General features: G+C 37.1%; 11 protein-coding genes across 11 annotated transcripts in view; 3 read left to right on the top strand and 8 right to left on the bottom strand.

The window, feature by feature from the left end:
• Positions 1-1,363, top strand: part of LOC130726304 (GDSL esterase/lipase At1g28610-like) — a 4,431-nt gene extending 3,068 nt beyond the window's left edge. The window contains exons 4-5 of the mRNA XM_057577549.1: positions 218-490; positions 650-1,363. Coding sequence (XP_057433532.1) covers positions 218-490; positions 650-814 — 438 coding nt within the window. The 3' untranslated portion in view covers positions 815-1,363. The remainder of the gene's footprint in view (positions 1-217; positions 491-649) is intronic.
• Positions 1,364-2,587: 1,224 nt separating this feature from the next.
• Positions 2,588-3,869, bottom strand: LOC130726293 (F-box/kelch-repeat protein At3g23880-like). Its single transcript, XM_057577539.1, has 2 exons — positions 3,326-3,869; positions 2,588-3,219 (listed from the first exon to the last, which is right to left on the bottom strand). The coding sequence occupies exons 1-2, from the start codon at positions 3,867-3,869 to the stop codon at positions 2,588-2,590; spliced, it is 1,176 nt and encodes a 391-aa protein (XP_057433522.1).
• Positions 3,870-4,873: 1,004 nt separating this feature from the next.
• Positions 4,874-9,610, bottom strand: LOC130730952 (aspartic proteinase-like). The gene is made up of 14 exons (XM_057583108.1): positions 9,455-9,610; positions 8,201-8,570; positions 8,065-8,125; positions 7,829-7,923; positions 7,628-7,740; positions 7,364-7,532; positions 7,236-7,275; positions 6,802-6,866; positions 6,605-6,718; positions 6,417-6,481; positions 5,911-6,064; positions 5,694-5,813; positions 5,323-5,411; positions 4,874-5,211 (listed from the first exon to the last, which is right to left on the bottom strand). The coding sequence occupies exons 2-14, from the start codon at positions 8,555-8,557 to the stop codon at positions 5,127-5,129; spliced, it is 1,527 nt and encodes a 508-aa protein (XP_057439091.1). The 5' UTR covers positions 8,558-8,570; positions 9,455-9,610; the 3' UTR covers positions 4,874-5,126.
• A 13,427-nt stretch (positions 9,611-23,037) lies between these two features.
• Positions 23,038-26,093, top strand: LOC130730951 (probable L-cysteine desulfhydrase, chloroplastic). Its single transcript, XM_057583107.1, has 2 exons — positions 23,038-24,531; positions 25,649-26,093. The coding sequence occupies exon 1, from the start codon at positions 23,163-23,165 to the stop codon at positions 24,525-24,527; it is 1,365 nt and encodes a 454-aa protein (XP_057439090.1). The 5' UTR covers positions 23,038-23,162; the 3' UTR covers positions 24,528-24,531; positions 25,649-26,093.
• A 420-nt stretch (positions 26,094-26,513) lies between these two features.
• LOC130730950 (pectinesterase-like) lies at positions 26,514-28,814 on the bottom strand. Its single transcript, XM_057583106.1, has 2 exons — positions 27,742-28,814; positions 26,514-27,229 (listed from the first exon to the last, which is right to left on the bottom strand). Exons 1-2 carry the CDS (start codon positions 28,772-28,774, stop codon positions 26,514-26,516), a joined length of 1,749 nt encoding a protein of 582 aa, XP_057439089.1. The 5' UTR covers positions 28,775-28,814.
• Positions 28,815-34,426: 5,612 nt separating this feature from the next.
• LOC130730949 (uncharacterized) lies at positions 34,427-35,314 on the bottom strand. Its single transcript, XM_057583105.1, has 2 exons — positions 34,891-35,314; positions 34,427-34,814 (listed from the first exon to the last, which is right to left on the bottom strand). Exons 1-2 carry the CDS (start codon positions 35,038-35,040, stop codon positions 34,545-34,547), a joined length of 420 nt encoding a protein of 139 aa, XP_057439088.1. The 5' UTR covers positions 35,041-35,314; the 3' UTR covers positions 34,427-34,544.
• A 2,713-nt stretch (positions 35,315-38,027) lies between these two features.
• LOC130730947 (uncharacterized) lies at positions 38,028-41,497 on the bottom strand. The gene is made up of 3 exons (XM_057583103.1): positions 41,075-41,497; positions 39,359-40,796; positions 38,028-39,274 (listed from the first exon to the last, which is right to left on the bottom strand). Exons 1-3 carry the CDS (start codon positions 41,328-41,330, stop codon positions 39,100-39,102), a joined length of 1,869 nt encoding a protein of 622 aa, XP_057439086.1. The 5' UTR covers positions 41,331-41,497; the 3' UTR covers positions 38,028-39,099.
• A 3,227-nt stretch (positions 41,498-44,724) lies between these two features.
• Positions 44,725-47,446, bottom strand: LOC130730948 (glucan endo-1,3-beta-glucosidase 12-like). The gene is made up of 4 exons (XM_057583104.1): positions 47,113-47,446; positions 45,517-46,899; positions 45,376-45,427; positions 44,725-45,302 (listed from the first exon to the last, which is right to left on the bottom strand). Exons 1-4 carry the CDS (start codon positions 47,171-47,173, stop codon positions 45,155-45,157), a joined length of 1,644 nt encoding a protein of 547 aa, XP_057439087.1. The 5' UTR covers positions 47,174-47,446; the 3' UTR covers positions 44,725-45,154.
• Positions 47,447-53,825: 6,379 nt separating this feature from the next.
• Positions 53,826-60,838, bottom strand: LOC130730946 (serine/threonine-protein kinase haspin homolog). The gene is made up of 15 exons (XM_057583101.1): positions 60,631-60,838; positions 60,433-60,525; positions 60,013-60,109; positions 58,718-59,307; positions 57,818-57,941; positions 57,527-57,636; positions 57,021-57,132; positions 56,569-56,661; positions 56,423-56,484; positions 56,202-56,335; positions 56,047-56,117; positions 55,918-55,970; positions 55,235-55,301; positions 54,262-54,844; positions 53,826-53,960 (listed from the first exon to the last, which is right to left on the bottom strand). Exons 1-14 carry the CDS (start codon positions 60,816-60,818, stop codon positions 54,713-54,715), a joined length of 1,926 nt encoding a protein of 641 aa, XP_057439084.1. The 5' UTR covers positions 60,819-60,838; the 3' UTR covers positions 53,826-53,960; positions 54,262-54,712.
• Positions 60,839-63,242: 2,404 nt separating this feature from the next.
• On the top strand, positions 63,243-63,836 carry LOC130732714 (uncharacterized). The gene is made up of 2 exons (XM_057584709.1): positions 63,243-63,456; positions 63,562-63,836. Exons 1-2 carry the CDS (start codon positions 63,307-63,309, stop codon positions 63,745-63,747), a joined length of 336 nt encoding a protein of 111 aa, XP_057440692.1. The 5' UTR covers positions 63,243-63,306; the 3' UTR covers positions 63,748-63,836.
• A 1,042-nt stretch (positions 63,837-64,878) lies between these two features.
• Positions 64,879-68,315, bottom strand: LOC130726284 (protein MAIN-LIKE 1-like). Its single transcript, XM_057577530.1, has 4 exons — positions 68,021-68,315; positions 66,270-67,302; positions 65,425-66,185; positions 64,879-65,332 (listed from the first exon to the last, which is right to left on the bottom strand). The coding sequence occupies exons 2-4, from the start codon at positions 67,291-67,293 to the stop codon at positions 64,991-64,993; spliced, it is 2,127 nt and encodes a 708-aa protein (XP_057433513.1). The 5' UTR covers positions 67,294-67,302; positions 68,021-68,315; the 3' UTR covers positions 64,879-64,990.
• Positions 68,316-68,837: the final 522 nt, after the last annotated feature.

Raw genomic sequence — 68,837 nt, 5'->3', positions numbered from 1 at the left:
AAAGTTTCACACAACTTCGAGAAATAGTTCAGGTAGTTGAATCAATTACAAATACAACCATGATATGCTTTATTAAATTTAGTTACTATAAATTCACTTCAATATACTATATATTTTCATTAGAAATATCATTTATTAAATCCTTCTTTTCGTGCTTTGTTTCTTTCCATTTGTTAGGCATTAATAGAAGAAGGAGCAATGGAATTAGGTGTGCTAGGCAACTTCCCAATGGGATGTAATGGGATGTAATGCTCTCATTTTGACGGTGGTGAATAGTAGTACTAAGAAGGAGGACTATGATCAATTTGAGTGTTTGATAACTCACAATACTTTGATCGAGTATTTTAATGAGCAACTTAAACATGTTATAGAGACACTAAGGAAGAAGTTCCTTCAAGCTAACATAATGTATTTTGACTACTACAATGATGTCAAACGTTTATTTCAAGCACCAGAACAATATGGTGTATGTTGTATTCCTATTATCTTAATTTAACAGTGATTTCATGCAATTGCTAATTTTACTGACTTATTATTGTCAAATTCATGCAAATATGCTAATCATTTTATGTCATTGAACGGTGCAGGTCTTACCTCTAATAAGAATGAAATTTTATAGGCATGTTATGGATCAAGTGGACCATAAAATATAGGTGGTGGTGGTAAGCCAATAGTTTGTCGTGACCTTTCAAAACACATAAATTGGGATGGAGCCCACTTCACGGAAGCCGCACATAAGCTAATAGCAAAGGGATTAGTTGAAGGTCCATTTGTAGACCCTCCTCTTAAATCCTCTCATTTCAGGATAAATTAAAATTGATACCATTGGAAAAACTTAGTTATGATCAATACAAAATAAGATTAGTCTTAATCTCTATGAGAATAAATCTGAAAATTTCTCCTATAAATGGAATACAATATATAGCAAGAAGAAGTTTTTAATTTGTTCTTTACATGGTAGTATTAGCTACATTATTCCCAAGGTTGTCATTGCATAAACTATTGTCATGCAAAGAGTTAATTTTCTCTTTGAGTTTATTTTATATCACTAGAAACCGTGTAATTTGCTCATTTATAGAAAGTAAAAGTAAATGAAAAAACTATTCAAAACTTTAGCATAAGACTGTGATTAAATGATAGACATGATAAGCCAATAGCAATACTAATTAGAGAAGTCATCAAATGACAAATGATTCAATAACTACAAAATTTGTATCTTGATCAATTGAATTCGGTTTTGATTCATCTAAGTCGTGCTTGTGGGTTGTTCTACAAAATTTGCACCAATGTTGAGTCTAATGAAAAACAGAGAAGTGATAATGATACGCACTTTTTCCTTGCCTAATGAAGATTATTTACCATCTTCTTAGGGGGGGGGGGGGGTAATCTCACCCGAGAGACGTGGTGATCTGCGAGTGGGGAAACAAATGTGAGCGATGTGGGACTAGTGCGGTTGCTATATTTGTAAGCAGTCAATTGATCCTATCCCTAATCCCTATATATTCTATATAAAAAATATTAGTTGATAATAAAAATACGTATGAAAACGCCATATAAACTTCTCAATTCGAAAAGGACCATTGTGAGACGACCCTGCTACCGTCTTGTGGGTGGCAAAGAGCAGCTTGCGCATCATTTGGGATGAAGATATTTCCTGCATGACAATAAGAAAAATGTAAGACCCTTAAATCTGAGAAATTTTAACAATTGAAAACTACGAACATTGGAGTATGAGAATCTACATCAGAAGTCACACTTTGTTTTATTCTTTGACCCATTACAATCAATTGATACACTATAAAATGGTAAAACCCTGTTGATAGAGTCTGTTAACCTAAAGACTAGAGTGGAAAATAAATGCAACCACCCCTAAGAAGCCCTAGAGGTCACAACTTCTTATATCAAGTCTAAATATGAAAAACAAGATAGCTAACCACAAAACAAAAGACTATGGCTTCAGCCTTTAGATTATGGATCAATATCTTATGGTCATAGATTATGCTATCAATTATCAACTATAATCTTCACAATGACAACAACTAAAGTTTCCACTCAATTCGGTGATAGATATAATCTTGACAAAGCAAGCTCTTAATTTTTTATCATCCATCACTGCCATAAGCATACAAACCTCAATTTGTCTTTATGATACCATGGAAAGAAAAAAACTAGATCAGCATGAAGTCGTTAAAGCAATGCATGCAAGATCAGTTCATATCACAACTTGATTTCTAATCCCATCTATTAGCTTCCAAATGATTAAGATCAACAGTATCTCTCCAATTCACTCAAAACATGCAACACATTAACTAATAAAAGTGAGAAATAGTTCTTGCATAAAAGATACTCATGCGGGGTAAACCGGTAGGGCTTGAAACTGAAAATTGTGTAAAAGGGGTAAGAGGAGAGCAAACTGCAAACACAATAACAATACTCAGAGGAAAGAAAAAAGACAAAGATATTCAATAGCATTTATCATGGGCATATGCATATAACTTATTATATTTTGTGCATAAAGTGTTGGAGAATATTGCATACTAATTTTTCTTGTTTCTTGCTCACTTACTGCCACCAGTGCCAGACATCTTCAGCTGCTTCCTCCAGTTAACTCCTCACCTTCTCCTACTTCCTCATCTTCCGTTGACTCCTCATCTTCAGTTGATTTCTCATCTTTAGTTGATTCCTCATCTTCAGTTGATTCTTCATCATCTTCAGCAAAGTCACCAGGGAGTGAAAGTAGACTCTCTCTATAAATATTACTATAATCCAACAGTACTCCATATTTTCTATAGCATGCTCTACATGCACGAGACTCGATCAGTTCTCCCTTGTCATTAAATTTGACTAATCTTCCACATAAATTTGATCCCAAAAGATCAACACCTTTAGTGAAGCATATCGGGAAAAGGCTCTTGTAAGGATAGTTACCGAGAGACAGAACAAACGATTTAGTCCAGGAAGGATGCACTTTATATTCTTTCATGACCCATATCGTATGCCTGGAGGGGACTTGACCCCGGCTAAATGTACACAAACTGAGACATCCTCCAATTATGTTCAAATATTTATTTTTTCTAGATGCAGTCTTAGGCGGCAGAAGAATCTCCGATAAACTCCTATCGATCAAATTAAAGGCAAGAATTACTGTAGGCTTATTCCAGGAATTAACCAACCAATGAAGAGAATGGTTCAAGAACAATCCAGCACTCAATTTAGATGCTAAACGTTCATATACAAATTCACCACCAGTACCAGTACCAGTACCAGTACCAGTACCACCACAAATAAAAAACCTCAACTTGAGGAAGCCAGTGGGTATAGTTACCCCCACATTTATGTCTATCCAATCCTAGAAGAACTACCAAGAAGTCATCCCTTGATTCATCATACCCAATACCATTACCAATTAAGAAAAAACCCTCTCCTAGGATTCGCATTCGGGACAACGGAAGTTGTCGGCGGATACCAGTTGATGGATTCCAAACATAGATATGATGGTGTTCAGCTTCAGCTATAACTATGAATCCTCTGCAAGAACCCCAAATAATATCATGAAAAATACAACCAGTGTATTGAACTTTGATGTCCATGCGCACCAGAGCTGAGTCGTCTTGTAGTGATGCATCTAAATCCAATGATTCAATGACGGATTCAGTAGGAAGAAGAAGACGGTGTGTGGGTGCAGCGGCTAGGTCAAATTGGGATTTAGCGAATTGGGGATTGGAAATGAGAGAGTGCCATAACTTACACACGCATTTGAAACGGAGTAGAGACCTCACTGGAAGGCGTAACAGAATTTCGACTATCAATTCCTCAGGAAGCAGAGTGAGAGTGAGAGTGAGAGTGAGAGTGAGAGTGAGGGTCTTCATGGCTTTACTTCTCCTCGCTGCTTCGCGACGGCGGATTCGGCTTCTGGATTGGTGGTGGCCGGCCGGCAGGGGAAAGAAGCTTTTTTGGTGTCTGTCTAAAATTGCTCTGCAAACTCGCTGGTTGGTAAAGGTCAAAAGGTCCTTATGTATTTGTAATGTTTTATTATCCAAGATAAAGATATTCAAATATTTTAATTCAATAACTATTTAAGTCTTCATTCATTTCCTCTAACAATTTTTGTATCTATATATTTCATAGTCATTTTCTTTTTACCTCTGGTATTTGTATTGTTCTAATTAGAGAATCAACCTAGTTGGTTATTTGGGTGATTTACATCAGCTAAGTCCATATACTCCCTCCGGTCCTATTTATAAGCATGAAAGAGAAGAAAAATTTTGGTCCTTTTTATAAGAACCAAATGAAAGTTTGAGCTATATTAATTATTTTTTTTCAATGATGCCCTTATTAATTCTAACTTGTAAAATGTGTCTCATTAATTATTCTCTCTCTTTCTCACTTTCCAACACTAATAACAAAGGGTAATTTTGGAAGTTTATTTTGATTCAAGACAAATTTAATGCATTTTATCTAGTTTAACTACATTTCTTAAACTATGTGATTTTTTTTTTATTGCTTATAAATAGGACCGGAGGGAGTACCATTTACCCCACAAATGCGCAGATGTATGGAAGCACTTATGAACAACCATTTTACAAATAGCCTCATCAGGCTGTCCAGTATCAAACACCATCATTGCAAGATAGATGGACTCAACCAACCGTTATGGTTAACCATCCGCCGGTCAACCAAGGTTTTGGAAACCACACCAACGATTCGAATGTTGGGGATCCTAGAGAGCTGAACCTCATTGATCCAAACATAATTAATTGAACACCATTTTGGAGTTCAACTATGGCCAATCGATAGACCAACCAATTGATTTTATAATTCTGAAACGATAATAATACCCCTATACTTTATTTAAACAATTAATAAAAATATATTATAGAACTTCTCCAAAACTCATCCATTGGCTAGAGAAGAAGGCATTACAATTTACAATATAGTGCTGAATACATAATGAAAGGGAAATGGTATGTTCACGTAAAAGCACACAATACATCCAAGTGAATCCTTTCATGTCTTCTCGTAAGCGTGCATATTACAGATACATTTTGTGAATCCATGAACAGAACCTGAGCAGCTTATGTACAACGCACAAACTACATTATTAAAACATTGCTCCAGAGTTCTAATTAGGCAGCTTCAGCAAAACCAAGTTGGAGATTTCCGTAGTCAAAGACAGTGTGATATACCCTCATGAAAACATCTCCAAGAATCCTGCAGCAGCACGCAGATCGTAGTAGCATTAGAAAAGCTTATGTAATTCTCTTCATTCATGATTGTTCTGAACCATTCAAATTGATAAATAATTTATAAAAAGTACTATACCAGAGTGGACCAGCTGGAGGAGGAACATCAAGAGCAATAAACCCGCTAAGGCAGACTTCTGTAATGCCTTCTCCAGTTCTCAGAATGTACTGAAAGCACAAATAGAATTTTAAGAATCAAGACAAAAAATCACTCACGAGTTAGCCTTATAGCATGTTTGTTTGCTTACTTTTTCTCAGAATCAATTTTGGTGTCCAGAAGCTTTCTCTTAGAAATTATGATTTTAGCTTTAACATCAATTTTTTCTAGAAGAATTTCCACACATGCACTTATCTATAGATATTGACAACATTGTTTGTACTTTGTCGTTCAATTAGCCATTTGATTCATGCATGTGCCCATTTGGATTATATATGTTAGATTATCCTAACCTGCTCTGGTGTGAGGACATAAGGTTTGCCTCCAATGGTGAATGTAATGTTCGGCATCCGGGAAAGACTATCACAGCTTATCACTGACTCTCCAGATGGACTTGGCAGACTCTCGCACAGCTGCCGATAATAAAAACAAACGCTCACGACATGTTTATACCCGTACAGATGTAAACTACAAATTGAGCTTTTGGAAAGGATCGTTCAAAGGGCTTACTTGGTTCACGTAGTTGAATACCCTCTCCTTAGTCGCCTTTTGTTTTAGTTGATTCTGGACCCAAACAACAAGCATCTGACAAGAAGAACACAAAGGAGTATCTCGAGCTGATAACTCTTCCTGCTCCTTTTCAGTCACCATCTCAATCTCAGCACTACCAGTAATAGAATTCAAAGTTAATTTAAGAGTCTGTTTGAGCCAAAATATTGCAGCACAAGACAATGAAGTCAAGACCTAAACTGACCCAGTGGCTAAAGAATAAATAATTAGTAAGTATAACGGAGGTTTCTTGACAAGCTATTGTTCAGAATTTTTTTGTTCTTTATCTTATTTGCTTATGCAAGGAGCTGATGCTTCTGACTTTCTGACCTTTATAATCTTTAAGACTTAAGCATCCATCTAATACCTTCAAATTATTACCCAATTGAACAATGCAAACAATGAAAGCAGAAATTAGGACAAGAGATTGATATATAAAAGGCTCATCAAGTAAAGACCCTCCTAACCTCTTAGATTGAACCCTTTTGGCAGAACATAGACCAACTTGAGAACAAACGTCACCAGGTTGTACCTGCAGATTAAGATCAAACTCTTTTAGGTCCAAACTCCAAGCATGGGAATGCAAATACGAAAAGATTACAGGCCGCAATAGATGTTCAATACAAAACTTCATAGAGAAGGCAGGAAAACTTACCCCTGATACTAAGAGATCCCATATCAACTCTCCATATTGAGAAACAACTTCCTTACATTCTACACTCAGAACTCCTTCAGCTCCAATAGCATGGTTGATTTCAGCCACAACAGGCTGTCATTAATTAACAGTCAACAGAGATTATAAATGAAAATCTATGAGAAAAACATGTTTTTAAGAAATATGGAAGCACATACAGTTGGACCAGCAAGCAAAGATGTTCCTGAATCCACAATAGCAGCACAGCCACCCTCACAAACACCTAAAAATAACATTATATTTCAGGATTAGATACACTTTGGAATCAAAGCATATGCAAAAAGTAAACATAGATGTCTGTAAAGACTAAAGATAACCTTAATTGACAGATCATTTTTTTAAAAGCGAAATGCTTGTGGAACACTAAACAAATTCCATGTATGCCCCACTCCTTATTTGGTGAGGCCCATTTCCTATTTGTTAACATTCCCCATGGTTTAAATGCAATGAAGTATGAGAGAGGGTAAAAATACATTCCATGTTTTCTCATTATTCCATATCCTTTCAAGTTTCAACCACTCATCACTCCCTTATTTCTTAGTAAATCCTCGACAGAAATTTTTTTCTTATTGTTGAGGAATCATAAACTCACCTGTTGAAAGACCTCCAATGAAAAAATCTCCCATTTCAATCTGAAAAAGAAAAATTGTGTCAAATATTTTCTGAAACTTACATATTTAAAACGGAATTCCAGATCAGACTAAATTTTGTTTTCCTAACCTGCCAGTAACCCTTTTTAGTGACTGGAACATAAGTGTGTTGTCCTTTGAAATGCTTTGGGTCAACACCACCAAAAACTAGTTCACCACCCTTTTTCGCATTAGGATCCCCATTGAGCCAAAAAGAGAAGACCTTCTCACCAACAAGATTTTGCTCCACCATATTGTACCTGTGATTTTAAGATGCACCAATGAATTAAAAGCACAGAAACAATTCACAGCATGTCAATCTAACATGATCAACAAAAGACCAGTCGAAACTTACCATACTGGCACAGATTTTCCAACTGAAATCTCCTGAAATCCAAGCCCAAATATTCCATCAAACTTCCCTGACAGAAAGGCAAGGCTTCCTTCTCGGGTAGCTTCGATGAAATCCTACAGTTAAAAGTAGTGACATTTGTGAGTATTGCTGCAAATATGTACAATTTCTATTAAAGCTGAAGCTCGTAATTAGAGCACTCACCTGATGCTTGACAACAGCACCACCAACTTTAACATGATCTTGACTGAAGAAACCAGAGATTGCTCCAGATCCATAGGCTATTTGGCAAGATGTTCCTGATCAACAAGTTGAGAGGTGTGAATAAACTTACATTAAATGGTGCGCACACGCACACACAAGCAGCATCATGTTATTTAATGCATGTATCTATCACGGTATTGCTTTAATGAACATGAATAATGAGAATCAAACATTACCATTTTTGACATATGTTTTGGATTTCTTTGCCTTGTACCAATTATGGGTATAGCAGGCAAGCTGAAAAAGAATATTTGTCAATAGGATACTCTTACATGTATATAGTTTTGGAGACACGACTTAAGTTGTACTCACAGAAAAGTAACACTTTGATGATGGAACCCAAAGGTTGGAGCTACCAGTATCAAATATGACAGTAAAGGTCTGTGGGGGTGTGCCAATTCCAATCTCACCAAAATACTGAGCATCCAAATAATTCTTCAAAGGTACAATAGCTTCACCATCCGGCTTTCCAATATTCAGATCCAGTGCACCCAACATTGGTCTTACTGATCTCAGTTCTCCGCTTACCTTTTTAGCAGCATTAATACTTTGAAGATCTAGAGGTCGCTTCTTCAAACCAATTCTCAGAATTCCAAAGGAGAAAGAGGGAAGCAGGGAACATGTTAAAGCCCATAAACAGAATGCCGCCAGGAAATGCTTCGACCCCATGGTCAAGGAAAATCTGTTTGGCAGGGAAATCTAAAAGTAAGTCAAGCTGGTTACGATTCTAATTTTACATAGAAGGCAAGTAAGGCCCCATTTGGGTACCAGCTTATTAGAGCTTATCTACTAAAAAAGCACTTAATAAGCTCCAATAAGTGCAAAGGAAATGGACAGTTGAGAGTTGAGATTCTAAGTTCTTGTAGTCTATTTTTGACACAAATCTCAGATAAATAAAAAGAAGATAATATAGAACCCTTCACTATCTGATAATTTAATTGTTACAAAGTTACTCTTGCTCCTGCCATCATAATCTTGTCAAGCCTGAATAAGATTGTTTCCAAATAAGCTAGAAATGGTCTTCTAGCAGTAAATCAAATTTTGATAAAAACAGCAAAATTAAAACTAAAAAAAAAACTAGCATATGCCATTTCAGGTTTGGTCAACGAGGCAGAAAGGAAGTGCTATTGCAAAAATCTTCACCACAAAATTTATAGCCAACATTATTCTCAGTACAATTTATTTATTTGTCTTCTACACTTGTTTAAGCCATGAATGTAAAGGGTGTTATATGGCAAAAAAAGAAAAAAAATCAAACAGGATCATCTCATCAGTTCACTCTACAATTGTTATAATTTCATAGAGATCCCTAATACCCAATACATATAACAGAAAACTAATTACTGGAAACTGGAAAGTTCAAATCTTGTTGAAAGCTGAAGGGGTAAAACAAGGTTGATTGAACTCTCCATGTTTCAAGATTAAAACTTGAAAATGAAAACTGAAAAAGGAACAGGTTTCAGATAGGTCAAATATAGTAAAATTACAAAATTGTATCAGGATAGAAATCAAGAGGGTTTGACACACTATGATGTTCAACTGAGTTAAGAGAGAGCAAAATCAAACCTTTGTTAGGTTGAAGATAGTCCAGAAGCTGGTGGTAGCAGGACCCAAAGCTGAAATGGGAAAGTAACTGTTAGAAGCAAAGAGATATAGGAGAAGCACGAAAGTTGGAAGGTCATCTATCAATAAAATAAAATAATGATGGGTATAATGGATATTATCAATTATGTCCATAAATTGGAATCAACTTGTTTTGTCAGCTACACCAATGTGAGATTATTAAATTTCAATACCCTCTTGTTAGAATGTGAATGCTTTCAGCTTGAATAAGATTATTTTTCCTAAATATTACATGTAAAACTATCATTTTTTTATTTTCTACTATTTTCAATGTTTTACACAGAAAGTTGTAAAAATTAAAAAAAAAAAATTTACTATTTTTGTGTAAAACTTTAGATGTTTTATATTCATGATCGAGCTATATAAAGTAGTTTTTATAAAGTAGTTTAATTGTAGACAAATTTAATAAAAATATTTAAATTGGGATTGTATAATGATCGAAGTAGTTAAATATATATGGGATTTCCAAGACTGATTGTTGAGAGCGACTCTAATATTGCGGTTCAGCTTGTGAATCTTGGTTGCGATTCTTATCATCCTTATGGTAGTCTTGTGCAACGTATCCGTGCTTGGAAGGAGAGAACTTGGGAGTTCTGTTGTGTTCACGTGTGCCGTGAAGCAAACCAAGTAGCTGATTGCTTAGCCAATATGGCTCCTAGGACCTCTTCCCTGCTTCTGACGGATGTTGTTGGGATCACGTTCCCTCAATCTACCCGTGTGTAATTTTTCCTTTCGGGCTTAAGCCCTCCTTGTAACAAAAAAAAAAGTAGTTAAATATATAAGAGTATTAAATAGTGATATTTTTTATGAATTGGATAAATTGTATATATAATGTAATTTAAATATGTGTGCTAATAATATTAAGGATGAGTATTGGAATTTGGAAGTGACGTTGGAATGATAATGATAATGTAGAAGGGGATGATTACGTCAAATGATTATCTGATCTTCAATGGTGTGAAACATGCTGATTGCTGAATGAGATGTAACCTATGACCATGAGGCTATATATGATTTTTTTATGTGAGAGTGGAGAAAATTATATCAATTTTAATTCCACCTACACAATACGCAGCTGAAGATTTCTATGTTTTATGTGTGGCGTATTAGTATTATACTACTTTTGAAGACCTTTTATTATTATTTATATTAGTTAAAAATCATATGAAATTAATTGAGAATGAGTTTCATATAGTTAGTAACATATACATTTTCTATGAATTCAAATTAATAAGAGGTACTTTCAAAAAAATTTAATAAGAGGTAGTATTGCAATTTCTTTTATATTATAACCTTTAAGCAAAATTGTTAGGGCAAATAATGATGTGATTGGAATATTCCTTGCTCCGTTTGGTGGAGTTGACGTGGGGGTTTAGAAGAATGACAACAACTATCTATCTAATATTGATAAGGAAGGATTTCAAAATATTCTTTGACATATTTTTATTTATATTGTTTTATTTTTTGTAAATCGGAAAGATAAACTGCACCTGCCAGGAATCGATCTCTGGACCTCCCCTACCCAACTTATATGTCCTCAGCTCATATCACTTGAGCTATCTTACGGGGACTTATATTGTTTTATTATTCAATGAATATTATAAATCTAATATAAGAATTTAAAAAATATTTATTATTTTGTAGGTACTTTTGAAAACTTAAATTTTTATTTTTAAAAAAACTTAATTTTTAAAGAACTACTTGCCAAGACTGATCGAAGTATTAAAAATGTTTTATTTAATTATTCTAGCTCGTGTGCTTGAGTTACAGGTTTTATTCAAAAATATATATTGTGATATATCATTTGAATGAAAACTTTTTTTTTATTACATCGGAAAATTTGAATGAAAACTATAAGATAAATACATTATTTTTTATTTCTCTCGCCTTTTTTCTTAATTATATAAGCTAATTTTTTAATTCATTTTCAAGAATTTATAGTAATTATAATCGTATCATTATTGTGGATCTTTTCCTTTCATCGCCCAATAACATGCCATTATATTATACTAGATACTATACCCGTGCGTTGCACGGGTTTACTTACAATATTTTTTAACATTATATATAAATTATTATAGTTTAAATAAATAAAAAAATATTTTTAATTATAATTGTAAATAAACTGTGTTAAGACATTTCAATAAATATTATTAGACTTTTTTTGTATAAATAATTAATATTACTCAAATTTTATTATTGATATTTAATTATTAGCATAGAAATGATTTTTAGAAATAAAAAAATGAAAAATTATTAAGTTAATTTGAAATATTTAAATTACGTAAAAAAATGTTAAGTGCTAGTGTCATGAAATAAATTTTAATATCATTTTTTATACTTTTGTTATGGAAATGAACACTCAAAAATGGTATAAGCCTCAAACCCTAGTAAAGCATGAGTCTAGTAATAGCCTAATCCTTTAGAATAAATGCCGAATGATCCTTTGCAATGATCATAAAGTCCCATTTTATAGAGGTTACATGAAACCCTAACTTTTCCATTAATGGGGCTTGTTAGGTCGTACCTCACTCGGCCCAACTCCCTTACATACATCAACCGCCCCTGGCGCTTGCCCTAAGGGGGTCCCTAATCTCCTAAGTCCTTTCTCTCGCCCCTAGCGAGTTTCTCTCTTTTAGGTCTTGTTCGTCCCTGGGCAAGTTCCTCTAGGGTGTGGGGGACTCGCCCAATCCAACTTTTTACCAAGAAAGTCATTTGTTGTGACTTGTCAAGGTCAAGAAGAATAAATTAATTTTAAATTTTAGAATTATGATAAGTGATAGCATAAATAGCTTAAAATATTATCAAGCGAATTTAAATTTATTTAACTTATTTGGTTTTCGAATGTTTTCTCAAAGCCGATAGCCAAGAGACTTATAATCTCTCGAGGTTCTACGATCACATTAAATTGATATGCCTCTCACAATGAACATTTATTCAACTTTGACCATTATTATTTTTCTCTGTTATGCTTCCTTAAGTAATTTTTTTTTACAACAAAAGATGAATATTATTAATAGCAAATGATTCATGAGAACAACCCTCTCATGGATAAGTAATTTTTACTAATATATCATAGATCAAAATTATTATTAGATATTTTTTCAATAATGCACATATATGTTATAGTTAACTTTAAATTCATTTTAGCGGCGCTTTTTAATTTTAAAACTATTTATCTACATTATTTATTAAAAATATTATTTTATTATTAACTAATTTTAATTTTCAATATTTGTCAAATGCAAAACTAAAGAAAATTTCAGTTTTTTTTAACAAAATTAATTTTTAATATTGACAATAATTTTTTTAGTTTTTAATTTGAGAATTATATGGTTTAATGCATTTAATACTCTTTGCTAATGAGTTTAATGCAAAAGTTCAAGTGAGCTTTACATATATATATAGATAGATGGTTGTTTCTGCTTAAGGAAGCCTTTTAAACGTGAAAGCTACTAGACAAATCCTACTAGGAAATTACGTGGAACTTTCATTAATAAGTTTTATGGTTTTCTTTTTTACTTTGTTTTTTACTACCTAGGAAAATATGTTTACTTTTTTAATGAATGAAGGGGATTGTATTCTGTCCTAATCCAATTTTAAAATATGTCAAAAAGGTTTTGACTATTTCACTTGGCTTCCTTATAAGAGGAATCTATACTAGATACAAAACACAAGCCTTTTACAACGACAAAAATCCGACGAGGCCTTCTCTCAACATTTTGCCACGCTTCAGTTTAGCAGCCTTCATTCGATTACTCTTCTGGCAATGGAGTTATATGTTTTGTCCCACTGTAGATACATATGTGTTTCGATTTCGTAGTGTTTGCTAGCTGGAACGTAGTTATATGTTTTGTCCCACTTTTGAATCTCAGTATTACTCTTGCATATTCTTCTTGGTACTATAAATAACGATGTAATTCTCGGCAAAAATGCACACCCTTCCATCCTCATTCAGTTGTGTTCCATATCTTGAGTTAACCTTTTTCCGTCGTGAGAGTTAACCTTCCACCCTCCACGTGTCGATTTTCCAGACTGTTTCATTTTCATGCCCATTTAGTCTTCAGTTTAGCAGAACAAGTTAGCCTTCGATTTCCCCATTGCGTTGCCCACGGAATTGCTCACCTATCCATTCCGGTTTTCACCCATTTCAAATTTTTTGGCGCTACTCTCTGATCTTCCGTTCTATAAATTGGAACGAACCCATGCGTATCATTGGTATCAACCACCCTACTTCACAAACAGAGCATTTCCTAAATCGATTCCTTTGATAGAAATGGATGCTGTTTTCAATGACGTGTCTGAGCTTCGCTGTGGAAAGGAACAGTGGAAGATCATGGTGAAGGTTATTCGTATTTGGTACAGCCAAGGCTTTGCCAGTTCGAAGCTACCCCTTTCGCTTCATTCTCCGTCCTCCTTCTCCAACGGAGCCCGCCACGGTGACGGAAGGGGCCACGATTTCGACGGTGAAGGTTATGGGGATTCGAGGTAGTAGTACCTGAACATAGTGGGCGGATTCCTTGAAAAGAGGTATGTTGTTCTATTTGCATAAAGGAACAAACTTTGAATTGAATTTCATTGAGGTCGATTCAGTTTTCTTCCTTTATGCCGTGTTATTTGTGTTCATCATCAAGCATCTTGTGTTCATGTTCAACCATCAATCATATAAAATTGTGTTCTTTTAGAAATACACTGGTTTGAATTTTTGACTACTGAATAGCAATTACTGTGAAGTAATTAATGCATTTGATATTGTTGTCTGGGGTGAGTTCACATAACAATGGTGTTGAGATCGTTCATCACTTCATCCTGCAACCTAACTTGACATACTTGCTTCCAACATACAAATTGTGTGTCAAACCTTCTTTCCAGCATTCCCAGCAGAAGTAACTTTCACTGAAAATTAGTACAAGGGTGAGGGTTTTAGCAGCCATGGCTTCCTTTATTTTGGGTGGAGAGGGCATTTTTAGTACACAGAGTGCAAATGCATCTGACTTTGTATTTATGGCCCCTGCTATGACAGTTGAAGAGGCACAGAATGGAGCCAGGGTTCATGCACAAGATTTGTTACAAGGCATGGAAAGCAACATAAAAGGCATTGAGATTTGAGACATTTGGTTCTAATTTATTTGATCTAGATAGATAATAGCTTGATGCAATTTTCCCCTGGTTTTAGCCTTAGGAATTATTGGTCACCAATATTGTGATATGCTAAGGTTACTTGCTTTAGAATTTTGAAGTTAGAGATAGGAATGACACTCATATTTTTATTTTTTCAAAGAAAAAAGTACAGAGAAGAATGTTATTTTAGGCTTATGATTTGAGTTCCATTGGAGTTTCTGTATTCCATCATTCATCACCAATCAAAGGGTTTATCCAATTTGTTTTCACGTTATGGTTTACCTCTTTTTGTATCTTATATAGTTTTGACCAAATCCTCTAAGGATCTAATGCTGTCATGAAAAAAACAGCACATCTTTTTTTTCTTTTTCTTTTTCTATGATTGAGCCACTGCCCACTGGTTTTTTGTTTTGTTTAAAGTTAATTTGGTTATAATGTGCTGTGATTTACATTAGATTTCATACTAAGATCTGGCTGTACTGATCCATTATGTTTGGGATTTACTATAGTTTCATGTAGGCTCTATTATTTGGACAATACTGGCTTTATAGAGCGTCAAGAGATAACGTGGTCATTATTTATTCATGTACTTTCAATGCAACTTAAGTGCTCAGTTCCAAGAAACAAATGAAGGGCAATTGTTATAAGTTTTGTCTCAAAGTGGTGATTTTCATTTTAGTCTTATTATTCTAATTATTCTTTATAAAAATATATGTTAGTGTGGCATTCATATCTTTTGGGTGTTTTCTCACAGGTCAAATAATAGCTTGATGGCACTTCTTTGTGAGTTTGAAATGAAGTTGGCAAATGAGGGGATAGAAACAATTATTGACAAGGTGAGTTCTATACATTATAGAATACTATTTAGATATGAATAGTCATTTGTATTGTGAATATTGTAATTGTTAACTGATTTTGTGTTGTAACCTTTTTTGAATCATAGAGGTCTTACTTAGATCTTCAACGCAGAAAGGTGAGTCTGCCTTATTCTTCTCTTATGTTTTCAATAATAACTTAGATACATTTTAAGTAGTATTTAGTAGGTCTAGATGATTAAGGAATTAAATGTGGGTGTCTCAACTTACATGACAGATGTTGTCTGTTATGAAATGAGGAGAAAGAGAATCGGATGGGCTTATCTCTATTGGACTTGCGTAAACTAAAATGGACCATTTTCTTAAACTTGCAAGTAATCCAATATCTTATGCTAATAATGTAGCTACGATACAATCTAGAGCTCATGAAATCTTTGTTTCCAATCACTGAGCTTGCCAACTTGAATACGTCCCTGCAATTATTGCCTAAACAGGGTTGGAAGGATATCATAGTTAAGCAAGATCAGGCTGAAGAGAACCAATCAGATGAAAATATCTCTTCCATCCAATAGCATAGTGCAAGTAACATTGCTATGCATTCGCTTCGCCTTCCATGCATGTGGGTTGACTTCTTTGCCACATGGTTTTTATATTACTCAACATATCCAATTTTTCTTCAGGAACTGGTTAAGATATTGGTGAAACCCGTTAGGTTGAATACTATTGTTTCCAACCAGTTTATAATTTATTAGTATCTGAAACCTAATCTGGTGAAGTAATAATGCTTTGAAGAAGTGTATGTGTTTTACTAGTTTATAATGTTCAATTTTTTTTATGAGACAATATGAATTATTGTTAAGCACAAGGGCTGAATTTTTTACAGTCTTAAATTCGTAATCAAGGCCATATGGTGGTAAAGAGATTGGGGGTCAGGACTGTTAACAAAGGGGTCTGGTTGTGGATAGCATTCTGTATATAAGAAAAAAGGAGTCATTGCTCTCAAGCTATTTTTTGTGTGTGGAATGTTTCCTGGTGGAGGCCGTAATTGTGATTGGGGACTCAAAGCTTTGGGGCCTTGTCGTTGTGGTATAACTTGCGTCTCGAATTTAGATTTGTGTTTGGTTCATCTGATGCGGATATGGTGATATTTGGTGCTTTGCAATGTGATAGAATTCAGGAATAATGGCTATTCGCGTATTGGTGTGCTCATTTGGGACAATTGGTGCTATGCTGATTTATTTGGTGTTGCAGTATGGAGGAGAGCATGAGATGTGTGTGTACTCTATATATATTTATTATTTTTTAAATTTCAGGGTAAAAAGTTCTAACGGGTAGTAACATCTTACATTTTTTTTACAGGAAAATACTATCATGTTAAAGTTTTAATATAATTTAAGTATTTTTTTCATATTTTTTATAAATTAAATATGTATAAAAATTTGATAGTGAAAATATCATACAGGATTAGAAAACATTACCATTTTTAATATTATAAATTTTTTATTTTTAAACTACAGTGTAAAAAGCTCTCACGGAAATGACATCAAAATTCTTTCATGTAAAAATTAATAAAAATTAAATTTTAATAAGTTTCAATATTTTTAAATATTATATATGCTTCTAGGATAAAAAATATATAAAAGTATAAAATATGCTCTACGACTCACAAATTTTTCAATATATATTAGTATGTATTGATTTATATTTTAATTACATAATAAACAGCTCCAACGGGGAGTAACATTTTACATAAAAGTACTTTGAAGTAAAATTATTAAAAATATAAAATTTGAGAGTGAAAATATTTCTACAAAGATTAGAAAATATTAACATATATATATATATGTGTGTGTGTGCGCGAGCGCGCGCACGCACGACGTATGTGTGTTTAAATTACAGAATAAAAAACTCTCACGGGGAAGAATAATTTACCTGATAATACTTACATATTGAAGTCCTTGTGGGATAGTTCAATTGGTAAGAGTTGGGAACATATGAGTTGGGAGGAAAAGGTCCAGGGATCAATCTCTGGTGGGTGTAATTTATCTTTTTGATATACCAAATAATACTTACATAGAAATTAATAAAAATATTTCTGGTTCTATTAATTTGTAATGATATATGCTGGACAAGAGTTTTTTAAAAAGTGTTATCAAATTTGTTTTTCGTTACGAAATTTGATGTTTAACTATCATTGAAGATTGAATATGTACAGTACAATTATTCATAACCTTCGTAGCAAAATAAGGACGTCATCTACCCCTTAATTGACCATGGTTTTTTTTTTTATCTCCAGTCAATATTGTCTTGTGCATATTCCAATATTTCTGTATCTTGCCTTTGTTAATACGTGCTTTTTTAGATCTATATGAAATGAGATGTTAAATTACATGCATTGAAAGAGGGTGACTCTTTAACCTTTTTTTTTCACCAGTGAAGAAGTTGGCCTCACTGATGTATTAATACACGACGACACCCAGTAGCTAGGATGCCCTGTATGTTGTACTGTTAACTTCATTTTGGCATGTAATGACTTTTATGATGTACTGAGTTGTCTCTTTATACTATGGACCTGAGCAATGGAATATCTTACATTTTATAAATGAAGAATTTAGTTTGGGTAAGAAAATATGTGAAAAATTACTCACCGTGCAAAGCACGGGCACGGGATACTATACTAGTGCTAGTACATTAGTACTATACTTCTTTTGAAATTTTGCTTAGCCGCTGAATTGGTGTATGTAGGGGTGTTGTTACAATTGGTGGTTCATATATCATTATTCTTTATGTAATGAACTTACAATTCAACTCACACATGTTCTTTTATTTAGTAAGGACGAATCACTTTTTCTTAAACGGTTGTGTGTTCTATTCTCACAATTGATGTGAGAATTGTGCTGGTAAACAATCTGTAAATGCCTTTGTAATTAATTTGTGGTTCCAAAGCCATGCTCTAACTCGTGGTAATAACTGGAGCTGCTGAACTCACCAAAACTTTTGTTATCAAAAATGAAACTGCCTTTCATGTATATATTTTTTTGGTTTGGTTGTAGTTATTAACGGATCTTATCGTGCATCTTAATGGGCTTATCCAATTCAATAAACCAGTCCGTAATAATTCTGGCCCGAAAACAACCCGACTAATTTGAATGGAGTTATAGGTTTTAACAAAAAAAAGATACAGTTGGACCCAAAAATATTTTGGAGTAGCAGTTGTTGTGCCATGCCATCAAATTGTCTGAGGAAATGCCAAAAACAACTGATATGGAAAACTCACCCACCACAAGACCCAGAGTCTAAAAAACAATACGGTGTCGATCTCACCCACACTTTCAATCAAAAGCAATTATCGTACCAAAACAAAATGCAATAAATTTGATCCCCTCACGGCTCATTGACTGACACTGACATTAAGATTTAGACAAACTATCCATGTTGTTTGTTCGATATTTTTTGGGTGTCTTGCTCATCGGTCCATGAGTTTCCCTATTTCTCCAACACTTTTATTTTGAGGCACAATATCTAAGTCGGGGAATTATCTCCCATGATTTGTTGGCCTTTCCTAGTGCTGATGTTCCTTTCTTGTGTTCATTTCATAATAAGACCATATACAATGGTTGTTTAATTTTGATGTTGAAGAGTGTTGAACATTGTTGAAGTGATGCAATGGTTGTTGAGGAGTGTTTAGAGGAGAGAGAACCGGCTGAATTGTTGAAGAAATTCAACAATGTTGAGAGGAGAGAGGGACGCCACGTGGCGCCCTCTGAATGGCTCGGTCAGGCGCGTGCAATACACGCGCCGACAGGGAGCGTGAGCTGCAGGTCTTGGAGAGAGAAAACGTGATGGTGGATATGTCCTGACACGTGTCATTTTCTGATTGGTTCCCCAGATTTTCTTTTACCCTTATCTTTTGAGCTCAATTATCTGATAAAAAAAAATTATCTGGAAAAAAAAAATTATACCAAAATTCGTGATATTTTTTTCTCTATAAATAGAGACTTGGTTTGTTTGATTTGGACACAGAAAAAAAAACCAAGTTTTCACCATCTTATTATCTCTCTCACCATCTTATTTATCTATCAATTAGCATTTGTTTTGAAATGGATCCCAACAATCCCCATTTCAACACCCAGAATTCTTCAAACAACCCATTTTACAACCAAAATCCCAACAACTATGAAGATCCAAATCAAATTTCTTACCAACGTCCTCAAAATCCAAACTATTATCAAGTCCCACATCAAATCTCCAACCAACGTCCTCAAAATCCAAACTATTATCAAGTCCCACATCAAATCTCCAACCAACGTCCTCGAAATCTAAACTATTATCCAGATCCAAATCAATATTCGTACCAACCTCCTCAAAACATACAAAATTTTAACCAGTCATCAATTGCTCCAAAATCTCATCCATCTTATGGATCTGTGAGATATTCATCTCAAACACCCCAGTCTAGTGGTTATATGCCAGTGGTTCCTGAAAATTTTCCGAGTGTTGATGTGTCGGAATTTCCGGAATTTTCAACACAAGTCAATCTTGGTGGTGGGTCAGCTGATAATGAAGTCAATGAAGTCACTCCTAAGAGCAAAAAAACCGTTTCACCCGCATGGAACAGGGAAAGACTCCAGCTGTGAATTTCTTTGTGAATAGTCGTCCCTATAATATGGCATACTATCTAGCCGATGGTATCTATCCTTCTTATCCAACTTTCGTCAAAATGATTAGACTTCCTCAAAGTGAACCCGATAAGTTATTTGCAAAAGTTCAGGAGGGATGTCGGAAGGACATCGAACGTGCATTTGGAATTCTTCAAGCTCGTTTTAAAATCATCCGTGAACCAGCTCGCTTGTGGGACATAGATGACTTGAGTATCATTATGAGGTCATGCATCATATTACATAATATGATTGTCGAGGATGAACGAGATTCATATGCTCAACGTTGGACCGATTTTGAGCAATCTGGGGAAGGTGGATCTAGTACACAGCAACCATACTCGACCGAGGTTTTACCCGCTTTTGCAAATCATGTGCGTGCTAGATCCGAGTTGCGTGATTCAAATGTTCATCATAAACTGCAAGCAGATCTAGTGAAGCACATCTGGGCAAAGTTTGGAATGTCTCAGGATTGAAAATGATTTGTATCGTACTATTTACGTTATTTGTGTGTTGTGTGCTTAGTTTTCCCTTGTCTTGCATTTTAAGATATTGTGTGCTTAGTTTGTTATCTTGCATTTTATTTTAAGAAAATAAAATAAATTCTTGTATGCTTAGTTTGTTATCTTGCATTTTAAGTTAAGAAAAAAAAATTATAGTCTATATTTTTTAAAAAAAAGTCTATATTAAAAAAAAAACAAATTGTTAAGTGTTTATTGTTTTAATTTAATTTAAATCGATAATTGTAATTTTATGTAATTATAAAAACAAAAATATAAAATTAAATAAAAATGTGAAATAAAAAAGTGGTGGGGTAGGGTGAGTGGTGAGTGGTGGGGTAGGGTGTTGAGAGTTAAACAAAACCATTGGAGTGGGTAATTGTTGAAAGTTTGTTGAATTGGAGAGAGAAGATGATGTGGAGTGTTGGGAAGAGAAAAAGTGGGGTAGAAAAGGGTTAAACAAAACATTTTTTGTTTAACCATTGTATATGGTATAAGTTTGGAATTAAGTGTCAGCTTTTTTGTTTTTGTTTTATTCGAACTGTTATCAAATCATACTGTAAAATGATTCATAGCCCATGCATTAGTTCCCTAAACAAGTTGGGATAATGGTGTGTGCACTGAAAATGAAGTTAAAATTAGTAATTCTTGTAATTGTAAAGTTGTAATTGTGGAGTTGAACTTTTGAACAAGTTGCCAATATCATATGCTGATGCCCTATCAACTGAAGAAGTGGACAAAAGCATCGTCCTCGATTTATATGGTATGACGTCACGTGCTCATCTTATTTAATTTATTGGGAGCACGCCGGAGTCGGCAAATTGCCAAATCAATTTTATTTTTATAGAAATTGAAAGAATATTAATTAATTAATTAACTAATTGCTTGTTAGTTTTAAGGAGTTATAGTTTTTTTTTTTTAAAGTAAGGAATTATAGTTTCAATTGAGAGGAATTAAGTTTTAGAAGTTAGAATGAGATTTGTTAAACTAGTCGTGTTTTTTGTTAGAAAAAATTTGTTTGTAAAGATCTAAAATTATTAGGAAAAGTAACATAAATTCTAATTTTTAGTTTGAAAATGTTGTTAAAAAAAGACATAGTTAATTTATTTTTTAAAGTATCCCACAGCCTGGACATAAGACTTAACTTTTGAGACTCTAAGACTACGTTGAATGAGGAAGATATGCTTATAAAAGAAGAATGTAGGAAGAAATTGCTACATTATTATTTATTCATCGTAATTTTTTATTAATTGGTAATACATTTTTTTTATGTGAGACTGTTTTAATAATTTTATTTTTAAAAGTGATTTGTTTTCTATTAAAGTTAACTTTTACGATATTATTTTTAGGATTTTATTTAATTTATAGGTAAAAGTAAAGAGTTTTATACATATATCAAACTACTTCTATCATTTTAACATGTTTTAAAATTTAAATATAATTATAACATGACAAATTTATGAATTTTAATTGAATTATTGTGTAACAATTTTTTACGTTAGTGCTTATAGTAATTAAACTCTTGTTTTTATATATAAAACCACCAACAAGGTTTTCACAATTTGTAGATAGTTGAGTTAAGCATTTAGTTGAGGGTTCGGTATTTGGGTGATATATATGAAAAATGATTTGTTGAGACTACATACTTAATGTGATAGTCAAAGTGTTGCCAAAAAACTCAACATGATGTTGACTCGTTATCTTCCAGTGTGGATAAGTTATGAAATAGAGCTAGTGTTAAGGGCAGTGCGGTTTGTGATGAGCAAGAATGTTGCGACGATGTTGTTCAACGACTAGTACTCAAAGCCTTTGTGGTGTTTCCAGGCTCTAATGGTTGGGTCGATGATGGTGATGATCTTCATTTCCATAACTGAGACAGTCCACAAATTCCATTTTTCATGGTTGCCATTGTTCTTCCATTACTACTATTTGTTCCTCTATTTTTTCACATCATTAGATTTTTGTTGTGTTTTGATCCTGAGTGCATCTTTCTCATTTTCACATATTGCGAATCTCACTAGAAGCCTCCACCATCGTATTTCTCTATTGTACCGAAAACCAATTCAGTGCTCCACCCATCGTCGAAGACAATGAAAAAAATGAGACTGAGGATAACTTTCGAAACAATTTTATGATTTTTATCCGTTTGAGTAATTTTACCTTTGAAATTTTTTGCTAAGTGGTCGTCAAGTGGACTACTATTTTATCTTGTCCATACTAGACTTCACCAAAATAATGTGATCGAAATACCGATTACAACTAGATGAACATCTTATTCATGTTAGTAGAGTGTAATAAATGTAAAGTTTTCAACAATAAACATTTGTTTGGATTCTTTAACTTTGGTTTTCCATGTGGGTGGATCCATGTACTATGTAGTCTCTCAAAAGTCAAAACCCACCCACTTGTCTCTGTTCCCTTAATTATCTACTCTATATCTTTCTCCCCACTCACTCACTCTATTCTAAGCCTCTGTCTCTCTTCCTCTTCCTCTTCATCTTATGTTGTTGTTCTTTCCCTTGTCATCTTCACCCACCATTTCTTAATCTCTTCTTCAATGGCTTCCACTCACAACCACAACAACAACAACAACGGCTGCACCACCCACATCCCCAAAAAGCCAAAGCTCTCACCTCTATCCTCCTCCCCCTTCATCACCCCTTCTGAGATTCAATCCGAATTCTCCCACCACGATCCCTCCGTTGCTCGAATCAACAACGGCAGCTTCGGCTGCTGCCCCGCCTCCGTCACCGCCGCCCAACACGACTGGCAGCTCAAGTACCTCCGCCAGCCTGACAACTTCTACTTCAACCACCTCAAACAAGGCATCCTCCGCTCCCGCACCATCATCAAAGACCTCGTCAACGCCGACCACCTCGACGAGATCTCCATCGTCGATAACGCCACCACCGCCGCCGCCATCGTCCTCCAGAACACTGCCTGGGCCTTCCGCGAGGGCACCTTCCAGCCTGGCGATGTCGTTCTCATGCTCCACTACGCCTATGGTGCTGTCAAGAAATCCATGGAGGCCTACGTCACGCGCGCCGGCGGCACCGTCATCGAGGTCCCTCTTCCGTTCCCGGTGAAATCCTCCGATGACATCGTCCGCGAGTTCCGCAGCGCGCTGGAGAGAGGGAAGAGCGGCGGCAAGAAGGTCAGGCTCGCCGTCATCGATCACGTGACATCTATGCCCTGTGTCGTGATTCCGGTCAAGGAATTGGTCAAGATTTGCAGGGAAGAAGGGGTTGACCGGGTTTTTGTTGATGCTGCACATTCCATTGGGTGCACCGATGTTGATATGAAAGAGATTGGTGCTGATTTCTACACCAGCAATTTGCACAAGTGGTTCTTTTGTCCACCTTCAATTGCCTTTTTGTACAGTCGCAAGCACCCTAAAGGTGGTTCAGGTTCTGAATTACACCACCCTGTGGTGTCTCATGAGTATGGTAATGGGTTAGCTGTGGAAAGTGCTTGGATTGGGACCAGAGACTACAGTGCCCAATTGGTGGTTCCTGCAGTTATAGACTTTGTGAACAGGTTTGAAGGAGGAATTGAAGGGATCAAGAAGAGGAACCATGAAACTGTTGTGGAGATGGGAGATATGCTGGTTAAGGCTTGGGGGACTCATGTGGGGTGTCCTCCTCACATGTGTGCAAGCATGGTCATGGTGGGTTTGCCAACTTGTTTGGGGGTTCAAAGTGATTCTGATGCTCTCAAGTTGAGGACACATTTGAGGGAGGCTTTTGGGGTTGAAGTTCCCATTTATTACCGGCCACCAAGAGATGGAGAAGTTGAGCCTGTAACTGGGTATGCAAGGATTTCTCATCAAGTCTACAACAAAGTTGATGACTATTACAAGTTTAGGGATGCAGTTATCCAGCTTGTGGATAAGGGTTTTACTTGTGCTCTTCTTTCGGATTGAAGAGGTTTGCTCTCATGTCTCCTCTAAACAATGCATCAATTTGGTAATTTATGTTTGTCAATGTGAAGTTTGTGTGCATAGTTGGACATATGAATATGGTGAAGCTAATGATTGTGCATTCATTATGAATACAAGTGTTTGACCTGTTAGAATGCAATTTAAAACTATTCATGTGTCTTCTCAACAGCTTAAGCTTTTGGATAATTAGTTTATGATATGACATTAGGCCGATGCAGATAACCCCTGCACATTTGATTTTACCCATCTCGAGTTTTATTTCTGCAATACTGTTCCATTAATGTGGGTGTTCCTTTATAGTAATATGTTGGAAGTGGAAAACTGCTGATAAAGCAAGAGTAAGCCTCCATAGTCTATATGGGTGTTATTTTCCTTTAGTAAATGGAATTTTACAAGTTTTTGAAGGACAATTGCTGTTCTATACCATTAGAAGTTGTGTGCATTTATTCCTCTCTATGATTGACATATATCTTTTTGAGAATATTCTGTAATTTGACATGAATCTTTAGTTTGCATCACAGATTAACCTCCCTCCTCCCTCTCAAAGAAAATGAGCAAAAGGTTGTGTGCATTTTGACAGATGACTAGTTAGTCACTAAATTTGAACTTTGTGAATTGTTTTCATGACATTCTTTTAGTGATGTTGAATATTGGTAATGACTTCTATCCTGATCATGCCGTTTTGGTGTTATATTTGTTGGTGATTCTTACCAATACCATCCTTTTCTTAGCTCACCCATTAGATATTCTGTTCTATTTCTTTTGAAACCAGTACTTGTGTAAAAAGCTTGCCAATTTAATAGATTTAAGTGAGATTCAAAACAGTGTAAATTAAGATTTCCTTCATAAATGATTAACCATCTCTAAAAAAAGTTGCTACTCTATGTTTTCATGCTTCTAACCATGTGAAAGAGCAAAAAGTTCGTTCTTGGTACCACTAGTAAACTATATAGAGGTTTTGGCACATTATATCAGTTATAGAGGCAGCAAATTCTTTTGAAATTTATGTTTAACCAAAAAAAGTTAGTTGCTCTTTTGTTCTTATTCTTCTACAGTTAGATATGTATTTACTCTAATTAGATTGATATTCTATTTATTTGCAGTTGAGAGGTGTCAATGTTGTCTTTCTGATCAATAAAAGCAATGGTTTTGTGATTGCTTGCAAGCTGGGCTAGTTGCGATGGTTTCGGTACCAAGGACTGGTAGTTTTGCAGATTAACCCCAGCAATTGCTCATACTAGCCTTGCTGAGTAGAATTCCCTGGGGGCAACTTCAATGCTGAGATCTATGGAATTATCCTTGTAAATATAATCATAACTCTGACAGTTTAATGATCTTAACCTTTACTGTGCCAATTGAAGTTAGCCTTCTTTAGGTTTATGCCAAATTTTCCCATAAACTTGACGTTTGTTATTTCTGTTTGTATTAGATTTTGGTAAAATTTTTGTAAGAAATGATTTAGTAAGAACTGGTGTTTAAAAAGTTATTTGTTTTGGGGATGGTGGTAAAAAAAAAGAGCTTAGAAGAATAACATAACTTCTTAGTGCATGTTTGAATTCCTGTTGAGTTCACGTTTGAGCCAATGTGGCAAAATCATGCTTCTTCGTTGATGTGTTGGAATGTGTGTAAACTGAAAACCGAACATACACTAATGAATTCCAGTGTCGCTAGCATAACATGATGGATGTACTTTACTTTTTTATTAAAAGCTTCAAGTCTTATAGCATGTTTGTATTAGTTTCTCTTTCTTTAGAATCAAGAAGCTACTCAGATAAGCTTCTTTCTAGAATTGATTTTAGCTTTAGACTTGTTTGTAAAAGGATTTTTAATTATGGACTTAGCCTCTGAGTAAACATGCATACATGTTAGAAGAGGAAAACTCTACAGAATTTAGTAGACATTGTTGATATTATACACACAATCAAAAAGGGTTTTCTATCCTACACCCTACTAGAATTCAATATCAGTCTATTTTTTGTAAATAAACCCAGATTCATAGGGAATGCCTGCATTTTGCAACCACTGGCCAGATTGAATAATAAACTCAGCAGCTAAGAAACTCTTCATTTGGTTTCTCTCATAAACTGTTTTGTAGGTATTCCACCTGACCCTCTTTGTAGTATTTGCCCCTGGTCCTCTGTTATTATACTCTCGGAATGTTGCTGTATCAATCCCATAGTTGTCACTCCATTTACACCAACCTTCAGGATGTATCACATCTCCTAGAAATGATTCCATAATGATGGTTCTCGAGTACTCAGTATGTGGGGTGCCCAAGTAAGTAGAACCTGCAAGACTTTTATTACCACTTTCAGCTTGTGCTGTTGCGATGGTGCAGTTTTGGATGACAAGCCCAGTTGTCTCATACTTGTCTGATCTGGATTGAGCACTCACCATATTTCTCCTCAAAACCAGATCAAGAGAGTTTCGAGGCTTGACAATGATTTGTGAGTTCTGAATCACAGTTGCAGAGTCTCCCTTGATGATGTCCACGTTGCCATGAATCTCGCAGTCACGGTAGAACTGGCGTTGCGCCATAGCATGCAAGCTACCTTCCTCACCATCTATTTTGCAGTTGAAGAATGCTGCATGATCAGAAAGGACAAGTAGTGCTGGTGCTCCTGTGATATTAACTGGGGCAGTGAAACCCATGTTTTTGCAGATGAATTCTTTCCCCATTACCACTGCATTTCACAAGGGTCAATAACAAAATAAAATGTTACTCTTGCATGTTTAGTGTGATCACTTGCTTCTTTGTTACTATATAAATCTAAAAAAGAAAACTTTTACATGTCTCCTGCCCTATCTCATAAATTCATAATTGACCGATAAGTGATTGTTTAGTGTAATATATGTCATGTCATGACAGATAATCACAAGTTTTAAAATTAGCATTTTAGTGATCAATAAGGAGATGACAGCACGGATCAAGATCATCGGTCCCTAACGATGTCTCACTTCTTTGTCTCACCATTGAAATTTTGCCACGAAAAATAAACAAAAAAAAAGTCTTTAATTGACATAACAAAGTTTCATCAACGAGACATAGCAATAAGACACCATTAGAGATAGAAGAATTTCATCCGGGGATGCAAAACCTCTAAATTAGAGATGACATGAGAGAGCTACCCTATAAGAAATGGTAACATATCACTAATCAAAGGCATATTGTTATTGTTAATTGTGAGGAGCTTACCAAAAGTAGCTGCTCTGAAGTGGGTTGTCGATATCTTGTGGTCTCTTGTGCTGATTCCAGTCACAGTTGTATTCATAGGTCCATCACCATACATGATCACTTGGCCTACATCCTTAGGAACCACCACTCTCTCCTCATATTTACCTGTTTTCACATAAATAACACATGGACTCTCAGCCTTACCCACACCCTCACTATTCTTTGGGCAAGCATTGAGTGACTCACTTATGGTTGAGAAATGGCCACTTCCATCTTGAGCCACAACAGCATCTATCACCTCATCATCACCATTTCTTTGATACTCCATCATTTTGCGCTGTGCTCCTGAGAACCAGGCTGAACTTCCATCTAGTTGATGTTCGTGATCGTGATCGTGATCATCGGTACTATGCTTCTCAGAACCAGAATAAGAGAAATTGTCAACAATGGCTAAGGCTATCCTTGTAAGCCGAATGGGCCTTTTTAATGAAAATCCCAAAAGCTCATAGCTGTTTGTTCTCATCAACCCAGCAGAGCAAGCTTGTTGGTATGAAATCACAGCACTGAGGCTGTTGAGAACATCTTGTGGGTTCGTAAAAGGAAGCATTGACAACGTGGTGTACAAGGAATCTAGTTCTTCCTTTGCCAAAGTCAACAATTGCAAACAATCTCCATATGCCTGGGCCTGCAGAGGCGTGAGGTTCGTTTCGAGATCAAGTTTTGGCATGTTCACCACCTGCAATTCATCGAGGGTTGCATTGATCGCAGCTTTCACGTAATCCAAAATCGGAGCTCTCTCTCCAACATGCTTCAAGTGGCGGACACAGCTATCTGGTTCATCTGTTTTTTTGCAGACATACAAGAGGGTTTTCATGGTCCCTGCACCTTGTCGAGAACCGTCTAAATTGGCAACGACAGCTATAGTTATCAATGCGATCATACCCATGGAGATCACCATGGTCACTATGTTTAAAACCAGCTCCTCCCTCTCTTTTGATTCACCATCATCATCATCCACTTCATCATAGCCTGTTGCACAACCCAGAACATTCATGATTGTTATGATGCTACTAATGAGAAAGAACCCCTTAGATGGTGTGATACGTGTATTTGTATTGTTTTGGTTAACATGCTGAATTCTATATGTTAACCATATATAGAATATCCAGCTATCTTAATCTGTTGTCATGTTGTACCATATGCTATATTATTAGATAGTAGCTTTAACATACCAGCAAGATACTATAACCATATGCACACTAAACATTTTTGTTAACAGTTTCTCCTATTTTTCTTTTCAAACTAGAATTAAGTCAGTATTATTATAGTACTAGCATCAAATCTAAAAAAAGTAAGTAAAGCAGTAAAACAGAGAAAATTCTTAAGCACTCATACACGGATGATAGGATTCACAAAGAAATTATTGACATGAATACTTTTGTCTGTTATTTTGCTCACAATTTGAATTTTAGATTATTCTGCGTGACTTAACTAAGCACACAAAATTAATAAGAATTTGATGTTCTTTCTGATGTAAAAAAAATAAAAATTAACAATTTAACACTAAATTTTATACAAAATTAATTTTGGGATAAAATTCTTGGTTCGAACTTTTCTCCTCTCTCTGTTTGATAAAAGTTTCTGGTTAACGATGTTCTATATCTAAAGCCAAAGCAAATTAAAATTTAGTTTTCGTCATGTTTCAAATTATAATTGAATTGCAACCTCTGTCCTTTAAAATTGTTATGCATCGGAAAACAAACAAAAAAAACAACAAGGACTAAGGCACTGCCAATGAATCTCTCAACATAAGATTCTCAAGGTTAGGCTGGGAATGATCTAAAATATGAGTACCCAAAACTAAAGTTCAAACACCTAATCTAGCCAAATGGTCTGTTGAGGCGTTGCACTCGCAAACAACAGAATGGTATTTAACAATATAAAATATAATCATTAATATATTATTATAGCTTTTAGACCTTTTAAAATTATTTGTATTAAAATGAGTTCGGTAAACATTTTAGGGTTAATCGTCTACTTGGCCCCTGTCTTTGTCTCGCCGTCTGAAATCAGTCCCTCCTCGGAAAATTTACAAATCCGGGTCCTCACGTTTGCAATAAGTCTGGAGCAGGCCCTCGCCGGAGCCCGGAGCTCCGGCGAGTGATGAATGGGCACGCTGACTGGATAAATGAGGCTTACGTGGCAAGGAAAAAAAAAAAATAAAATAAAAATACAAATCAGTTTTAATTAATGAAAATTTCCTAATTAACCCTAACATCTAACTAATCCTAATCAAAGTCCAAAAACTAATATCTTTAACATAATCTGATTCCCCCCAAATTAATCTACAATTCCCCCCTCAAATAACCCAGAATCCCAAAATTGAACCCTAATTCAATCTCTTTCTCTTGCTCTTCAACATCCTTCTCTTGCTCCATGCTCCATTGACATCAAGCTCACTCCCAGATTGTAGAGCTTCTTTTATTCAACCTCTTTCTCTTGCTCCATTGACATCAAGCTCACTCCCTGAATCGATTGCATTGCTCTGTGGTTTGCGACTTTGTAGTCGAAGGGTGAACACACGTTTGAACAGAGGTAAGTTCCATTTATGCATCTTTGAACACGTGTTTGAGTGGAATTGCATGGGGTTTTTATGGGGTTTCTTTTTCTGCCAGTCGATGGTTTTTATGGGGTTTCTTTTCCTGGTTGCTATTTTGGGTCATTGTTTGTCTGAACAATGTTTGTTTCAGGGATGGGGTTTACTTTGTCTGTACGACATGGTGGGTGCTTTGGGACTGCTCCTTGTTGGCATTACTTTGGTGGTGGTAAGAGTGATGTAAGTGGTTTGGATGAGGATAGATGGTCCTTCTTTGACACTGTGGCTATTGTCGAGAGAATGGGTTACAAAGACTTTGATTTATGGTGGGTAACTGCTGAGGATGCTGCTACAAATGTATTCAGGAGGTACAAGATTGATGAGGATGCTATGGAATTGGCTAAGTATGCTGTCAGTAATGGTCACAAAGCTTTGCTATTTGTTGAGACAAAAGGGGGGGAATTACCTCGTGTTGTGATCAAGGAAAAGGAGAAGAAAATTGCAAAGAAGAAGGTGCAACAAGGAAAAGCCAAGTCTGTTAGGAAGTCACATCGCCTGCAAGCAGTAGTGAAGAAGAGGAACAATGAGGGCCAAACCTGCACTATTGTTCTATCTGATGATGACATGGAAGGAGTTCAAATTGGCTCTACAGAGGATGTTCCTGGGATTGAAGCTTTGCCTGCTCACAATTCTGATTTGCCTGAGGTTGAATTTGTTGATGTTCAGAACTCTGATGTGCCTGAAATTGAAGTTGAAGTTGTTCATGTTCCTGTACCCAATGTTGATGTGGTTGAGAGTGAAGTTGTTCATGCAAACAATGCTGATGTGGCCTACCAAGAGGGAGAAAAGTTTGACAGTGATGCTTCTGAACAAACCATTAGGCTTGAGGACAGTGATGAAGAAAGGGACCTTGGCATTGAGGATGGACTTCCAAATTCAGCTTTTGTTGTGGCAGAGACACTATTGAATGACCATATCAACCAAATGTTGCATGATGGTGCTGGTGATAAGGGGGATGACCCAGATTTTGAAGGAGGTTATGAGAGTGAGGAGCTTGAGAGTGTTCCAAGTGATAGTGATCATGAAGAGATTCCTAGGAGGAAGTTTCCAAGGTTCAAAGAAGAGGAATTAAATGCAGATTTCAAATTCAAACTAGGCATGGACTTTTGTTCACTTTAACAGTTCAAAAATGCTCTAACTGATTATGTTGTTACCAATGGTAGGCAATTTAGATTCAAGAAAAATGACAGCAAGAGGTGTAGGGTGGGATGCAGAACTGAAGGCTGTCCATTTGTTATATTATGTAGTAAGGTTGGGAACAAGGAGACTTATAGAATCAAGACACTTGTTGAAGAACACACATGTGCTAGGGTGTTTGACAATAAGTCTGCAAGTGTTGCATGGGTGAAGAAGAAGTTGTTGAACAAGGTGAGGATAGCAAATAAAATCAGCACAAATGAGATTGTAGATGACTTCAGAGTCAATCTTGGGACTGGAATTACAAGATATAAAGCATGGAAAGCTAAGAAGTTGGCTACTGAAGAGGTTGATGGAGCTACTGACTTGCAATACACTCTCTTGTGGAGATTTAGCAATGAGCTGAGAAAAAGAGCAGCAGGTAACACATGCAAGATGAATTTTGAAACTCCAAGGACTAATTTGCATCCTAGATTCAGCAGATTTTATGTGTTTGGAAGGATGTAAGAGAGGGTTTTTGGGTGGGTGTAGACCATTCATTGGATTGGATGGATGTCATTTGAAGACCAAGAATGGAGGGATTCTTTTGTCTGCAGTTGCTAGAGATGCTAATGACCAGTACTTCCCCCTTGCCTTTGGTGTGGTTGAATCAGAAAACAAAGACAATTGGATGTGGTTTATGGAGTTATTGATGGGTGACATAGACCCTACTAGATCATCTAGATGGGTCTTTATCAGTGATCAACAAAAGGTACAATTGAACCATCTTCAACATTTTCTATGTCTTGTATTGTGTGTAATTCATATGCATATTGTTCAGCTTCTATGTCTTGTTTTTTTCCTCAGGGTTTGATGGAGGTGTTCAAAGAAGACATGCTCCAAGGTGTTGAGCACAGGTTGTGTGTGAGGTATCTATATGCAAATATGAAGAACAAGTTTGGTGGTGGAGTGCTTCTTAGGAACTTGATGATGGCAGCAGCCAAAGCTACCTATGAAGAAGCTTGGAGGGCTAAAATGCAGTTGATTAAGGAGAGCAATGCTCTTGCCTATGAATGGTTGATGGACAAACCTACATCATCATGGTGCAAACATGCATTTACCTTCTATTCAAGGTGTGATGTTATTATGAATAACCTATCTGAGTCCTTCAATGTAGCTATCATGATGGCCAGAGACAAACCTATCTTAACTATGATGGAGTGGATTAGAACATATGTGATGGGGAGATTTCCACTGATGATGGACAAGCTCAGGAAGCACACTTGACAGATTATGCCAAGGCCCTTAAAGAGAGTGACATTTGAAGCTGATAAGAGTAAGAATTGGATCCCTAAGGTCGTGGGTGATGCCATTTATGAAGTTCGCCATTCTCACCATTTGGAGAGGCATGTTGTTAACTTGAATACCAAGAGATGTTGCTGCAATTTTTGGGAGCTCAATGGCTTTCCATGCAGACATGCAGTTTGTGCAATTAATTTCCACCATCATGATCCTAAGGATTATGTTGAAGATTGTTATAAGAGAGCTGCTTTCAGGGCTACCAATGAAAACATTATCACACCACTGCCTGGCCCTGACCAGTGGATTGTGACACCAAATGACCCTGTCTGCATTATGCCACCATTGTATAAAAGAGGTGCAGGGAGGCCCAAGAAATTGAGAAGGAGGGATCCTTATGATGATCCTAACCCAAATAAACTGAAGAGGGGGGGAGCATTTGTAAAATGTAGCAAGTGCAAGCAGTTTGGGCACAATAAAAAAGGGTGCAAGAATGAAGTTGTTGATGAGGGAGATGATGGTGAAGAGGCAGAAATAGAGGGATTAATGCAAACATTTGGAGAAGCAATTGCTACAGAGCAAGATGTAGCAGGAACAGGAATTGATGAACCTGCATCAAGAACAGATGAGCCTGCAGCTCATAAGAAGAAAGAAAGGGTAATTCATGTTACTAATTCCTATTACTTTGACTCTCTTCACCATGTCACTCTAATTCATATTCTGTTGTGACTATTGTTGTATGTTGTTTTTTACAGAAAAGAGGTTTTAGGAAATGCAGTAAATGCAAACAATATGGCCACTACAAAAACAGTTGCAAGAACATCCCACAGGTCCAAAGCACTTCTCTGCCAGGAATTGTTATAAGGGAACCTGTCAATCCTACTGCCCCTACCACACTGCCTGTCAATTCTGGAAAAAGGGTACTGTTATATCCCTATATCTATGCAATTGTCCTAAACAAATGTTCTCAAAATAAGCAAACCTTGTTCCATGTTTTCAGAAAGAAAAAGTTGTATATGCACCCAGATCTGAGAAGGGAACACACACCAAAAGCAACTATTATTCTGGAATCACTTTTGATGGAGGTGCAAGCACTTATGCCTCCAATTATCAAGGTCAGATGGAGAATCATGCTGGAAACACAGATCCAAGCAGTGTAGCAGTAGCAGACCAAGAGATCCACATGCCCATAGAAGAAGAGGCTATGCTTGATGGAGATGCTCTACCTACACAATGCAGTGTTGTTGTTGACAAAGCCCTAGGATGAAGGGATAGCTTTAGCATAGTGGGAAAAAAGCAAGGAATCTTAGCAGAATATGGACCACATGGCCACTAGGGTCGAATTTTTTGTAATATTTATGGGGGGTGGAGATTATGGACCACAGACTATGTCCACTTATATTTTTATAAATGTTTTTTGTTGGAACCTTGTTTTACATGTAATCTCAGATTTGTCCAAACAATGAGCAGTGTTATTTTGTTCAATCTATGTCATTTGAATTCAGTAATTGCCAATGTCCCTACTTATTATCATGTTACCTAAATTGTCTGAATGAGCAGTGTCAATTATATTCATGAGCTTGTTTGGTGAATAAAGTACGAAGTCATATTGAGAAATAAATGACACAACAACTCTTGTTCAATTTCATGAAGATCAATTCAGGATACATCAATAAGGACAGAACTGCTAACAACATGAAATCCCTAACACTCTTCAACCACCACTCAACAACCACTCAAAACAATATACAATTCAAACCCTCCCCCTACATAAACACCACACTGTGACTATACAACACATCAAAGCAATCAAACATGCAAGATTCTTGTGAACTTTCTCTACTTCAAGTTTCTTCTTCAGCTTTTTGATCTTTTTCTTCAAATTTGGAACATGCGGCACAGAGTTGGTGTTGGATGAATTGCCAATCTCAGAACTCATAGTCTCAGCCTGTACCTCTACATGTGGTTGTCTTCCCTCAACTGGATCATCAATCCAATAGAAAAAGTCACATGTTCCTGGAATCTGAAGCAGCAAAGAGAGAAGATTTAAGAAAAAAGTCACATGTGCCTGGAAATTACATAATAGACATTCATCTTACCTGCCAATTTCTGCATCTAAGGAATCTCCTATCTTGGTTCTCACGAGTACCAGCAATGTATAGCATTAGGGGAACTCCACATTGACATTTTGCCCTTGCACCTGCACTTCTTTGCCTGGAACAACAGGAGGATGCGGATGAAGCATTCATGGCGAAAAACCGAAGGAGATCGAGATGAAGGACAACAGAAGAGGGGAAAGACGAAGGAGATCGATGAGAACGAAACAAAGCTAGGCGATTCGAGTCCAGGGAAGAAGATGGATGGGATAAAGGAAATCGAAGAGAGAAGGGGGTGGGGAAGACAGGTTCGAGTCTAGGGAATTTGGGGATATCAGGAACCCTAAATTCATGTGAGAAGATTGGGAAATTTGGGGGATTATACAAATAGATATTAGTTTTTGGACTTTGATTAGGATTAGTTAGATGTTAGGGTTAATTAGGAAATTTTCATTAATTAAAACTGATTTGTATTTTTATTTTATTATTTTTTTTCCTTGCCACGTCAGCCTCATTTATCCAGTCAGCGTGCACATTCATCACTCGCCGGAGCTCCGGGCTCCGGCGAGGGCCTGCTCCAGACTTATTGCAAACGTGAGGACCCGGATTTGTAAATTTTCCGGGGAGGGACTGATTTCAGACGGCGAGACAAAGACAGGGGCCAAGTAGACGATTAACCCAACATTTTAAGACATTTTTTTTTATTACTTTGTCTATATTTATTCTTAAAAATTAAACTCGGAGGTGTTTGAATTTAAAAATTGGTATTGTTATCCAAAATTGTGTTAGAAACTTGAAATTGTGTGTTGAGCTATTATGTTTTTATTTTTTAGCACTTTATGGATGTCATTACTACTACTATATAGGTATATTTAAAAATATCCACTTAGGAGTGTGTAATGATAAAGATCTCGTCCAATCCTAAGTAAAATATCCAGTTTAACAATGTCCACTAGGGTGGACCATTTATATTTTGGTCCACCGATGAACTATTAGTAAAAAAACCGTTAGATTTTAAATTCTAGAAATTTTTTTTTGTATCAATGGATAAGATTGAAAGAGTGATGAAATGGTACGAAGGTAAATAAACTTAATCCCTTTCTCCACCCCACCACCATCCCTTCTTTTCCTTCTGCAACCATTACTTGCACCGCCTCCACTGACCACCAACTCCATCATCCATATCTTCCTCTTCTGTTTCTAGCAGCCAACAATATTGGCAAGATACGATGGCGACTTTTGGTCCATATCGGGTGGTGGTGGTGGTGGTGTTGTTGACCCGGATTTAGATTAGATATGGATCTGGTGGTGGTGTTGGTCCCAATTATAGGAGGCTCTTGTCGAATCGACGTTGCAGCCCTTCCCGACGACATCTCTTTCCATCGCTAGTTGAGTTTATTGGCGTTACTCTAGCAACAACCGACGACAACCCTGCAAACTTGAGCTCTCACTACGATCTAACTTCGCTTATAAAATCAGAAAGGGAGAAAAGGGTGGGTTGAAGAGTTTCGACGCAACGACGACACCATCTCTTCTCTTCCCTCCCCACCGTCGATGTTGCATAGAGAGATTAATATTCTCCCACAATCACTCTTCCATTTCCTCCTTCAACCCTTCAAATCCCAATTGGGTTGTAATCGAAGGTGCAGTTTGGGAAGGAACCCTGAAACACAAACACCTGGGTAGTAGAGATGGAGAACTTGAATTGTAGAAACCCCAAAAAAATTGGGATAGGGAGAAACCTAAAATCATAGAGTGACCTGGAGTAGCTGTGGAGAAGCTGCGGAGGAGGACGAGGTGGTGAAGGAGGTGTAGTTTTAGGTCTTGTGGATCTGGTGTAGTTACGAGTCTAGTGGACGAGGTGGCAGAGGTCAGAGGATCTGGGGTCGCTGTCGGCAAACATGGCTATAGTGGATGAAGGTGTGAAACTTTTAGGGTTTAATTTTTTGATATATTTATCAATTGTAAATTACTAAAAACACCCTAGTCTATGGATGGATATTTTTTAAAATCTCCGACTCCACGCTGGTAGGCACCCAATTTAACTACCTTAGGCTGTTGCTTAGCATATTTATTTTCAGTTGAAAATCACATTTGATTCATTAAAGTTATAGAACACACACTAACCATAAGTAAGATTGCTTAGAATTATTCTCGTAGAGGGGAGCATGCTTATACGAAAGGTAGGTTATTTAAAAATAAGCAATGATTTTACTAAGGTTTTTTTTGGATAAAATACAAGAGATTAATGGAAATGCACTGACAGTGTAAACATGGTTTACACAGTCATCCAATAGAATTTTTCCTTTTTGCCATGTCAGACTTATTATTTAAATGATTTACACTAAATTAAAAATAAAAATAAGGGCAAACACGCAGCCTCTGATTTGGTTTTTCCATTGCTGCTGTGAACCTTACAAACCTTGTCTTCTTCATCTTGCCATAAACCCCACCATCAGTCATGTGCGTGACATAGTCTTCATGCTCTGCAACTTGCCTCCACCACCGCCTCCGCTGAATTTGACACCCGAAGGAAACATCCGATTTGTCACGGACATGGAAATCAATATTTGGTTCAGCGACAGACATGGAAATCAACCTCTCCAAAATTAAAATTGCATTTGGTATTGCATCTGGTTTTTCACCATTAAAGCCACAAGATTTTGTAAAGAGATCTATTCATATGAAAAGTGGTAGCGTGAGTGCTGGGCTGGTCAGACAGAGGAGAAGAGATTGCAGATCTCTATTTCGTTGGGGGAGAAACGATGGGAGAGAAGAGTGGAAAAAAGAAATCATGACATGGCAAAAAGATACAATATAATTGGTTGTCAGTGTAAAACAACTTTTACACTGACAGTGCACCTCCATTAATCTCTTTTAATTCATTTTCTTTCATCCATCAACAAATCATTATCTCCTGTGGGGCCCAACAAAAAATAAAAAAACCCCAATTGGAGTAGAATTTGCATAAATAGCTAAATATAAATGTGGCATTTTGCACCCACAAAAATAGTGGTAAGCAAATCACATAAGAAACCTCTGTGGATGCCCTAAGATGCACTAAGAGCTAAGACCAACAAGCATCAGTACATCAAAACTACCCCAAATTGAACAAATTGAAGAGACTTCCACCAAGATAATTTCCAACAGAAAAGTGAAAGTAAATTTCAAAAGCTGAGAGCACATAAATGTACAAAACATAAAGCAAATTAAAATACGGATTATACACGCAATTACTAGCAATAAAAGGCAATGAAAAGCAGAAAGACCAGAGATCAATTTTGACTGAATCACCGAATCCAGCGTACTGAGCCAGACATCAAAAGCTAATTCCAGATAACAATATCAATACTCTGTAGGCAGCATCAGCAACAAGAAATGCAGCAGGATGCACTAAAATGTAGTTTCACCATCTCAGAATCATGTTGAAAACTCCATAACGTGATTTTTCATAATTGAATTCCACCATCAAAAACATACCTTGTGTTTGTGTTAAGATCGCAACTCATGAGCTTCATACAGGAATTTGTCCTCCATTTGTGCAATTTTAATTGTCTTCTGTCCATTAGTTAAACTTCCTGTATTTCAAAGACATCCCCAGCAATGATCAAAGACATTTCAGTCCACAGTGTAGAATCTGACTAGAGAGACCACTTTTTAAGTAATGAGCAAACAGCATCGAGAATGGTTACTGGACTAGCTTGAAGGTTCTTCTACTTAATGAAAAAACGCATTGGGCCAATATCTTGGACAATATTTAGAATAGAATACATCAAATACATCAATAAAAGGACCTTCTGAGTTCAATCTAATATGGCAGTCTCCAGGCAAAATATATATTTGTAGGAAGGTTAAAAATGAGCACAAGCTCAAGGCAAAGGAAGGCATACTGATTCCAAGATATATCCACCATGACAGACAATAGTAGGAAGGTCAACCATAACAAACAGTTCTGGTATCTTTCAGCTATTGTTCAGATGCTGGTTCGTTTCTCCCTCGAGACAAACTGAAGGCTTTAGCAAAACCCATAAACACTTGAGATTCTTTAGTACTGCAGTTCAACATTAATACCTACCTTTTGATTCACATGAGAAAAACATCGATTATTACATAATTCCTAGTTCATCTGGCTCGTTGTGTAATTACTTCTATGACTTCTCTGGGTGATTTTCTAGTTTCCATTACCACAATCAGGGTGCTGTTATGTATCAGCTACCACCCTGAATCAGAGTTTGACTCAGGAATAGTAATCATAAGTGGTTGCCAGCCAGACTGGGGATGCACAATCCATTTCTTATGGGCAATCACCATGTTTAATATCTGAAGCACATCCCCCAAAGCAAGATCTTTAAAGCACATGTTCTTTATCACCAAACCTGCTTCATACCTAAAGAAGTGTATGATATAGACGCATGAAACCACTGAGACAAAATAAAGATCAATGGAAAGAGAATAAAGTGAAATATCTTACTTGCATTGTGTAGCCATGATTGCTGATCTTCCATCAGAAGTTGTTAAAAACTTTTCAATTTCATCCCACGTTTCTTTTGAGTGTTGCTTAGGGTTACCAGCTATTAGATTTACACAATTCCAAAGTTTATCATGCTTACCAACATACAATAGCAAAGCACCTAAATTCTGTTTCACTACCATTTGCTTCTCAATCGCACACTCAAGAGCCTTCTTAACATCAGTGTTACGGTGCTTCGGATCTCCATAACGGATGCAATCAGTTATATTCATCTCAGTTGGTAGCATCTTTGCAATTTTTAGTGAGTTCAAGGCAAGTAAAACAACCCCTATAAGCCCTTGTACATATTCAGAAGGTTTAGGGTTTCCTGGAGATCCCCAAGTACCATTGCCAGGAAGGTTGTTATTGACCCCTGCTGCCAATTTTTTAGGTTGATAATCTGGACCATGAGGATAGCCTTGCGTGCTACTGTTGTGTACTATATGTCCATTTGGTTCATCAGTTGGTTTTACAGGAAGTGGAGCATTACTGTTGTTATTCTGCTTCAACTCTCCATTCCGTTGTGGAATGGTCCGTGGATTATGAACACTATTGGGATAGCCAGAAATGTTCAGATTTCCAATATCTGGCGTGTTTTTAAGTGGCCCTGTTGTGAAGTTGGGACCACCATTCCTAGGCGGCACCGGTGAAGTTGCGAAAGCACGGGAATTTCCAGAATATGAATTATTAGGTGCAAAAGGTGGTTGTTGCATTGGAAAACTGTTTTGTCTTAATGTCTGGGAATAAGGAGTTTGAAGATTTCCCTGTGGATTACTGTTATTGTTCCGTAACTGATCAGGATTTCCATGAACAAAATTTGTAGCAGATCCGCTAAGTGGAACATTTGGATTATAGTTGCCAGGTCGATAAGAGTTACTGTTATTTCGATTGTCTTGAAGTCCAACTGGCGGAATCATGGCTCTAGGTCCATTTTGTTGAGTCGGGTTTCTCCAATTTGGCCTCCCTTGATATCTAGGATCAAATCCCCTACCGCCACCATTTGAAAAGTTTGTATTTCCTGCATGAACATCAGAATACGACTCTGTCTGTTGTTGCTGCTGCTGCTGTATCTGAGGGGCATTGCTAACCGGAATTTGTAACGTTTCAGAAGACGATACGAAGCTACTATTACCAAGTTGTGATTCACCATTACTCAAAGGAGGACCTCCAACTAAGAGAGTAGTCCATAGCCACACGCTCTTGGCCGCCGCAACCAACGGCGCAGACGCTTTCTGAGGCTGCGCAAGAAGAATATTATATCTCCTCATCCGCAGTTGATGGAGCGCGTTAGAGAAGTCTCGATCACCCGAAATTAATAAATAATTCGCCGGTGCCGGATTGTCCACTGCCCAAAACAGCATATCCACAAGAATCTTCTTGTCACTTGCATCTTTCACACCTATTACCAAGTATAAGAACTAAACAATTCAGTAATTAACAAAAAAAAAAAACATACAACAAGTTTTGCATCATTGAACTTCAATTCAATAGCTAGTTTTTGAAGTTACAGTCCATATTTTCAATCAGAACCAGTGAACAAGATAATTTATGAATCAATCAAAGAAACCAACACAGAATAATCAAACTGAATTGCGCATGCACATAGTAAAAACCAGATCCAGTTCCTAAATCCTAGAAGTAGAACGATTAGAAGTTGAATTGAAGTTAGGGATTTACCGGCAGGGACGTGGTTGAGGGAGATTCCGGTGCTGGAGAGAGCGTGCTGTACAGTTTGAGGGATGCGCGTGGTGTCGCCGTAGGCGGAGATGGAAACGGGGCCACAGTAGTTCATGCGAACGAGGGCGGAACTGATGTTCTGAGCGATGGCGTGTGGCTCGGAGCCCTTGGGAACATGGCAGTTTTCTATGTCCCACCAGACCGAAATCTTCGCCGTCGAGTACTGTGCCTCCGCCGCGTTCGCACCTCCGCCCATCTGATCCGATCTTCAAGAACGATTGGTAGTTTCTACACTGAGTTTGTGTGAGCGAGTTGCGGCGACTCGTTTGATCGTTCTTCGTTATTCACAATGGAAGAGTCAGAGGAAGAAGAAGGGTAGAGAGGGGAAATGGAGTTAACTATGGTTAGCATCACTCTACCCTCTCGGCTTTTATCGCTATATCTTTGGTGGAGAGAGAAAACTCTTCTTGTTTGACTCATTTGCCCTTTTCCATCACTCATGTGGTGAGTGGTGACGATTGAAGATGAGTGAGTCGTTCTTTTTGAAAAGTCGCCCCGGTTACTGTATTATAGACTATGGAAATAAATGATTTTGATTTTGTAAAATTCATTTTGGTTTACTTAAGAAGGAAGTAATTTACCTTTAAAGTATGTTTTTATCTTGAAAATATCTTGAATTAATTCATTCAAATCATTTTTAGCGTGCCTTCAGAGATGGATTTTAGGTTTCTCACACAATTTTGGTGAGAGAATTTGTGTCTTTCTTACTTTAATTTATCGACCAAAATGAAGCCTATTTTTTTCTTGTTCTAAAGTACGCTCATTGCCGAGTTACTGGTTCTAGAGTTTTAGTCTTAAGCATGCTTGGGAACTAAGACATCGCGATATTGTCTCTATGTCTAGTTGTACAAAAATAACTAATGTTCTTAGTTACTAGCAATTAGATAGTCATATTTAGGGATGACAACATAACCTGAACCTGCGGGGCCTGCATGAATCCGACCTGATTTTATGGGTAAAGCCCGATATGATTGGGTTTGGTATTGGTAAAACCCACACCCGAATAATATATATAAAATTACAAAATTACTCTTATATATACCATATTAACAATTTGATTATATTTTAACAACAAGATTCTATATTTGTTTGCAAAGAAGATATAAAAGGTTTTTTCATAACAAAATCATATAAGTTGTGTTTTGTTTTGCAAAAACCTCTATGCATCAAGTTAGGTTGTGACGTGAGTTTGAGGCTACAACGGGTTTGGATTTAAGTTTGGGTTTGGGTTTGGGAAAGGCAAAATCCGAGCCCGACCCGACCTGTTGTCATCCCTAGTCATAACTACTCACGGAGGGAGAAAGTTATCAACATTGCATCATGTGTGGATAGAGATTGGATAGTCTTATTCTCTTATTGATAACTGAATTTGGTCGTAAATATTTAGACTCGTTTAACGCTTAAAAATACAGTTTATTGATAGATTGGTATGGGAATTTCCTCCTTCCATCTTAAACTGCTTTGGTATGAGAATCTTTTCATTTAAGTTGTTTTGTTAGCGTTTTAAAAAATAAATTACATCGAAAAAATAAATTGCACAAATTGATTCCTAAACTTTCCTCTCCCCAACTCATATGTCCCAAGCTCTTCCCACTTAAGCTATCATTGAGGGACTTTTTAACTTTTTTAATGTAACTAAAAAACAAATACACATATTTATTAGATAAATTAATGATAAAAATAAAACGTTATTCAAATGCTGATGTTCTGAATGTTTTTTTTTTTCTACAAGAGGATAGGGTAGCTGATGTCATGAATGTTGGTAAAAAAATTGGATTTCTCATCTTTCAATTTCTAATTTATGATTGTATCAAGCTTTTCCCACAATTGATAATAAAATTACCTCGCTCCACAATTTGAGATCACATCAAACTAGTTGAATTCTCTCAATAAATCTTTTCACATACATACCACTCGTGGAATAAACTCTTAACTAAATACTTAAGAAGCCGCTTTACCAACTAAGCTTGTTATTTGGTCCAATGTCTAATTTATATGCTGAATTCATAGTGGTGAAATAACAGAAAATGTTTTTCCTTTTTTTCCTCAAGTGTCGAGGATCTCGGCAAGAAGGATTTCCCCAACTAATATTTTATTGACCCAAAAGAAATCAAACCCTCAACCTATATGAATGTGAGAATTAAACCTGAAGACAATTGTGATCATACAAATGCGATTTGGATTATCTCATTAAAATTCATATGAGAAAATGTCATAGAATTTTCAAGAGGATCAAAATCTATTCAAATTCCTCCCACTAAGCACGTTAAAATTGGTGAGACCACTTACACCGAGCGACTTAAAAGTCAAGCAAAAATTGACTAAACAAGGTCAAGCAAAAAATTATATTGTAGTATTGGTTACGTTCAGTTTAAAAACAACGGAAACAGAAGTTCCACTTTCCAAATACCACTAGAACCTATTGAAAGTTTTAATGTTAAAACAAACAGGCATGGTATTTGTCTACTATTTGATAGTAGTATGTAATTTTTTAATTTATTTTTTAAAATAAGGTTTATAATAAAATTGTAAATTGAAGACTCGTTATTTTATGAATATCTAGTAGTACTGGAATTTTTTATTAAGCAACCAATCAATCAACCAGGGTAGGGGTCATTTTGTCCTTTTATGACGAATTTTCTCCACCGTGTTGTGTGGGTTGTGGAGGTGGGTGGGAATAATGACTATCATCAATATACAATATTCCTTTTCAATGAGCTCAATAGTAGTAGTATTAAGCAACGACGAAGGTTCAAGGAAACAACCACGAACACGAAGGTAGGTTCAATTGATAGGTGGGGATAAGCAAGTAGACTAGTGCAGCGGTTCAACACTCCGTCCCTTAAACATATAGTTGGATGTTCAACTCTTAATTTTTGTGAATGAAAAAAATTCATTAATCAACCTCCTATTGCTTAATACGATGATTGTGAGGTGGAATATTAGCCTCACAGCTAACCACTGTAAAATACCTTAGTTAACACTGGAAAAAAATTGATAGGTCGTAACTTCCAACAAATGATAGAATTTATATTGATTTGGACATATGTACCCTATATTGAGACTAGAGACATATTTATAGAGGTTTGACAGAGATCATGACGCCATAAAAGTTTTAATTTATGTGCCAACTATATGCATTTTGTATAAATAAAAAATTAACTCAAGATTTTGTGGATTTTCTATTATAATTCTTAGTCCACAAATATTTTTGTAAATTCGTAATTCGGTCCTTCACTTATGAGAAATTGACTCATATAAGCATGACATTGTAAAATCATACTAGTATCTGTTGGTGTTAACACAAAGTGGCTTGCTCCTCCCAGTATATTCAAACATTCATACTTTATATATGAGAAAATATAATAAGAGACGTGCACACATCACACATGATTATCGATTACCCTTTAGTGTGATTACTCATAAGCCTTCACAGTTTACCAATACCATAATGGTAGCCTTACATATGAGACTTGTTTTCACTAAATGAAATTGATTTGTGCTTAAGGTTTTAAACTGCAGCAACGATTACTGTTAAAGTAGTCATAGTTGAAAACTATGGACAAATGAGCCTGATGCGACCATGGAGATCTTCAAAACAGTGATGTTGCTGCCGCAACCAATCTCACTGTCATAAATTTAAAACCTATATGTTTCATTGATTTGAACCCTATCTACATGAATTACTTTGCTGAATAACAATCCCCTATACCCTGCACAACATAAAGTCCTAAACTACTCTAGTAGTCTAGTGCCTAAACTTTACCATAACCAGAACCTGTTTAGTGTTTATATCCTAGAAGCCAGAGGTGTAGTTCTCTTACCTTCAATACATACTTAAGCTATAGCTTATAACAGATTCTTATATGTATGTCATCATCAAGTACTACTACTACTCTCTCTTCTACTCCACTGTCTTTCTGCACCTGCAGACTTGCATACTGCTTGTAGTGTTACAATGCAACAGCTACGCGTAGTTAAGGTTTTGAGCTTCTCAGTTGATTAGTGTGGAAAACTTATCTAAATGCTCGTAATGAGTCTTCCACTCACCAATGACATCACCAGAACCATGCAGCTAATAAAAGGTCTCACGCCAGCTGACTGTGAGGCACTCAAATCAGGAGGGCTTGAGGACCCAAAATCTGAAGGTGGGGTAGCACTAATAGAGCTGCAAAAAAAATGGTATGATTAGTATCTTGAAGGTTTAAAGGTGCCAAATAAAAATCTTGGCATTTACTTACCCGGATGAGCCAGCGCCTCCTGAAGATGATGGATAAATGCAAGAACCAGAACCTAGTGACAAATAAAAGAATTGTTTAAAACTAGCCTTCAATTTTTTGAAGCTTAATATGAAAGTTTGGGATAAAAAATTAAGATCTTACTCGGGTTGGTAGTAACTATGGTGGCTACTCCTCCAAAGTCACAGCTTGTTGGAGCAGGATTCTTTTGGTAGTAGCTATTGAAGGCAACAGAAGCATGGTTTTGTAATGAATTTGGATTGTAACAACTCCCACCTTGCTGTATCTGTGAACAATCTGCAGTCCCCTTTCCACAAGCATAGTCCAGTGCTAATTGTAGAGTTGTTTCCGGAATGCCAGTCTTCGCCACACACCAGCTCCCTTGAGCATTTGTGTTTTGAGGAGGAGGCTGGGGGTTGTTTACCCCAGGAACACTTCCTGATGGGGGTGGGTAAGAAGCCATAGGGTTGGTAACTGGTTGTGCACCAGGAAATGTAGTCGGGGCTGTGACCGGATTGGTGACCGGTACTGGAGAATTGGCAGGATTTGTAGGGGTTAAGGGAACAGGTGTGGTAGGATTGGTGGGAGACACTGTGACAGGATTGGTGGAAGGAACTGTGATGATGGCTGGTGTTTCTGGGGGTGCGATAACTGCACCTGATGCTGGATTTATAGGGGAAACTGGGGTAGGTAAGCTGCTTGCTTCTTTTAGAGTTCTTCTGATATGGACTTTGCTAACCTCTAATATCTCTTCCTCTTCTCTTCTGATCCCTTTCTGTACACTTGTGTGTGCTTCTACATATAATGCAACTACTCTTTTTGTAATAAGAGAGTTTGCTTCAAGATACTTGGATACGGTTTTACTAAATTGAGCTAATTCCAATGAACTGGAAATCATTGAGTTCTTGATTGTCAGAACTATTGGAACATCTTTGCATGGAAGAATAGAAGCAGCAAGGGAGGCTCGCTTGATAACAGATTGAACAAAGCTAACATCCATGCCTAATTCCCCATCAATGCTATCTTCTATCATGATAATTGAATTTATTTTCTTTATAAACCCAAGAACCCTAAGGAGATCATTTTCATATATTGGACTCAAATTCTCTAAGAATGACAGCGGAAACGCTACCGAGATTTTTACTTCACTGCTTAATTGAAGCTTGGTGAGAACTGAATGAACTGATTTCAGAGTGGAAAAAAGTAAAGGTATCTCATTCTGACCTAAACTCCCACCATCACATCTAGCAATTATGCTAATGGTGTCTGCTAGTGGAAGAATGCTCACAAGATGAGCTTTTTCCCATGAAACACCAGAAACAACATTTTCAACTAGGATTTTATTTAAGAAGAAATCAACTAACTTGTCAGAGTTGGTCAGACTCAGAGGGCTCAAAATCTTGAGATCCTTTACAGAAACCCAAATCTGAGACTGGAAGATCTTGTCTTTCTGGAAGAATGTGTTTCCAGCAGATGTTGTAGATGGAGTATCTCTTGTCTCATGATATGAAAACCCCACCAGAGTTCCTGCAAAGAGTGGAAAAACAAACAGGATTAGAGTGTAAAAATCTCAACTTTGTTCTTCACTAAAATTTAATCTTTCTCTGCTGAAACAAGCACAAAGTTTAAAGACAGCAAATTGAACATCAATAGTTGCAGATTCAGAAACAAAAGCAACCCCAGGAAGTAGAAACAATTACTAATGATTACTGGGTGACAAAAGTTTCAGTAATTACTCACCAGAGCAGCTAATAATAAGAACAGAGAGGAGCAAGAGGCATAGAGAAGCTTCCTTGGCCATTGTGAAAGAGTGCTTGTGTTCTGGAATTGAGATTTTAGAACCAGCTTGTTGGAATGTTAGTAGTGTGAATCATGGGGAGGCATTGTTGGTTTTAATAACATGGCAAAGAACTGAAAAGGTGAAGAGGAGTGAAAAGGTTACACAAAAGAAAACAACAACAACAACCCAAGTTCGTTGTTTGTTGTGACTAAAAAGGATATTACTTTGTCACGAAGAATGGTCATGGAAGTGTGTTGTTGTGGTGTGATCACATTATCACTGCAAAAAAGAAGAAGCAATGAGCCTGTTTTTTCTTTCTTAATCCCCAAAGCCCAAAGTGCTTTATCTAGCTGCGGCCTTCCAAATTTGACAAAAACATTTCATGTTCGTTTACTGATATTGAGACACATGTCCTGTTTCTCTGTTCACACAGACACTTCTGTTGTGTAAATCGTATCTTTATGTTCATGTTAAGAAAATTTTAATTTAATTAGGTTATAGGTAGGTTTGGTAGCATTGAGAAGTGATATAAGAGTTTCGTTTTGTGTATGTCATGTTTTTATGATGAAATTGAACATATTATGAGATTTCTGTAACCGAACATTTTGGTTTTATGGAACATAACATAACAGAATAAAAAACTTTCTTAAAACTTTAACACCTTAAAAAATGTCTCCAATTTAAATTTGAAAATTTTTGTATCCACATTTTAAAATCACTTTTTATAGTGAAAAACACTTATTATATTTGTAGACAAACATAAATGAATTTATGCTTTTTAAAAAATCACTTAAAATAAAATCAATTATTTTTTTAAAACTAAAATGACTTTTATTAAGAAATGATAAATGAACTAATTGTTTTTCACTTAAAAATAATTGATTATTTCAAAAGCTATTATGAGGTTAAAACTGAGGGTTTAAGCTAGAGACTCAGGAGGAACAAGTGTTGAGCTTATAAGAGAGAGATATGTCTGAAGGAACCAAAGGAAGATAGAAGAATTTTATAGCCGTGATGTAGAGGGAGAACATAGTGTGTGCGTGGGCATGAAAAAAGCTACGCTCATATGAAGACATGTCTGAAGGAACCAAAAGGAGATAAAGGAATTTTATAGCCGTGATGTAGAAAGACAAAATTGTGTGTGCGCGTGCGCGTGAAAAAAGTTGCGCTCCTAAGAGGGAGACATGTATGAAGACAGAAAAAGGAGATAGAGGCATTTTATAGCCATGATGTAGAGAGACAAAATTGTGCGTACGTGCGCATGGAAAAAGCTTCGCTCCTAAGAGGGAGACATGTCTGAAGGAACCAAAAGGAGATAGAGGAATTTTATAGGCGTGATGTAGAAAGACAAAATTGTGTGTGCGTGTGCGCGTGAAAAAAGTTGTGTTCCTAAGAGGGAGACATGTATGAAGGAACAAAAAGAAGATAGAGGGATTTTATAGCCATGATGTAGAGAGACAAAATTGTGTGTATGTGCGCGTGGAAAAAGCTTCGCTCCTAAGAGGGAGACATGTATGAAGGAACAAAAAGGAGATATAGGGATTTTATAGCCATGATGTAGAGATACAAAACTGTGTGTATGTGCGCGTGGAAAAAGCTTTGCTCCTAAGAGGGAGACATGTCTGAAGGAACCAAAAGAAGATAGAGGGATTTTATAGCCATGATGTAGAGAGACAAAACTGTGTGTACGTGCGCGTGGAAAAAGCTTCGCTCCTAAGAGGGAGACATGTCTGAAGGAACCAAAAGAAGATAGAGGGATTTTATAGCCATGATGTAGAGAGACAAAACTGTGTGTACGTGCGCGTGGAAAAAGCTTCGCTCCTAAGAGGGAGACATGTCTGAAGGAACAAAAAGGAGATAGAGGAATTTTATAACCATGATGTAGAGAGACAAAATCGTGTGTACGTGCCCGTGGAAAAAGCTTCGCTCCTAAGAGGGAGACATGTCTGAAAGAACCAAAAGAAGATAGAGATTTTATAGCCGTAATGTAGAGAGAAAATATTGCGTGTGCGTAGAAAAAAGGTTATGCTTCTAAGAGAGAGACATGTCTGAAAGAACTAAAAGGATATAGAGAAAAAATTGTGTCTACGCGCATGAAAATTTACACTCCGCGCTTGATTTTAGATGATGTAGATTTACTTCGACATACCTTAGTCACACTACTCAGTACTCACTCTCGGGTGGTAATCCGATGCTACCTACTCATTCCATTCAAATAATTGAATTTTTTTTTATGAGTAGTGAATAAATTGCTGAACCAGTATGTCAATATTCAACCGTCGGATTCACTAAGTCGGCATGAATGATGACTAGCTGATGTACCGGCCGCACGATCAATTTGTTAGTAGTGACAAAAGCTAAAATATACTTTTAGGTGCTATTAAGAAACTCATTAAGAAAATAAACTTTTTTACTAGTTCACCTTTACGCTAAGAATGATATAACTTGAAAGACCAACCTTTGCAATGACGAAATAAAGTTTATTTAGCCGACAGCATACTGAAACTCAAAGGAAATTTTGCATTTTTATTGTAACAAAGGTAAAATCTAGAAAGGGGGAAGAACTGGCCGAAAAGTAAATGGTTATACTTTTAACTCTACGATAGATCCTCACTAGATTCTCTACGCTGACTCCAATCCACATGGTCTGATCCTAAGTAAAATCAAGAAAGGGGGAAGAACTGGCCGAAAAGTAAATGGTTATACTTTTAACTCTACGGTAGGATCAGACCATGTGGATTGGAGTCAGCGTAGAGAATCTAGTGAGGATCTATCGTTGAGTTGGGTAGATGATGTTAAAGTTTCCAATAATGTTACAGAAGAAAATAGGAAGAGAAAATGAGTGAAAATGATATGGAAGAGAAAGTAAGGGGAGAATGAATAAAACTCTAAAAATTTATATCAAAATCAGTGATATAAGCTCAGCAAAACCCAGTAGTAATAGTAAGGCTTAATTGCACTTTTGGTACATCAACTTTGGCCTTCCTGCGAAAATCGTCCCAAAACTTCAAAATTAGCCAAAAAAAACGTCCTAACGTTTACACCCGGTTGCAAAAATGATCTTCCGTCAAATTCCATCCAATATTTAACGAATTCTGGGATAAAAATTAATAAAAAAGAAGAAAATAAAACAAAAATATAGAAATTGATGAGTGTTCATCTTCTTCAAAGAACCTTCATCATCATCTTCATATTCTTCTCTAGAAAACCCAGAAGCAAACCAAAAAAATCATCAACCTCACCCCAAACATCAATTTCAGATCTCAAATCAACCATCAATTGAAGATGATCACAAACACTAGAACCAAGTCATTCAATTTGTTAATAATATTGTGGGCAAGCTAACCACCGAACACAATGCTTATCAAATAACCACCCAACACCTCTAACATCATTAATTGCAGCAACTCTCACATAGTTGATGGGTCCTTCAAGTATGGCCTCTTGTCTATCCTGTGCCTCTTCAAGTTACGAACCCAGATGCACCAAGCTCATACCTGCAATCAACCCACATGTGAACACCAACAAACCCCAGAAACCCATAATCCAAAAACCCTAACCCAGATCAGAGAGAAGATGAAGAGATCGATAGAGATTCAAAGACAGATCCTTTCCCCAAAACCCCAAATCCAGAAACCATTCAACTTAAACCTCAACCCAAAAAACGTTTCAGTTATTGAAGAGGGGAATAAAACCCTAAAATCCAAATGAGGGAAACGTATCAGCCTCTTCTCATATCTTTAATTTTCACGCAGCCACAACAGGGATTAGTAACAGCAGCCATGGCTGCGGGTTCTCCTCATTGCGAGCAACAACGACGCAAGGTCAATATATCGAACTCATCCCCTTCCTCTCTTCTCTGTTGAGACATAAATAGATATGTTCTAATTCTTTAATAATTTTTTTATTGGTATATAGGATATTTATTTTTGGATGAAAAAGCTTGATTTTGATTTACTCAATTATATGAAGATGAAGGAAAAATGGGATAAGATGATGAATTTCTGGGTTTTTAATATGAAGATGATGAATGTCTCAGAGACTAAATTTTTTAATTAATTTTTTGAGGAATATTCCGTTAGTTTTTGGATGGAATTGGACGGAAAACCAATTTTGCAACCGGGTGCAAACATTAGGGACGTTTTTTGCTAATTTTAAAGTTTGATGACGATTTTCGAAGAAAGACCAAAGTTAGGGGATCAAAAGTGCAATTAAGCCTAATAGTAATAGATTGATGGTTAGTTCCAATTTGCTTATAGTTTGTGCTGTGCAAGGGTCAACAGTACAACGATATTATGAAAGATCATGGCAATGGCCCCTAACCATAGGATACAATCTCTACCTGGTTGAGTGGGGCAACAACCCACGTGGAACAATTGATCTTGGATGATCTCCTTTCAAATTAATCAAAAGTTAATACTTTCTGACTAGGTTTCCTACCGAAAGCAAAGCAATAGAGAGAGAGAGGGTTGATTCTGAATCTAAAAAAAGAAAAAGAAAAGGAAGAACAGGAGCGAGAAGACAGTTTGTCGACAAGGGTACTATATATGCTATTGACAATGTTGTTTGTTGGGTCTTCCCAAAAGAAAAACTAGTATTCATATATTGACCTCCTGTATATGAACTAACTAGTATTATTATGATATCTTTAATCCTTTAAGAAAGCAAAATGAAGAGAGTAGATATTCTTATGTTTAGTCCTTTCAAAAACCACTTAGTTTTAGAACAAAGAAAAAACTTCAGCCCTGTACTTGACGATCATCTATAATGATAGTGGATCTTCAAGGAAATGTTTTCCCTTGATATTATTGATGAAAACCTTTATTTATATAAGGCTTAAATAAGTTTTTGGTCCCTAACATTTACTAAATGCTTGGTTTTCGTCTCTCGCCGGAGCAAAGGTGGGCTTTAGTCCCTAACCTCTGTCAAAAGGTTTGGTTTTAGTCCCTCCGGAGCTCTTGGTCAACGCCGGAGCTCCGATTGCCCATGTGACATGGCCACGTGGGATTAATGAGGTCATGTGTTAATTCTTTTTCTTTTCATTTAAATTAAAAAAGGAAATTAACATAACTAATTAAAACTTAATTTACTAACCTAATTAAATGCATATATTCATTCTCTCACACGTTCTCTCTGTTACCTCTCTTTCTCACCATCACCATTTTCTCCTTCTACTTCAACCAAGCAACACCTGAACACCACCGCTCCTTCATCTTCCTCTCGACAGCCACCACCCTATCACAACGAGTTCCTCTATTTCCAGCAACCATCGTCGCCCTCCTCCTCTGTTCAGCGAACTCCAGAGCCACGGGACCACCATCACGCGACACCACCGCCACCGCCACCGCCAACAGGTGCAGCAGTCGCGAGCACGACCGGCATCACCGCGGGCTTCTCTTCATGACCGTGAAGCTGTCACCACCAACCGTAGGAAAGACAACAAAAAGGAGCCACCACTGTTAACTTCTCCCCTATTTATCAGCGAGATCCGGCGAGATGGATGAGCTAATGGTGAAACCGGCATCGCGACTAGAATCCCCTTGAAGCCAGCTTCAAAACCCCTAAATCATTTTGATGATCGACCACCGTCTTCTCCGGCAACTTGGCTCACTCGGAATCTAGCTGTGTGTGCTCTGTAGTGTTTCGGGGTGGGTTATGATTGTTGGGTTGTAATTTTGGTGGGGTTGTTTTGTTTTTGATTGTTGGCACCATTCTTATTCTTTTGCTGTGTTGTGGTTATACATGCTTATGCATGTTTACTGTTTAGCCTTCTGGGTTTAAATGAAGCTTTGTCTCCTTCTATGCTTATTCTACCATTGCATATGGTGTTAATAAATTGTTAAGAAGATGATGTATTTAAATGTGGGTTTTTTTTCTGGGTTTATGCCTCTGATTTGCATAGCTAAATGTGTTTCTGGGTTTGGGATTTTATTCTGGGTTTGGGATTTTGTTTTCTGGGTTTGAGGATGATATGGTGTTGAAGATGATAAGATGAAGATTTAATTTGAGATTTAAGTTTGATGGTTTAAGTGAAAGATTTAATTTAAATGATGAGATTAAAGGTTTTAATTATGAGTTTTTTTTAAATAAAATAAAAATTAACACCTGGCCTCATTAATCCCACGTGGCCATACCACATGGGCAACCGGAGCTCTGGCGTTGGTCAAGAGCTCCGGAGGGAACAAAACCAAACATTTTGACAAAGGTTAGAGACTAAAACCCACTTTTGCTCCGGCGAGGGACGAAAACCAAGTATTTGGTAAAGGTTAGGGACTAAAAACTTATTTAAGCCTTTATATAATTACATGGTTGACTAATAATAAAGGCTAAAGCCTAATTACAGGCATAATTATAGAAGAATAAATATAAGAATATTTTATTCTATCACACCCCTACAGTCGAAGCGGGAGGTTCACCGATGCTGAGACTGGAAGGAAAATCATCAAAAAGAATCCAAGGAAGACCCTTCGTAAAAATGTCTGCAATCTAATGACGGGAAGGAACATGAAGGACGCAAGCCCGATATCCACTTTGTTCGGGAAAAGGTCGCTCGTGTTATTATTAGTCAATCATGTAATTGTATAAATAAAGACTAAAACCTAATTACAGGCATAATCACATGAGAATAAATATAAGAATCATATCAGTCTTTCAAATTGATCAGCCCTCCACTGTTTTTACCAAGCTTATGTATTTGTATGCAGGCATACAGCAACACTTTCAATATATAATGAATGCTGCTCTACATATGACATGGGTTTCAGCAAATATGACACTTGTATGACTTCTGATGGTCAGAATTTTCTATCTGAAAATACGAGACAATTTTATTAAGGAAAAGAGCAACAAGCATTCAGTCCCAGCTATGCAGAATCTCTCCTAGAGTTCTAAAGCTTAAAGAAAAACAAAGCTAGTGATCCGAAACAAAATCAGCTAAAACCGAAGCAAACAACAAAAACGACAAGAAAAACAGATTACATGATTATTGAACAATTTAAAGCTGAACATGAACGAAGGACCTGAATGGAGAATTTAAAGCAGAGACATACTGAATATTAGATTTAACTATAATAAACACACAAAATCAAAAGGACAGGAACTTGAAATACCTGAATGAGATATTGAGATTTTCTCAAGCTCTTCACAAACCTCAATGCTGATGATAAATTTTTGCAGCAGAACCAGAAACATTGAGATCAAGAGAGAAGATGAGGCAGAGAGTTAAAGCTCCCAATTTGGGGAGTTCAGAATGCATTAGATGAAGGTTTTAGAGGGTTTTTGAAAGTTCTGTATTCCATTTACCTCTACTAATAAACTCCCAAACCCTCATTTTCCCTCCTAAAATTCCCACTCAAACAAACACTTCAAAATAAATTTCTCATTGTGTAAATCATATTTATAATTGGAGAAAGCTTCTGCCATGGATGTAACAAGAGCAAATGATCAAAAAACTGATCGCGCCTAGGAACTATCCATATATACACATTACAAAGAAAAAATAAATATCATCAAGCAAGCAGAAAAGCAACTCCCCAACCAACTCTTCAGAGCTTTGGCTTGTTAAGCCTTTGGGTCAGACTCAATGAACAAGTCAGTGAAGAAGGGATCAAGAAGCGCTTCCTTGGCTGAATTATACTTATTAAGACGTTTCTTCAAGGATCGTAGATCTCTCTCGTTGTCTGAAGTACGTTCCTGCAAAACAGCAATTGTTCATTCTATACCGCCTTGTTTCGGGTAATTCATTTGCTGTTCTTAGCAAAGATAACTTCCATCGTTCACTTAATTTAAGTCTATAGTATCACTATCCAAAGAAAAATGAGTTCAACTTGAGTATTTACAAAAGTTATATAACACAAGAGTCAACATGCATAGTATATTCAACAATAATAATAATAACTGATTTTTTCATTATTAACAACCTGAAAACAAGTAATGCAGAGTCTTATAACATCAAAGTATATAGAGCAAGACTTAGAGAGTAATATCTAAAACTAAAAATTGCAGTTCTACAAGAATCCATATCCATATATGAAAAATAAGCAAAACTGGGACGTGGTTGTTAAAAATTGATATAAGACTTACAAATGATTTCTTCAAGAGCAGTATGTCTACCAAGTAGACAAGCCATAACACATTTGTTTTAGGATAGCTGTAAAAAGCAACAAAATTTTAGTGTCTGGAATTCACTAAAAACACACTTACACAGCATAAAGAACATTGGAACATCTATACCAGGACTTATTCTAATATCAAGAGTGAACCAAATTTATACACATGAGTAACATGATCATTTGGTGCAGCGACAAATTTCATATAGGCAGAATGTCAAAGGGAATTTATGGTCTACAAGGAAGACCTGAGAGGAACTTATCCTGGATCTAGAACATGCATCACATTTGTGATATATGTATACATTGGCATGGACACTGTGTACACACACAGAATGTGATACTTCTAGTCAAGTATTCAAGCTCTACCTTTCCGAGTGGTGTGAAAATTGGCCTTAATATATATACACAGTCATTTGGGGATCTATCATATGAGAAAGACTTTCTTATGTGAGAGTGAAAAGGGAAAATCCTGATCAGATTAAATCATGAATGGTCATAAGTCAAAACTAAAACATGAGGTCACATGACATTGACCATTAAATAACTTTTAACCTTCACCATCCATGTATGGTTGTATGATCAAGATATACACTCCTCACCCACATAAAAAGCATTTCCTACTAGATACATCCCCCACTGAGTTGAGTGTCTTACCTTCCTTCCCAACAATCTTCAGTGACCTCCTTCATCCTCCGATATGTTTCTGACTGCTTGTGATGGTTAGAATCATCAGTACAATTGGATGGAACTAACAAAATATGACTCTAAGTAAGCAATCCTCACCTGTTTGTCCCCTTTTGGACCTTTAAATAGGTCAGGATCAGATGAAAGATCCAAGTATAGTATTCTATCACCTGAGAGAATAGAAAAAGTTACTCATAACACGTGATAAATTTAAGATATGCTAACATATTAAAGGCAAAGTTTCAAGCGCTCACATGTGTTTATTCTTGATAAAGTAAAGTCAATAATAGATATCATCAATCCATATGTTTTAACTAACATATTCCTGCCATCCAGAGTGAACTGCAACGATGTTACAGAATCACTTCGACTAACAAGTAAATTTCCCCTGAGCAATTGGATATCATTAAATTAGTAAACATTCAAATGCTGTGATTACATATATGATGCTTAATATCACTGCATGATTGCCCACCAGTGAAGATCTCGATGTTCAAATTCATATCCAGACTCAGCCACGGCAAGCCCAGCGGTAACCTGGATTTTATGACGGAAATTAACATATTAATTAACCACTCATTAAGCGGCAAGCACCCTACAGATGTAGCATGTAGAACATACCTGGACCAGTAAAGTCCTTGCCTCGTCAAAATTCAGGAGCACAAAACTTTCAAGATCCTTGCCACCATGTTCTTGTACAAACACCACATAACACTAAATGTGACTAAATGTTAGTATATTGAACATACAGAATACTTCCTTAAATGCAGGGAGATAGTCATAATTGATAATGGAATTATGGATTTCTCATTTGATGTAACAAATATACTAAATTAGTGACCAAAGAGGAAAACTTCAATTCCTCATTCCAACTTATCTAAAATTTTCAATTCATTTTTTAACAACAAGCCTTTATTTGTGAAACATATCACCAAGTGTTTGTTTCACTGAAGAGGCTAGTAGCTTCAAAACCCAGGTGCACCATTACTATTTGGTGCAATATATACTGCAACTAACAGTGTGAAAATTTAAATTAGGAATAAACTTAAAGTCTACAAGTTAAAACACAATACCTGTTTATCTGGGAACTCTTTTGGGTGATCATTTTCTGAACCATGCTTATAATCCCAATCTTCCCATGCACGAATCAGTGTCTCATCATAAGGACCTTGGCATACTCTAAATCTATTACAGAAGACAGAACCATAGATTGATTAGAAGCTAGCACAGGCCACAAAATGAGTAGAAAATTTCCCTCACTGTAGAACAGAATAAATATTTTAACCAGGGTCTGAAGGTACTGAGCCTGCTAATCATCTGTTTTTCTACTTTCTACCATGCCACAATGGCCAAAAGTATGAACCAGAAGGTGGCAGGATAAAAAGGCTATGGTTAGTTTTTTTTTTAGCTTAATTTGAATTCAAATTCAATTCAATCCTCAGTTTACAAAAACAGATGAGGTGTACCACAAGTTTCTTCTTTTAAGGCTATGGTTAGATGAAAGATTAGTAATCAAAATTTTGTTTTCCCTTGGATGTTTTTCACCAGCACCTTAAAACTGTTTAATTCAGATACTCACTCTATGGATTCAATGAATGTTCTGCATAGATTATAAGAATCTCCATTATTTCCTCTCAGATGATTTAGAGTTTTGCAAAGAAGCACCTCCTCCAGCAATTCTTCTGATCTCTGATACATAAAGCCGCATAGTTCATGAACATAGCAATGCTATTAATTTATTAATGAACACAGCACACCATTCAGTTTCAATTAAATTTAAGGTAGCCATCAAGATGCTCACCAAATATTCTGATCATAGCAGGTAAAATACTACATGAGAAAACAACAATGCAATATAAATGCTAGTTACCTTTTGGATCTCCCCATTCACTCTGAAGTCCCCATCAAAAGGAACAATTTTACAGACATAATTGCCAACCTTGAAAGCTTCTCCAAATGTCCCTTCACCAATTTTAACAATAGATTCTGAACCACTGGAAAAAAGAAAAATTGTTTACCTATGAACATGAGGACATAGAATCATACTAAAAAAATCCTTTGGGTAGAATTCAAAATGTCATTGCGGCACTATTTGTTAGTTGTTACAACAAAGGAACTTCTGCATTAAAAATGGAGTAGTTCTTGTAAACTAGATTTGAGGTGACTTAATTTTGTGAGCATGAATTTTGAAATTCGCAGAGGGGAAATGATACCACCAAAACAATTTAGTTCTCACATACCATGAACCTTGCATCATCCCTAGCACAAGCTACTATCAGAAAAAACAACAACAACAACAAAAGCCTTATCCCACTTAGTGAGGTCGGCTATTGGATCACACAAGCTACAATCAGAAAAAACAAAAAAAAATAGATTTAGATTTATGATACAATTCTGTTGTGAGTTGTGATCTTATTGAAAAAAACATAATCTATTTCCAGTTAAGCAGCTAATGCGTGATCAGAGAACTGCAATGCATTATAAGGAAAGAAAAAACTTCAACACATTGTCTTGAATGGAGTAGTTCAACACACCAAATCAACCTCTTAATGTTGCATTCTAAATTCATTACAGACCACATTGTCTTGTAAACTAATAATAACCATACCAAGCACCAAAAGAACCCTTAGTGTATTTGGTAACTCATAACCATAGAAGTGGGTAGTATAGGATGTAGAAACAGGGCCTCTCAAAGCACACACTTATGCTAACCATTGTCTCCCATAAACCAAGATAGCATGTTACTAGAAAATAAGGAACAGATGAATACCTAGAGAAAACCTCTTGTAATGTTGAAGGTGCAGACTGTCCACAAATTGCTAATAGCGCAGAAAATGGACTCAAATAGTCACCATCTACTGAACATGATGTTGAGATCAGAGATAATTTCCTAACCGCAGCTTCTATATCTTCAGAACCTTGGCCATTTTGATCTAACAGCATCATATCATCTTTTTCCAAATCAGTGTCATTCTCAATAAGAATTTCATTGATTAGACTTCTATTTTCTCCAGTTTTGATGGTGTGCAGTTGTGAATTGCTTAGCTCAACTCGCTCTGTTGTTCTGAACTCTGAAGAATTGAAGCCAACATTCTGAATAGCTTCCGAACCCGTAGCTGGGGTATCTAGTATCTTAGATAGTGTGCTAGAGGGACCGCAGCTGTAATTTAATCTTCTGGACTGTAACCATTTTTCTAATCTGGAGCATATAGATGGCATTGGGCCCTCTTCCATTACATTGCCTACTGTCCACGTGCCAACTTTCTTTGGTGAGGGGCTCTCCTCCAGCAACTCAAAAGCATCAACCTCTTGAAAGTATAATCTCTCCTTGTCAAAATTCGGAGGTTGAGCAAGCTTTCCCTACACATACCAAATAGACTGATAAAACACAATATAAGAGTACATACTGTGAAAATAATTAGTAAGATAACTACAGTTAGGTATAGTAAACTAGAGTTAGTTAGTAAAGCTTCTCCTAGAAGCTATTGTATCTGTGTCGATATAAAGGCACCTTGTTCACTGTTTCAGTTGGGTTGAATATAACAATTCCACTTTTCAGTTACAGTTTCTCTAGTTATCTTACTAACTATTTTCATAGTATGTAATCTTATACACTAAACAGTTTAATCCATATAGAACACACCTATTGAGATATCAACCGATGATGTTATTCTTCAAAATTACTCTATCTGTTTCAAAACTATTATTGTTTAAGGTTATGCACATAGTTTAAGAGTTCATTAATTCATGTTATAATTTGACTAAAACGAATGATAATTATTGGTTAACTTATTGGTGAGAATTGTAATAGGTGAAAATGTAAGGTGGTAGTGGGAGATATAACATTAAATGAGAGCATGAAGGAAAGAATATGAGATTAAATGCTTTGAAATTGTAAAACAACAATGGTTTTGAAAAAAAACACATAAACAACAATAATTTTGAAACGGAGGGAGTACAAGAAATCCGTAATCCACAACTTCATGAGAAACAATAGAAGATTAATGGGAAAAGCAGAATAAAAAAGTTAGTTTTCAAAAATTGGCAGGCAAAAATGTAACATACTCTGGGTTTGGGAATACCAGGTTTCCCTTTTCTTTTGTCCTGCTTTATCTGAGGCTGGTAAACCATACAAGCACCAACTGCTATACTTGTCCTCCCTCTATTAATCAAAAATTAGATGAAACCGCAATTAATAACTCGTGGAAAGTAACAAATAAAGCACAAAACTCTAGATTTCTCTAATGACAGAGTGAAGAAACAGAGGCAAAAACTCCTAGGGTTTATTTGCTCAATTAAATTGTAATTGAAACAAAATAATTGGGAATTTTCTATCTGCAAACTTTCCAGTTTCAATTTTGAACACAAAATGCTGGCATGTTGATTTCATACACTTGTCGAAGCGCGTTCAAACATCTTCTAGCTAGTGTTCATACATGGAGGCTAGTGGAAATTCAAAAAGCTTGAAGAAAATGGCGAGCAAACCTGGTGGAAAGAGAACGATTCCAACTGACTCGCTTGTTGGGGTCGACCAAACTCACCCGAATCGGACGCGGAGGACATGGATCAGATTCCCTTCTGGAAACAAAAAATTGAAGATGTAAGCAATTTCATAACCCCTAAAAAATGAAGATGGTGATGATGAAGATGAAATAGTGAAATAGGTAGGAAGATGGAGTTTACTGCAAGTTGGATGGGTCGTTGCGAGGGTTTTTTCTCCGGTAAACGACGCCGATTTGTTGGCGCGGCGGTTGCGGTTCAGGTTCGACGATCTGTGACCATAAATCAACGGAATTCCCTGCGCCATGAGGAGGGATTTTTCTGGAGTTGGAACCTGTGGCCGGTTTCATCGTGCTCGTGCTCGTGCTCATGCTTCTGCTTCGTTTCTATGAATCGCTTAGTAGCGGGAAAAGTTAATTAAAAGAGGCTTTTTTTTTTTGAAACTATTAAAAGAGGCATTTGAAATGCAATGATTTATAAATTACTAGTGATTATACCCGTGCGATGCACGGGGTCTAAATCATTAATTTCGTTGAAAAAAGTGCTATTAATTTAATCCAACAACGGTTCATTATTTTATTATTATTTATCGGATCCCAACTACTCATATATTTATATTAATTATTTTTTAACTTTAAAATTAAAACAATGCTCCAACTACAATTTATTTAATTAATATTTATAACAGTAAAATTTAGATATAGATTTAATTAATATTTATAACAGTAAAATTTAGATATAGATTTAATTAATATTTAAATTCGGACAAAAGAGGTACGAAAGAGAAGCAAAACCAGATCTCGGTAGTCAAAACTAAGTACACAAACAGGAAATAAAACAATGTTATCACTACTTGATTTTATACGATATGTAGTTAAGACAATATATATTTTATTACTGGTGCAATGAACTAATTTTTTATGTAGCAGAAATTAATTAGTTGGAACAACCAAGGTTAGCAGAATCGGGCCGGTGATCAAACCGGTGAGGGTACCGATTTAAGGTTCATTGGTTCAACCGTATAATTGAACTCCGGTTTAATCGATATTACCATTATAAATTATATAATATTATTTTAAAATAAATACACAATATATGAGGTAGTATTGAATAAAAGAGGACAATATTTTTCCAAGTGTAAAAAAAAACTATCAGATATTAATATCTATGTATCATAATTTTATATTGAAAGTATAAATTTTTATGAAAAATTGTTTTTCTTAAATGATAAAACGTAGTCCCAGAAGAGATGGAAAAAAATATAGAGCCCCAAAATGCATTATTTTTTTCGTTTCAAATCGTTATGTTTTCTTTTAAAGATGTTTAATTATATGATGGTAATTACATTAGAAAAAACAATTAGTAAATAAACAATTATTGAGTGGTCTCGCTTAAATTCTCAATAGCCCAAATCTAAATTAGGGTTCCCTTTTAAAACTTCATATATAACCCAAATTCTTACTTCTCTCTTTTCACCTCATACACAAAACAGTTGCACTTCCAGTATAATATATTAAATAGTTAAAAAAATTCAAATATATATTGTTGAAATATTAGTAATAGATACTCATATCCTATAAAAAAAAATATGATAGTTAAATTAATAATTTTTCATAAATTAATACTTACAGTATATACGTTCAAAAAAATACTTACAGTATATGATTATTGATCCATTTTTTATTTTGGTAGACATAAATTGATACCTACATAATTTTACATAAGTTTCTAATTTTTTATTGATCTAATTTATTTATTTTTACTATGAATCACTTTTTTGTCACTATTGTGGTTTTAGGCTGGGCAAAGGTGCTAACCAGCCCACTAAGTAAAAAAATGCTATTCAATCGTTAAAAAAAATGCAATGTATACGGATTAAAAAAGTCTTCTAAAAAGGCTATGTATACGGATTAGAAAAATGGTATTCAATCAGCAATGTCTTCTAAAAAGCAAAAAAAAATGCTATTCAATCGTTCAATCCGAATTAGGGTTTTATGCTATTCAACACTCTTCCTCTTCCTCAACACAGCAGGCAGTAGCACATCTCACACACCTGTACAACATCTTCATCTTTCAAGTAAGCTTTGGGATTTGGGTTTGGCACCCCACCCTTTAGGCTACGCGCCCCAGCATTTTTTTTTTATTCCAAAACTACCCATCGGTAAATGATTTGCCGATGTCAAAATAACAATCGGTAAATGATTTACCGTTATTGTTCCTCAGTATGAACACCTTTATCCCATTACCCAGAACACGAAGAACAATATCGGTTAATCATTAACCGATTCTTATATTGATATCAGTATATCATTTACCGATTGGTAATCTGGCAGTTTGATCACCTTTTCACCATTATTCCTCCCTCCACCAACCCCTCCACCATTACTCCTCCCTCCAACAACCCCCCACCAGCCCCCCATAACTCGCCCAAACTACCTTATTCTACCATTACTCCACTCCTCCCTCACATTTCACCTTCCCACCACCACCACCATCTCCACATTTCCACCACCACCACCACCACCACCAAGGGAAAGCTTTTAACTTCTGGTAAGTGGTGTTAGCTTTGGTACTTTATTTATAGTTAGTTTAAGTAGTTAGTTGTTAGTTTAAGTAGTTAGTTTAGTTAGTTAAGTTGGTAATTTAGGCTGCTGAATCGTGAATCGAATCGGTAAATGAATTGCCATTAATGTATCGGATTATGATTTACCGTTATTATACCGGAATTTGATTTACCGTTATAGGGTCGGTTATTGATTTACCGTTATAGGGTCGGTTATTGTTTATGGCTTACATAATCGTCTCACTCTTCCTATTGGTGACCCGGCCACCCCTGACAAATGGTTTCAACTGCCAGAGATGGGATACCTTGTTGCCACAAAGTACCAATTGGTTCTCGTATCCTTATCCTCTATGGGTTGTAACACATACTTTCCACTGATAGGAGCCGGCCCACGAGATGAGCATTCTGTTATAGCTATTGGACATGTGATAAATCACTGGGTACAGGTATATTTTGACCAAATACACTAATATTTTAGTTGCCTACTAGCTTGTAGATTAATTTTTGTATGTGGAAGTTATCTAATTTTATGGTTATTCTCTAAAATGCAGCTCCAATTAACTCCTGGACATCCTATGCCGACTATTGCTCCCCAGTGGGAATGGCATAGTGATCTTGCCTCCAAATACTGGCGCAACCTATATGGTCCACGTTTAGGCATGTATGATGCACAATTCCAAGCTTGGCTTGGTGCTTTTAGTGGTCATGCGGACTATGTGGACATCACCACAGATTGAATGTTCTTGTATTGTGTAATATTAATTTGTAAACTCTCTGTAATTTGGTAGAATGTGGCCCTTATCACAGGTTGTTGTTAATGATGAAAATCTAGACATCATCATAGATTGGCAGGTTCATGCGTGTACTTTTGGTAATGTTAATTTGATGCACTTTTGGTAATGTTAATTTGATGCACTTTTGGTAATGTTAATTTGATGTACTTTTGGTAATGTTAATTTGATGTACTCTTGTCATTTTCATTTTCATTACCCTCCACCACCAACCCTGACATTACTCTCAACCACCAGCCCCAACCACTCTTCTACCATCCACCAGTACACCTTAAATGTTTTGACCGCACGCCTGAGCTATAAATATCTGTTGTGTCTTGCCTCTTCTTCTTACTCTTCATTCCTCATCTTCCTGTCTATTGTGTCTTGCCTCTTCTTATTACTCCTCTTTCTACACGATGGAACAAGACCCAAATCCATTCCTCCGCCATTGCAAAGGTCAAAGCAACAACTCTGGCAGCTCTCGTCCTCTCATTCCTGGCCCGGCTGGCGCCATCCAGGCTGCCATGTATGCCCGTAGATCCACCCCTAACACACCACTCATTCCGACCCAGGAAATCGTGAGGCTTTTGTAAGGCCTTGCTTTTTGTCCCCCTTGACTAACCGTTCTAATTTACTTCTCAAACGATTTCAAAAATTTAGGACCCCACGGGTGCTGTTGATGCTAGCATCCACCGCAAGGCATTTACTCACAGTGAATTTGCGAATGACATAACTGTTGGATCTGTTCTCGTTCTCCAAAAGGTCTGAAACCTAAACATGAAACTTGCTTCATTTTTTGGACAGTTAAGCATGGTTTAATTAAAGTATACATTTCACATGCAGGTTGCTGTGTTTGCACCTAGAGGAACTGTTTGTTATCTTAATATAACATTGCCCAACCTAGTGAAGGTATTCCCAAAAGATTGCGGACCCCATGACTTCATCGATATCACAGAGGAATAATTTTGTTTTCGGTGTTGCTTATGTTTAATTTGGTTGTGTAACCGTTTAACTTATTGTCATGGATTACTACATGCTTTGAATTATTTATATGTTGTCGTTGTTTCTGTTTTTTTCATTATAAGAGTCATAATATTAAGACTAAAAATATAACACATGTAAATAAAACGAGGCAAGAGTCATAACATAACATAAAAAGTCCTAACATATACATAATAATGGATCCCACATAACAAGTGTAATAAAATCACTCTCCCCGACCCCGCCCCCTGCGACCTCTGGGTCCACGAGCTCGACCTCCACGAACACCCTCTCCAAGATCACCCTCTCCACGAGCTCTGCCTCCACGAGCTCCGCCTCCACCTCCACGGGGTCTGCCTCCACGAGCTCTGCCTCCACGAGCTCTGCCTCCCGCAGCTGCGGCTCCTCGAATAGCAGAAAAGGCAACTCCCTGGGTACCAACGAAGGAACTCCGTCGAAAGAGATCGAGCGCCCTCTCCGTGAGGATCCGGGGTTGTGTCCCTGGAGCAAGAGCACCTGGCACCTCCAGGGACTGCTCCAACAACTCCACACCCCTACGTATGGCAGACTGCATAAAAATAATATACAAAAATAATTTCATTAACAAAAATCACAATTGAATGAATAAAAATAATATACAAGTTTAGAATCCAAACTTACCACGGCACTAAGCTCCTCCCTCCTATCCTCAGGGATGATGAACACATGTGACACTCTGCTATACCACCTCATGTAACCCTCCACCGCCTCTCCCGGATATGTAGCAGGTATCCCCTGAGGGCGGAGGTGCGGCTCAAACTCAGCATAGGCAGCATCTGTGGTCTCAGCAAGGGACCCCGTCGTCTGGATCTCAGAGGGGTGTCGAGGGATGTCCTGTATGAAGCCAAACTGGCGCATAACCCGCTCTGGTAGATGTCGGCTCACAGACCGGCCGTAAGGTGTCCGGATGTAGACGGAATAGAGGGCCCTGGGATCCCGCGGTCGAACATCTCGATGGTCCTCAAAAGGGGTCCATGTGATATCATCCACTGTAAGCTCATCGAGCATGACTCGTCTCTCATCGAGTCCGGAATGCGCGATCCGAGACGTGGACCACCGTTGCGCCCTAGGCTGGTCCTGTGTGTAGCCGGGGACCTCCGTCCTGATAATGACGCTGCTGGATATGTACTCATACGCCCATGACAACACGAGGGAGGTGAACCCACCGATCTGCGCTGTCTTCCTGCGGGATGCACGACTCAGCTGTTCGTACAACGAAGCCAGCGCAATCGCACCCCACGCGTACTCCGACACGCGACCGAGGTCCTCAAGCATCCCGATCCAGTAGACAGTAGTGTGGTAACCACCACTCTTGCTGGCAAAGAGGGTGGCACCAAGCTGGTTCACCAGCCAGATCCTAGCAGCATCCTCATAGCGTCCCCCTACAATGAAATGAATTAAGTTAACAGTTATTAATAATACTCTAAAAATAAATACAACTTAATAAAGTAATTATTGAGACATACCATCCATAGCAGACGTGTACATGGTCTTCAGAGTAATGAACCGAATGTTCTGGCCACCCGCCGCCTCAAACTCAGCCAGATAAGCAGCAACAGATCCTCCCAGGAGCTGGGCGCAGAGCGCTGCAACCTCGTCTCGCTCCCCTCTGCCTGGAGTGTAGAACCTCGACCCTGTGGGAAGATGGAGAAGAGCAGACACATCGTCCAGGGTGATAGTCATCTCCCCGAACGGCATGTGGAAGCTACTCGTCTCCTCATGCCATCTCTCAACAAGGGCCAGTACGACAGCTGGGTCTGTCTCCGGTAACCCGCACCAAGGCAGGTGATACAAACCCGTCTGCTGCAGCAGCTGTCGCACATATGTGTGGGCCTCTGAATCGCCATCACAGGGGAGGTTCCATACCTTCCCCCCAACAGTGGCCACCCTCAATGTCCGACGGTCCACGTACCGCGGGTCTGTGCGAAGAAGTGCCTGCCACGTCCAAGGAGCCTTGTGGTCAGGATAATGCGCAAGAAGCGACAGATCCTCAGGCCCCCCGGGAAACGGTGCCACCCTCTGGATGAGGTCGTCATCCGCACCGCCCTCTGCACCGCCCTCTGGCACCACATCTGGCATAACATCAGCAGCATCAATCTCCTCCTGCAGAATAAGAGGCTCCTCCTCCTCACCACTAAGCTCAGAAGAAGAAGAAGACTCCTCGCCACTAGGCTCAGAAGAAGATGTCTCCTGACGAGGTAACTCAGCCATCGGAGACAACGGAGCAGGGTCCAGCTCAGCCGGAGCCCTAGTAGCAGACGGAGCGGGGGTAGCTGACGGAGCCCCGACCGGAGTAGCAGATGGAGCCGGGGTAGCTAACGGAGCCTCGACCGGAGTAGCAGATGGGGATGGAGACGGAGCTGAAGCCTCTACCGCCTGAGTGGCTGCAATATGGTCGCCGCGCCTGGTAGAAGCATGCAAGCGCTCGTGTCGATCCGCTGGATCCTCACTAGTAGAAGCATGTCGTGACCTCTTCCTCCCGCCCTTCATTCTCGCTATCTGTGCAAAACAAACAAATTTAACAATACTTGTCATAATAAGTAAAGCATTTTCACATATGAGCATATCATTTGAGTCATTTTTTAACTTAATCAGGAAATTTCCAATCAATCGTTTAGCAACTAACCATAGCAAAAGGAAAATATAGAGAATTAGTTGTTAGTTTGCATGTGAATGTGATTAAATTAAATTTCTAGCTGTGTTAAGGTCAAGCAACCATCATCACAAGCAAACAAAAACAATAAACAACTTTCCTAATTACAACACATGAAGCATATGATTTGAGCGCTTAATCTTTTCCAATAAACAATAAACAATAAACAACTTTCCTAATCACAACACATCAAATCTATCTTGATCTTTTCCAATTCTCAACAAATCAGCAAAGTAATCCTGGAAGCTAAATACATGCCATGGTTAAATATTGGAAATAAATTTTGGAAGTCTGCACTGTCATACTGTCATATCGGAAAATCATTTTCCATTACCATATCGGAAAATCATTTTCCATTATCATATCGGAAATTGATTTTCCGATATTACAGTAAACCCAGAAACAGACCCAAATGCACCCCACTCGTGCCCGTACTCGTTTCATGGAATTTCAGGCAACAAAACACAACAAAACCTACCTCTAATCATCAATCAACTACCCTAGTGTTCAACCATTGACCTAATTCAAACTTCAAATGTGAAAATCATTGAAATCAAAACTTACCTTTTGAATGTAATGGAATGGGTCTTTGTGGGAGCTTTGATGATGATTAGAACCGACCTTGAGATGATTGAAGTGGTGGAACCGAGCTTTGAGAGAGGATGCGATTGAGGGAGGGAAATTTGGGTTTTGAAATAATGGGTTTCAAAACCCAAACTGTCGTGTTTATATGTTTTAAACACGATCGGTAAATGATTACCCGTTATAGAGTCGGGTAATCATTTACCGTTTTTAATCAACTGGTTTTCTGGTAATTTCGCCCCCCAAGGTGGGGCGGGGGGCCTAATGGGTGGGGTGTTAAACCCAAATTCCGTAAGCTTTCACTCTCAGACCCACTCTCTCCTCCGATCTCCCAGATGAGTGTTTGGCTGTGGTGTTTCGGTCGCTGAGCTTGGCTGATCGGAACCGGTGCTCGCTCGTATGCTGGCGGTGGCTCCAGGTTGAGGGACAGAGCCGACGTCGCCTCTCTCTCAACGCGTAGATGGATCTGCTACCGGTAATCATCTCTCTCTTTGTTGGGAAAAAAAGAGATTGAGAGGTATTTCCAGAAGACTATCAGAGGGATTAGTCGATGTCTCAAGTGGTGCCAATGGCTGATCACGGTTTGGGTTTTTATAGCTGCCATAATAAGCATTTGAGAGAGAAAGAAGATGAGAAAGGGGGGGCAAATGGGGAAGAGGTGAAGATTACAGAAGATTTGTAATCTGCAGCAGAGATAGTCCGTACCTGGTAGCTACCATGTTTCGGATCTTCTGTGTAGGTACCGGAAAAACCGACCCAAACCCGACCCGTGACCCGGCTCTTGTGGGTTTTCTCTTAT

This window comes from Lotus japonicus, chromosome 1, assembly GCF_012489685.1.
Source record: "Lotus japonicus ecotype B-129 chromosome 1, LjGifu_v1.2".
NCBI lineage: Eukaryota > Viridiplantae > Streptophyta > Magnoliopsida > Fabales > Fabaceae > Lotus > Lotus japonicus.
The sequence above is the reverse complement of the archived record's forward strand: the minus strand, read 5'-3'. Positions and strand labels throughout refer to the sequence as shown.

What these genes read in the sequence shown, in the direction of transcription:
- LOC130732714 (XM_057584709.1), top strand. Translation starts at nt 63,307, where the DNA reads ATGGGATACCTTGTTGCCACAAAGTACCAATTGGTTCTCGTATCCTTA. An exon ending in TGATAAATCACTGGGTACAG is followed by an intron (nt 63,457 to 63,561) that starts GTATATTTTGAC and finishes TCTAAAATGCAG; the next exon opens with CTCCAATTAACTCCTGGACA.
- LOC130730949 (XM_057583105.1), bottom strand. Translation starts at nt 35,040, where the DNA reads ATGAATGCTTCATCCGCATCCTCCTGTTGTTCCAGGCAAAGAAGTGCA. An exon ending in TTAGATGCAGAAATTGGCAG is followed by an intron (nt 34,815 to 34,890) that starts GTAAGATGAATG and finishes TTGCTGCTTCAG; the next exon opens with ATTCCAGGAACATGTGACTT.
- LOC130730946 (XM_057583101.1), bottom strand. Translation starts at nt 60,818, where the DNA reads ATGAGCACGAGCACGAGCACGATGAAACCGGCCACAGGTTCCAACTCC. An exon ending in CAAGGACTTTACTGGTCCAG is followed by an intron (nt 56,485 to 56,568) that starts GTATGTTCTACA and finishes CATAAAATCCAG; the next exon opens with GTTACCGCTGGGCTTGCCGT. An exon ending in GAACATCGAGATCTTCACTG is followed by an intron (nt 56,336 to 56,422) that starts GTGGGCAATCAT and finishes CCAATTGCTCAG; the next exon opens with GGGAAATTTACTTGTTAGTC.
- LOC130730947 (XM_057583103.1), bottom strand. Translation starts at nt 41,330, where the DNA reads ATGGGCGGAGGTGCGAACGCGGCGGAGGCACAGTACTCGACGGCGAAG. An exon ending in CCTCAACCACGTCCCTGCCG is followed by an intron (nt 40,797 to 41,074) that starts GTAAATCCCTAA and finishes ACTTGGTAATAG; the next exon opens with GTGTGAAAGATGCAAGTGAC. An exon ending in ATCATGGCTACACAATGCAA is followed by an intron (nt 39,275 to 39,358) that starts GTAAGATATTTC and finishes ACACTTCTTTAG; the next exon opens with GTATGAAGCAGGTTTGGTGA.
- LOC130730952 (XM_057583108.1), bottom strand. Translation starts at nt 8,557, where the DNA reads ATGGGGTCGAAGCATTTCCTGGCGGCATTCTGTTTATGGGCTTTAACA. An exon ending in GTGCTGTTGTCAAGCATCAG is followed by an intron (nt 7,741 to 7,828) that starts GTGAGTGCTCTA and finishes TTTTAACTGTAG; the next exon opens with GATTTCATCGAAGCTACCCG. An exon ending in CTTTGCTTGCTGGTCCAACT is followed by an intron (nt 6,719 to 6,801) that starts GTATGTGCTTCC and finishes AATTAATGACAG; the next exon opens with CCTGTTGTGGCTGAAATCAA.
- LOC130730950 (XM_057583106.1), bottom strand. Translation starts at nt 28,774, where the DNA reads ATGAATGTTCTGGGTTGTGCAACAGGCTATGATGAAGTGGATGATGAT. An exon ending in CTTCAGAGCAGCTACTTTTG is followed by an intron (nt 27,230 to 27,741) that starts GTAAGCTCCTCA and finishes TGTGAAATGCAG; the next exon opens with TGGTAATGGGGAAAGAATTC.
- LOC130726293 (XM_057577539.1), bottom strand. Translation starts at nt 3,869, where the DNA reads ATGAAGACCCTCACTCTCACTCTCACTCTCACTCTCACTCTCACTCTG. An exon ending in GGATAGACATAAATGTGGGG is followed by an intron (nt 3,220 to 3,325) that starts GTAACTATACCC and finishes ATGAACGTTTAG; the next exon opens with CATCTAAATTGAGTGCTGGA.
- LOC130730951 (XM_057583107.1), top strand. Translation starts at nt 23,163, where the DNA reads ATGGCTTCCACTCACAACCACAACAACAACAACAACGGCTGCACCACC.
- LOC130730948 (XM_057583104.1), bottom strand. Translation starts at nt 47,173, where the DNA reads ATGGCCAAGGAAGCTTCTCTATGCCTCTTGCTCCTCTCTGTTCTTATT. An exon ending in TCTTATTATTAGCTGCTCTG is followed by an intron (nt 46,900 to 47,112) that starts GTGAGTAATTAC and finishes CACTCTTTGCAG; the next exon opens with GAACTCTGGTGGGGTTTTCA. An exon ending in GGAGGCGCTGGCTCATCCGG is followed by an intron (nt 45,303 to 45,375) that starts GTAAGTAAATGC and finishes TTTTTTTTGCAG; the next exon opens with CTCTATTAGTGCTACCCCAC.
- LOC130726284 (XM_057577530.1), bottom strand. Translation starts at nt 67,293, where the DNA reads ATGAAGGGCGGGAGGAAGAGGTCACGACATGCTTCTACTAGTGAGGAT. An exon ending in GTACACGTCTGCTATGGATG is followed by an intron (nt 66,186 to 66,269) that starts GTATGTCTCAAT and finishes ATTTCATTGTAG; the next exon opens with GGGGACGCTATGAGGATGCT. An exon ending in GGGAGGAGCTTAGTGCCGTG is followed by an intron (nt 65,333 to 65,424) that starts GTAAGTTTGGAT and finishes ATTTTTATGCAG; the next exon opens with TCTGCCATACGTAGGGGTGT.